At 42.9% G+C, this 60,948-nt stretch overlaps 1 protein-coding gene across 1 annotated transcript; it reads left to right on the top strand.

Moving 5' to 3' along the window:
- The first annotated feature begins 383 nt into the window (after positions 1-383).
- On the top strand, positions 384-25,336 carry LOC118401177 (hepatocyte growth factor). The gene is made up of 18 exons (XM_035798474.2): positions 384-608; positions 2,016-2,172; positions 3,137-3,249; positions 3,434-3,548; positions 4,421-4,563; positions 5,202-5,322; positions 9,416-9,534; positions 10,681-10,846; positions 10,936-11,069; positions 14,494-14,587; positions 19,803-19,939; positions 20,079-20,111; positions 20,208-20,313; positions 20,471-20,545; positions 20,665-20,814; positions 20,918-21,024; positions 21,129-21,271; positions 21,394-25,336. Exons 1-18 carry the CDS (start codon positions 560-562, stop codon positions 21,571-21,573), a joined length of 2,142 nt encoding a protein of 713 aa, XP_035654367.2. The 5' UTR covers positions 384-559; the 3' UTR covers positions 21,574-25,336.
- Positions 25,337-60,948: the final 35,612 nt, after the last annotated feature.

Here is a 60,948-nt window from a genome sequence, read left to right as displayed (position 1 = left end):
GTGTGTGTGTGTGTGTGTGTGTGTGTGTGTGTGTGTGTGTGTGTGTGTGTGTGTGTGTGTGTGTGTGTGAGAGATCGATTATAAAGGAGACAAGGTGATTCCCAGGAGATGTGAAGGAGAGGATGTAGTTCATCCTGGTTGAGGATGATGTGTGTCACTCATCAAGACAGAACTGTTTATAGAAGCTGAGATAAACATTTGCTCATGTGTATCATGCTGTCATCACTGGGACTTTTCCACTGATATTCCACTGATATACCTACCCAACATATTGTTCAACAGTGAGTGAGTGGGGTAGAGGAATAAAGTGGGAGGAGAACTGACAGTGTGTAATATGGCTGGCGCTGAGAGAGAGAGAGAGAGAGAGAGAGAGAGAGAGAGAGAGAGAGGTCCACACGATGTGTTTCAACTCAGAGGCATCTCTGCTGTAGCTGAGTGAAAATCCCCAGTCTCTTCGTACCGTCGTCTGGACTTTATCAACGGACGGCAATACCTTTACTATTATTGGGATATCATATTGGTAATAGTTTGGATATCGTGAACAGCCTTTGAAACAACCATGTGGATTTACAACATTATTTTTATGCTCTTAATTGTCCACTATTCCGGTAAGTTGAGGAGACAGTCGTAATAGGAATTCAGCCTTGCAGCTTGTTATTGAGATTCAGCATAGTTGTTGAACTTTTCTCCAGCCTGGTCCCACCAAACTTATCTCAGCCTACATTGCATTTGTGATTTAATAAAATCGTATTTTACGAAGGTAGGCTCTGAGCCTAATGTCGAATGGTGGAGTTTATTTTTTTACATTTTTTTTGCAGCACAGCACAATAACCTGTGTAAAATCTCTTACCTTGCAGTCAGCTGAGCAAGTTTTCCATTCTAACTGACTACCATCTCTTCAATCTTGCTAGTGTAACATGTCAGGGCAGAAGAGCTTTGATTAGTTAAAAAATAACTGCCATCCTACAAAATTAAACTGTAAAAATAAACAACAAAAACATTTTGCGACGCTCTCTGTGGGGAATGGAGAAACTGTGAACCCCATCTCTATAGACTTTCAGTGATGATTCTACAGCAAACTTGCATAACATTATTTTATTTTTGAAAAGCCCAGAGAACCCTGTGTGCTTGGCGGCCCACCTATTTTTATATATATTAAACTGCGTCTAACGATCTGTAGCACGAGATGCAGCCTCTCAGGTAGAAGCACGTGCACCATCTCCAGCTCTCATCTCTCCATTCACTATAAACAATGTAAATTTGCGGTTTTCTCTCATGATAATCACTCATTCTAAAGCTTCTAGAAGAGTCTGACATGGACTCTGATCCCCGTGCTTTCACTATTTAGAAGGAAAGTATATCATGTTTGTTACAGGATATTGATAATACTTGTGTAGACAAGGTATTTGTCCATAATATGATTCATATTAACTTAGACTTTTTTCTCTATTACTTTTATTGAGGAAGAAAATACCGGAGTTTTAAGAAACATACACATAGCCTGACTGTCTGTTACTGGGCTGTTTATGTATTCACGTATGAGTCAACACAGCATGGTGTGGAGATGAGAAACAACATAATTAGTCTATCAATTCATGCTGGAGAGAGGAAGGGGGACTGAGAGAAGCTGTGTGTGTGTGTGTGTGTGTGTGTGTGTGTGTGTGTGTGTGTGTGTGTGTGTGTGTGTGTGTGTGTGTGTGTGTGTGTGTGTGTGTGTGTGTGTGTGTGTGTGTGTGTGTGTGTGTGTGTGTGTGTGTGTGTGAACGTGAGAGAGAGAGAGAGAGAGAGAGAGAGAGAGAGAGAATGCATCCCGTTAAGTCATGTGGCAGTGGAACCAGGCTAATTGACACATCATGATGCTGCTGGATTTGTCTCAGTCCTGATGGGAACATCAACACAGCCTCACTGGCCAGGGGATGGACACTGCATTCAACACCTTTATTTCATGCTGTGTGTGTGTGTGTGTGTGTGTGTGTGTGTGTGTGTGTGTGTGTGTGTGTGTGTGTGTACACTAGAGTGCAGGAGGAATGCATTGCAGGACTACCAGAGAAGCGATAGTGTGCGATTGGTCCAGCTGCCAGACTCTGCCCTCCAGACTATAAGCAGGAAGTTGAGCGTAGTGAAGTGTGCCCGGGGCTGCAGCCGCAACAAGCGACTACTCTTCACCTGCAGGTACGTGTGGTGCATCGGTGAAAAAACTCCTGGGGTTCTGTGCCTGTAGCTTCACCTGCTGTGTTTCTATAACTTTTCCATCTCCGTATGATGTTTTGGCTACACTGGGGATTGTTTTTCACCTGTAGGTAAATATATGTATTGTCCATGTCAGTATGACATCATCCCCTGGCTTTCCTTGGCAGCAGTCCAAACTCTCCATTGTAAATATGGCAGCTCTAACTCTTACTATAGTCTAATACCCTCCCATTCTCTAATGAGAAGTCTGGTTTCTCTTAGTGTCGTTGAGCAGCAGCATGCTTGAGTCTGGTGTGCAGAACTAGGTTTCCCCTGGCAGACTGAGTCCTCTCTGATATCTCCTCTCAGCAGTAGCAGGCTAAGGGTCAATCCTATTTCAATTCAGGACACATACTGTATAGTCTCAGCCAGATTGCTCAAGATCCACTTCGAAATCCGACGTCCGTCCAGGTAAGCAGGACGTTGAGAGATGACTTCAAAACTGGCCACTAGGGCCAATGGTGAGCACTATTATTATCAAGTAGCTTGGGGTTTGCTAGGGTGTTCTGGACGGGGATGGTGGATAGACACAAGCCATGAGTTCCGGCTCTGAGGTTCGCATGTTCAATCTCAGTGCTAGGCACTCATTTTTTAATTTGTTTGTTTAAAACCTATCCCAAAACTTAACCCTTACCTTTACCATTCCAAATGAATGCCTAAACTTAACCATTATGTCATTTTTTTCCCTAATCCCAAACCTTAACCCTTAATTTAACCATTCAGAATGAATGCTTAAACGTAGCCTTCGAAATGTGACGTTTCTTCAGTGAGACTGAGACCATGTTAATTAATAGTCTACTATCTGCATGTTAATTGTAAGTTGCTTTGGATAAACATGCCTGTTAAACTATTACATTACGTAAATCGATCAATATCTCTCTCTTTCTCTCTCTGTTTCTCTCTCTAGAGCATTTCTGTACGATCAGAAAAACAGGAAATGCCAGTGGCTTTCATTCGACAGGAACTCACCAGGAGTCCATAGCCAACACGACTTCAACTACCAACTCTACCAGAAGAAATGTATTGTACTCTCTCTCAACATATTGGAACAGTTAAATGGAGCATTATGGTAGATGTGAGACCTGTCTTAATATGCTCTGTCAGATGAGTAAAACAGAAAAAACATATTTTTCAGATTCTGTTCTTTCAAACACTCACAGTCTGTTTTTCCATTCCTTTGTTGACTCTTTCTCTCTCTCCGTAGCCTATGTGCAGGAGTGCATAATAGGGACAGGAGTGAACTACAGAGGGAGGAGGTCAGTAACAGCCAGTGGAATAAAGTGCCAGGCATGGGCCTCTCCTATCCCTCACGAACACAAGTAAGCTAGAGCCTGTGTTTGTGTGTGCATGTGTGTGTGTGTATGTATATATAAGTTGGTAATTAGTCCTAAGGGACCGGTTATTCATCAGTACTAGTCCTCTCTGACCTCACTCTTAACACTACACAGTCAGGGATCATTTCCTGTTGTAGTCACACTGTTTATATATGTGTGTGAGAGAGCGAGAGTTTACACTGTAGTAAAACCTAATTAATTTAGTGATAAAGTATACAACCTGTGACAAACAGCAGCACTGATACATAGATAGTAGCAGAGGATGATGACATGCAGCCTTGTTACGGGAACAGAGAGAGAAAGTGAGTGAGATAGAGAGGGACAGGCAGGAGAGGACAGCGAGAGAGAGATAACAGAGACATCTCGTGCCAGAAGATCATTAAAGCAGCACAACCAGAGGACAACCAACCATAACAACCCCCGCCTTCCTCATCCTTACTCTTCCTCCCCATTCTCATCTTTTCTCCTCTTCTCCTTCCTACTCTCTCCTCTCCAGTGAGCTCACACTGGGACAAGCACACACACCTCCATCACACCGTTACCATATGTTGCATTATTTTTCCCTAACTCTGTGCCTTCCAAACTGTTTCAGCTGTGACCCATCTAAACCAAATGATCATGTGACTCAGCAAACAAAACCACAATCTAGTGAGGACCTCAGTCAGTATGTAGATGTGTATGACTCAGTGTTGTTTAAATACCACATGTTTCACAACACATGGAGCAGGCCTGGTCTACACTACGCAATGGAGATTTCCCTTCTGCTTCTCAACTTTCTGCACCAGATAGAAAGGGAATATTGTCCTGATGTTGGGAGGTATTGATTAACACTAACTGAAGTCCTTCTCTCGCTCCAGTTTCCTACCAAGGAGGAACAGGAAGAAGGACCTGAGAGAGAACTACTGTCGTAACCCTGACAATGCTACCTCAGGACCATGGTGTTTCACTACAGACCCCAATGTTAGACACCAGGACTGTGGAGTACCTCAATGCTCACAAGGTAGGACACATACACGCATGTCCATTTCCTTTTTCAGAATACCATTTAAGTGTACTGTCAGATATGAGCTCTCCCTTCTCCCTGTGGCACTGGACCATAGCCTGCTGTGGTATCTACAACTGAAGGACGCAAACTGTCACATGATAAATTATCCTCTGTGGATATGTTTTTATGTATGTATAGTTAATAAACAGCTGACAGTGATGTGATTAGGTGTGTATGAGAATATACATGACTATCAGGGATGTGTGTGTGTGAGTGAGGAATCTACTGGGTTGTTTTCAGTCTGAGGAAATGTAGTAGGTCTGTCCAGAGAGAGTGTGTGTTCTGGTCACAGGAAAAATGACTGGTTAAGTTGATTTCAAAATAGGTTTCCAGTAATGACGAACACTGGAACATGAGATAACCAAACCCACAAACGGACGGAGAGACGGACGGAGAGACAGACGGACACACACACACACACACACTGATTGTTGACTCATTTTACATTACATTCTAAATAGATAGACAGGACAATTATCCGGAAACATTTGTGGTACAGCACCTCATGTTGATTATGTATATTACAGTATATGCAAAAAATAATGTCCATGGCATGTGAGAAGATAAAAAAGATCACCATTGTGTGTGTCCAGTGGAGTGTGTGAGCTGTAACGGGGAGAGCTACAGAGGTCCCATGGATCACACAGAGACAGGATGGGAGTGTCAGCGCTGGGACCTGGAGGAACCACACAAACACCTCTTCCACCCCAAGAGGTAACACACACATATGCACGCACACACACACATAAACACACACACTCACTTTCTCTCAGTATGAGGCTCTGGGGTCTCTTCATTACAGAAACAAGGGGGTGATTAAAGACGTGTTAACAAGTCTAACACTAATCCACACCACCTGCTGCTGGGGCAGGACACACAATCACACACACACGCACACACCCTTCACCTCTGTGATGAAGATGCCCTCAGCACCTCTGAATCTCTGTTAGTATTACATAAAAAATATATATATTATTATATATAGATATGTTTTTATCCGGGGAGCCCAATTGAGACCATGGACTCATTTCCAATGGTGCCCTGAGACCATAAAGTAAAAGAACAAGCACACTACACCAGAACATCACCAACATCACAGCCATCATAAACAAGTTATTACATCAATGTTTCAAAACAAATGCACACCTCGGTGAACTCATTTATCATCAGGGTTTTATTAAAATGCCCTAGTTGCACCAGGGAATCCAAATGTAATTAATTGTATAAGTGATTCCAAAAATGTGGCGCATGAAAACTAAAAGCTGATTTCCCAAATTCCATGGAGACTCAAGGAATCTGAATAGTTACCAAACCCGTTCAAAGGGTTGGTTATCTCATTATTTTATACGTTAGCAATGAAGTTAGGGAAGTTGGAAGCTTGTGTGATAGGGCTTTGTAAACACAAATGGAGTAATGCATTTATCCAAGGGACTTTAATGAGGGCCAGCCAACCTTTTGATACGGGATGCAGTGGTGAATATTAAATCTATCACCAGGAGGAATGAGATGGAGAACACCTGCACTATAAAAAGTAATCACTTCTGCTAATAACATTTTTGGCTGGAAACCAGTTGCCTAGAACCATTCAAGTAACCCAACTCAATGTATTTCAATGTTCAATGCGCACAAAAAGCTTATTTCTCTCAAACGTTGTGCACAAATTTGTTTACATCCCTTTTAGTGAGCATTGATCCTTTGCCATCTACCTGATATGTGTGGCATATCAAGAGTATAATCATTACACAGGTATACCTTGTGCTGGGGAGGATAAAAGGCCATGCTAAAATGTACAGTTTTGTGGGAGCATGCAATTGGCATGATTACTGCATTTTAGAGAATTTGGTAGTACGTCCAACCGGCCTCACAACCGCAGACCATGTGTATGGAGTCGTGTGGGCGAACAGTTTGCTGATGTCCACATTGTGACCACAGTGCCCCATGGTGGCGGTGTGGTTATGGTATGGGCAGGCAGGCATAAGCTACGGACAACGAACACAATTGCATTTTCATCTATAGCAATTTAAATGCACAGAGATACCATGATGAAATCCTGAGGCCCATTATCGTGTCATTCATCCGCCGCCATCACCTCATGTTTTAGCATGATAATGCACGTCCCCATGTCGCAAGTATCTGGAAACAATTCCTGGAAGCTTAAAATGTACCAGTTCTTCCATGGCCTGCATACTCACCAGACATGTCACCCATTGAGCATGTTAGGGATGCTCTGAATCGATGTGTATGAGAACGTGTTCCAGTTCCCGCCAATAATCAGTAACTTTGCAAAGCCGTTGAAGAGGAGTGGGACAACATTCCACAGGCCTCAATCAACAGCCTGATTAACTCGATGCAAAGGAGATGTGTCGCGCTGCATTAGGTAAATGGTGGTCACACCAGATACTGACTAGTTTTCTGATACACGACCCTAGCTCTTGGTATCTGTGACCAATAGATGCATATCTGTATTCCTACTCATGTGAAATCCATAAATTAGGGCCTTATCATTTTTTTCAATTGGCTGATTTCCTTATATGAACTGTAAATAAGTAATAAAAACTGTTGCATGTTACATCTGTTTTTGTTCATTAATACTTTTGATGATCTAAAATATTCTGCTTTTAAAAAGGTTTATGCTGTTTTCAAATGAAACACAATACCTTGCTTGTTTTTTTTATTTATTTTTTCTATGGCAAGACCTGAAAAGAGTTGTCCAGCAATAATCAACAACAAATTTGATAGAGCTTGAAGATTTTTTAAAAAGAATAATGGGCAAATGTTGCACCAGGTTTCGAAAGCTCTTACATGCTGACTAGACTGGGCACACACGTGCGTCTGCGTGCGCAAACACGCACATATTGATTTTGTTCATTCATGCTAGACACGATCAGGACACACAGGTTAAAATATAAAAACGAACTCTGAACGAACTATATTAATTTGGGGACAGGTCGAAACACATAAAACCATCATGGACATTTAGCTAGCTAGCTTGCTGATTCTAGCTAATTTGCCCTGGGATATAAACATTGGGTTGTTATTTGTGACCGACAGCTTTGATCGCAAAAACATGAATAGTGTTTTTTACATTTGATAAAAGCAGAGACACAGAGCTACAAACTGGTATATCATACACTGCATTTGAGGACCAATGTGAAAGTAATTCTGCTTTGAAAGTTGATAACCTCTACGGGATTTGTGTCCCTATACCAGGACTGTTGAGCTAACGTGCGCTAATGTGATTAGCATGATTTTGTAAGTAACAGCAAACTCTCCAGGACATAGACATGTCTTATATGGGCAGAACGCTTACATTCTTGTTAATCTAACTGCAGTGTCCAATTTGCAGTAGCTATTACAGTGAAAAAATACCATGCTATTTTTTGAGGAGAGCGCACAACAACAAATAACTTTTATCACGGCAACTGGTTTGATACATTCACCTCTGAAGGTATATAATGTACTTACATTCAGTAATCTTGCTCTGATTTGTCATCCTGAGGCTCCCAGCGATAAAATGTAGCATAGTTTTGTTTGATAAAATACATTTTTATATTCAAATGTAGGAACTGGGTTCTACAGTTTGAATACCTGCTGCCTTTGGCTCCACATCCACCCCGCCATCTAGATTTGTGAAAGTTAGTGTAAGCTAATGATCCATAATGTAAGACATTCCTGGGAGTGTGTAAACTTACCTTATAATTGTTGTATGTTCTCTGTAGTTATTAACTTGAAAATGTATAAATTGACCAATTCGGGCACATTTGGGCAGACTTGATACAAAATACTGTGCAGTATTGCAATGCTCCACTGGATCAATTTGAAACTTTGCACACACACTGCTGCCATCTAGTGACCAACATCTACATTGGGCCTAAACTGCAATATTATATTATGTCCTTCAGGTCCTGAGCAACAGGCAGTTAGATTTGGGTATGTAATTTTAGGCTTTTTTTTTTTAATGGTCAGATCCTTGTAACCTCAGTTTTGAGAAAATGGTCTATGAATGTTTTGGTATGCACTGACCTCATAGTTGTCTACACCCATTCAGCATTTTTTTTACACCCTCTTAAGCTTTAGCCCCACCCATCTCTTTAAGGGTTGATCCAAGTGTTCTGTCCTAACAACAGCAGTCAAGCACCTAAGCTAGCTTTTTCCAGACACAAATGAGCTAACATTAGCTAGCTAGCTAACAGTATACTTTAACAATTACAAATAAAAACATTTTCTGCCAAAATTAGAAATGTGTAATATCTAAAAATGTAGCTTGCTAGACTATCGTATACATCATCCCTGTCACAGATGCCAATGTTGCCCTTTGTTTGAAGATGTAATCCATAGACAGGTGTTTACATTCTAATGTCTCTGCTGTGAAGTAGTGACCAGAGACATATGCCTAGTTTCCTGAAATGAGTCACATTTTACCTTGCATGCACAAGCACAAGGTCCTTTTTTTCTGGGTCTTTGTAGAATTTGGATCCATTTTGAGTCATACAAAATTGCGTGTTCTCTACTCAGACAATTAATCCACAAATTAAAGGGAAACCTAGTTAGTTTCTTGTAATCTTTCCTCCTTCAGTCTTTTTCTTCTTCTTCTGTGGACTCGAGGCGGCAGGTAGCCTAGTAGTTAGAGCATTGGGCCAGTAACTGAAAGGTTGCTGGATCGAATCCCAGACCTGACAAGGTAAAAATCTGTCTTTCTGCCTGTGAACAAATCAGTTAACCAGTTAACCTCATTGCTCATGTGTATCTCTATCTGTCCCAATAACTTGTTGAAATCCTACTCTTCCCTCTGTATGTTCTGTTGCAGGTATCCTGATAAAGGCCTGGTTGATAACTACTGTAGGAACCCAGATGGACGTCAACGACCGTGGTGTTTCACCACGGACCCACACACACTCTGGGAGTACTGCAACATCACAGCCTGCTGTGAGTGTCTGTGTGTGCATGCATGTGTGTCTGTGTGTGGTGTGAGTAACTACTCCAAATGTACAGCTTCCTTTACCTGTCATTCCACCCCCTCCTCACTCTCTGATTGAGTGAGGAATGCTGTTTGAAGGAACACACACCCTTTCATTTTACTCTGGTGTCCTGCTTCATTCACTGTTTATTGTTCTAAACAGGCCCTTGCAACTGTCCTGTAATTCTAGTACTTTTCACACACACAAACACACACACATGCATGCACACACTCACACACGCACACAAAGACACACACATACAGTACATGCGTACACAAACACAAACGTATGTGCACACACACTTTAGAAAGCTCAGGTACTCTGCCATATAAACCTCATATCAGACACACTAAGTCACACATATTATGGTCCAGTTACATACAAGATGAGGGGTGTGTGTGTACCTGTTTATACAAGAGAGTAAGAGAGAGAAATACATCTCTATAGTCATCATATTTCTGCTTGTTGAGGGCTGAAGTGAAGAGAGTCTATCTATAGAAGGTTGACAGAGAACAGCACTTAAACGCTGCAAGTGTGTTTTGTTTTTCTCTGTCTGGCTCTTCACTGCTCTGTTTGAGTAATCAGGAGCTCTGGAACTCAGTCTTTACAAGATGGCGTCTTTTCAGTTGGACTCTTTCTTTGTCTCATTGTAGTATCTGATACAGGCCTTGGAAGTCAACCCAGTCTAGTTTTATGGTCTAACCCTTAAACGTGGTGTTATTGAAACCAAGGCAGAAAGAAAGACATAGAAACAAAGAGTTATATTGTTTTGGCCTGTTCTACTACCTGTACCTGTCTTTATTATCCTTACTAGTAGCAGTCTATTTTCAGACAGATCCACAGAAAACTGTCAGCTTAGATTCTGGACAGCTAATATGCTACCGTATATTTCTGGGAAAATTGAGTCCGAATTATGTCCTTCTTATTGCAACTTAATTCATCAGCTAATTGAGTACAATGTATTGTATAGAGCAGTTAAGTCCAAGTCAGCCTTGTCCTTGTTACAGTGTCCGTGTGGCACGTTGGCCTCAAGGAGAAACTATTTCAGTATAACAGAGGGTATAGGTGATATGGCTATGTTTAATCTGTCTCTTTCTCTCTCTCCCTTTCTCAGCCACAGACAGTGTGGCAGAGTTGGAAGTGACTACTATGTGTTTCTGGGGTCAAGGGGAGGGCTACAGAGGGTCAGTAGCAGTAACACCCAGTGGGGTGATCTGTCAACGCTGGGACTCACAGTACCCCCACAACCACTCATACGTTCCCCAGAACTACCGCTGCAAGTGAGTGAACCGCACTTGTATCGACAGCCCTACACACAATATGTTTGTCTTTGTGTGAATCTATCTTTGTGTGTGTGTGTGTGTTTCAGAGACCTGAGGGAGAACAACTGCAGGAACCCAGATGGACGTGACCTCCCATGGTGCTTCACTTCAGACCCTAATGTTCGCACAGCGTTCTGCACTAACATCCCCCGCTGTGGCAAACAGAACACTGAACCTCAAGGTGAGAGCCTATTGTAACATAGCTCCAGGAGATGATACAAGTCTTCAGGTCTCAGACAATCATAGTTCAATGAGTGCTGTAGAGTGTGCAAAGCTGTCAAGGCAAAGGGTGGCTAATTTGAAGAATCTATTTTGATTTGTTTAACACATGATTCCATATGTGTTATGTCATAGTTTTGATGTCTTCACTATTATTCTACAATGTAGAAAATAGTACAAATAAAGAAAAACCCTGGAATGAGTAGATGTTTCCACAATTTTGAATGGTATTGTATATTTAAGACCAAAAACTTTTAGACTTTTACAGAAGTAGTATTTTACTGGGTAACTTCTACTTGAGTCATTTTCTATTAAGTTATCTTTACTTTTACTCAAGTATGACAATTGGCTACTTTTTCCACCACTGTGAATTATTTTGCTGTAACAATATTGGTAAAATGAAGATCCCACATCTGTAGGACTCCGGTAATGATAACCCACTACACATAAACAAACTAGCTCTGACACATTGGACAGTGAGGTGAGGCTCTGTCCCATTGGATATAAGCTATAAACCATGGGATAGAGAGGAGAAAGAAGCTACTGTATGTCCCATTGGATAGTATCAAAAAGGAGGAGCTGTGAGGGACTCTGTGGGATTCATATTATGTAGGGTTGTGCTTTTCTCACACTCAGATGGGAACCTCAGGCCTGGGACAGTATTGTGACAGTTGTTTTATGGTCATTATACTCGACTCGCTAAAAGTACAGTAGCCCTTATTCAGCTATCCAGTTTGCTAAACACTCATTCAAATAACTCCGTGAGAAGCAGGGTGCCGTCTTGGAAGTTTCTTGAATCACAGTGTGAAACTGCAACAAACACAAAAGTACATGTTTTCAGTTACAGTAATATAGAGCATAGAATGTCTTCCACAATAACTGTACTAAATGTATGAAATAAGGAATAAGAGTATTCACTCGAGAGCCAAGTATAAAATAAAGTTACTAGAATGCAACTGTATGCTTGATATTGCTCAGCTACGTGTCCCTAGGGAGAAATAGCATTAAAGCTTATGCAAAGTACTTAAACTACCACAAGGGGGTGCTAAACAACTAACAGGTCCAGAACACTCCACGCCTGGGTTCTTTAACGATCCCCATTAACCTAACTCTGACCACTGGGGTCTTCTGAAGAAAGAAGGATAACCACTTCAGAGGGAGGCCGGGAGAAGACCTTCAGAGTTCCCTCCTTGACAATTCTCACATTGACTTTCCTCACCATCACGCTGTTAAGGGTGTTCACAACGATGGCCATAGGCCATTTATTTATTTCAGGATGACTGTCCTTCATTAAGACAACTTCCCCTTCTTTAAGATCTGTGCTCTTGTCCTGCCACCACAGTTTCCAAAAGGTGTCAGCAAGACTTTGTACCTGCTTCCACTCTTGCTTGTAGAGTTCTACTTCCCAGAACATGCCTGTTGGAGGAGGGGGGACACCAGTCTTCTGTGTCAAGAGCATAGCTGGGATGAGGATGAGGGGTGATTCCGGGTCTGAAGATACTTGGATGAAAGCCTGGCATTCGTCACAGCAGTGACCTCAGCCATCAGTGTTGTCAGGACTTTGTGTGTAAGGCGTGAAGTTCCACTTTAGAGGATCATGCAGTCGAGGATGCGACGTGCAATACCAATCATCTGCTCCCATGCACCACCCATATGGGATGAGTGAGAAGGGTTGAACACCCAGGTACATTTCTGTTCTTGGAGATACCTCTCCATGCTCTCTGAACTGGAGCTTGATCCATCATCCTCAGTAAGCACCAACAAAGTTTGTACCGCATCTGCTTTGCTATACCTCTGATTGAGAATAATCTTCTCAGGAAATTTATGAAGCTGGAAGCACTTAGTAATTCAATTACTTCTTTGTGTACAGCTCTTGTGCATAAGCACAAGAACATCGCCACCCACCATTTGCTATTGGCATGACCTCCTCTGGTGCGGCGTGAGACCACCTCCCATGGTCCAAAAACATCCACACCGACGTAGGTGAAAGGTGGTGCTACCTGTAGCCGCTCAGCTGGCAGTTCTGTCATCTGCTGGTGTTCCGTCTTCCCGTGGAGTTCTTGAACACGACACACTTGAAGAGTGCACTCCTGATACATCTCTTAGCTCCAGCCAACCAGAGTCCATCTGCTCGCATGGCATCCTCTGTGAAATGTCTCCCTTGATGTTTCATGGCGGTGACACACAAGTAAGGTTGCCAGGTGGTGACGAACTGGATTGATGATGGTGTTGACATGGTTTGTTCCTAATTTAGATTGCTTGATTTGGTCTCCAACTCTGAGCAGCCCGTCACTGTCAACGATAAGATGCAGACTTCGTAGACTGCTGTCAGTGGGAAAACTGTGTTCTGCTGTTATGCACCTAAATTCCTCTGCATAACACTCATCTTGGACACTTTGGCTCTTTCCAGCTCTTCTTCAGTGGGATTCTTCAGACAGATGTTCCATCCATGGCAGCTGCTCTCTTGTGCAGACTGAGAGAAGATCCGAGCTATGTGGATTAAGCGTGCTACTGTCCTTATGAGACTGTTCCATTTGGAAAAACGCTCAAAACGTTTGGAGCTCAGCAGGTTCTTGGAGACTTGAGTGACATTAGAAGTCACTTGTGGCCGTATCTCAGAGTTGGAAGCAGAGTTGATAAGGCCAAACAACTCTAGATATTTGGAGGAGTGCAGGGCAGGATTCTGAAGAAAAGCTGGTCCAGACAGCCATGTCGTGTTGCTGAGGAGTGCTACTGTTACAGATCTAAACCCATGGTCAGCTGGGTTGAGATCTGCGGGCACGTACCTCCATTGGTCTGGGGACGTGGATTGCCAAATACGCTGAACTAAATGTATGAAATAAGGAATAAGAGTACTCAATCTAGAGCCACATATAAAATAAAGTTACTAGAATACAACTGTATGCCTGATATTGCTAAGCTAGGTGTCCCTAGGGAGAAATAGCAGTGAAGCTAATGCAAAGTAGCTAACAGCTAACTCAATTATTCATATTTTACAGAAACATGAACATTATATGTGATAAACATTTATCTTGTGTTAATAAACACATGTACTTACAGACATTGCGTCATATGAAGCTTATAAAGAATGATGTTGAAGGATTGTAACTACTCTGTCACACTTACACATTGCTTCACATCTGAAACTACTTCCTGTCACATGACACAAACAGGTAAATTCTACACTGCTGCACATAAACTGCCACTAGGTGGTGCTAAACAACTAACAGGTCCAGAACAGTCATGTTGTGGACTACCAGTCAGGACAACAGAGATCAGTATAGTTTTCCTAATAAATTCCCCTGGGGCTGGTTTGTAATATTCTGTAACATTAACATAAATATGTTTTCATATTTCATTAGCTTGGTCTCATGTATGTGTTTCAGACTGCTACACGGGTAGTGGAGAGAACTACAGAGGCGAGGTTTCCAGGACCAGGTCAGGTCTTCCCTGTTCCCTCTGGAGTGACCACAGCAACAGGTAACAAAACCACACACTACACATCTTTGTGTGTGTGTGGGTGGATGCCAGAGGGAGTGCCCTACCTATATGGAAAAACCACATGCATTTCGCATGTAAATGGATGTAGTGTCCCAAAAACACTTTTTGTTTTTGCATGACCTGACATATCAAACAAAATGGATGACGTAATACACAATTTGATGACGTAGTAAACAAAAAATGTGAGCACTACTGTCTGACATCATACAAACGTTTGAGAGTGCGTCTTTAACCTGCAGTTGACCCCCTTGTTGGGACATTCCCCACGTCCCCATAAAGACAAAGGCTATTTTAAGCTTACAGTAGGTGTTAGGTTTAGATCTAGGGTTACAGTTAGAACTAGGGATAGGGGTTAGGGAAAACATATGCAGTGTGTGTTTGCATGTGTGTGTGTGTGTGTGTGTGTGTGTGTGTGTGTGTGTGTGTGTGTGAAAGCATCTGGGGGACATGCTTCAAGCCTCACCTCTGAACCTCACCTCTGAACCTGAGCCTCCACATTTTTCGGGAACACTTAAAATCCAAACAGCTCCTCTGCTTGGCTCCCACCCAGGGGTTAGACATCAGAGGTCAGAAATAGAGTTTAATATTTTCCCGGTAATTTACAAATGTTTCATCCCGAGAATTAATCACTTTTCCCCCGGGTGACCTGGTATTTCCAGTCAAAACCGGAAGTGTCATTCTAAACATATAAAGCATAGAAATATGTCTCAATTTGATTAGAGCATGAATGGGCATGAAAATTCAAGCATGATGCTACCTGAGCTTGATGAGCCATACATTAAAGACATTTTAAGAGTCCATTCCCAAAAGAGTGTAAAAGATTGTGTACGTTACAGCGTTATTCTAAAATGGATGAAATAGTTTTTTCTTCTCATCAATCTACACACCATAGCCCATAATGACAAAGCAAAAACAGGTTAAGACATTTTTGCAAATGTATTAAAAATAAAAAAGGGAATTTACATATTTACCTCAGTAGTCAGCCACTTTACTCAGTACTTTGTTGAAGCACCTATGCCAGTAATTACAGTCTCGAGATCCTCTCAAGCTCTGTTAGGTTGGATGGGGAGTGTTGCTACACAGCTATTTTCAGGTCTTTCCAGAGATGTTCATTCAGGTTAAAGTCCAGGTTCTGGCTGGGCCACTCAAGGACATTTAGAGACCTGTCCCAAATCCACTCCTGCGCTGTATTGGCTATGTGCTTAGGGTCAATGTCCTGTTGGAAGGTGAACTCTCTCCCCAGTCTGCGGACCTGAGCGCTCTGAAGCAGGTTTTCATCAAAGATCTCTCTGTACTTTGCTCCGTTCATCCTTCCCTCGATCCGGACTAGTTCCCTATTCTCTGCAGCTGAAAAACATCCCCACAGCGTGATGCTGCTACCACCAAGCTTCACCGCAGGAATGTTGACAGGTTTCCTCCAGACATTACGCTTGGCATTCAGGCCAAAGAGTTAAATCTTGGTTTCATCATACCAGATAATCTTTTTTTTCATGGTCTGAAAGTCCTTAAGGTACCAACTTGGCAAACTCCAAGTTGGCTGTCATGTGCATTTTACTGAGGAGTGTATTCTGTCTGGCCATTCTACCATAAACGCCTTATTGGTGGAGTGCTGCAGAGATTGTTGTCCTTCTGGAAGGTTCTCCCATCTCCAAAGAGGAACTCTAGAGCTCTGTCAGAGTGACAATTATTTCGACCTCATGGCTTGGTTTTTGCTCTGACATGCACTGTCTACCGTGGGATCTTACGTGTGTGCCTTTCCAAAACATGCCAATCAATTGAATTTACCACAGGTGAATACCAATATAGTTGTAAAAACATCTCAAGGATGATCAATGGAAACAGGATGCACCTGAGCTCAATTTTGAGTCTCATAGCAAAGGGTCTGAATACTTACGTAAATAAGGTATTTTTTTTTTTTTTTTACATTTACAAACATTTCTAAAAACCTGTTTTTGTTTTGTCATTATGGGGTATTGTCTGTAGATTGATGAAGATTGGATTTGATTTAATGCATTTTAGAATAAGGCTGTAACATAACAAAATTTGGAAAAGGTCAAGGGGTCTGAATACTTTCCGAATGCACTGTATAATATACTGTTTATGCTACCGCACATTACGCATGACAGAAAAAACACAAAAGGCCATAAATGTAGCTATGCTCTCTTTGGTTTATAAATGTGTTAAGCTCCAGTAGGCTAATATTTTTGAGTGTGGATTGTATTACTGTACTGTATTGTATTGTATTATACTGTATTATAGGACTGGAATTACTAACCTCTTTCAATGAAGCTCGGAGAGAACATGCGATGCTGGTGCAGGATATGTGTTCAACAAGTCGGTTTGTGATATTTCTGCCCTGCTAGAGCTGCCCTGGTCAACTGTAAGTGCTGTTATTGTGAAGAGGAAACATCTAGGAGCAACAACGGCTCTTCCTCAAAATGGTAGGCCACACAAGCTCACAGAACGGAACCGCTGAGTATGGAAGCGTGTAGCGAGTAAAAATAGTCTCACTCACTACCGAGTTCCAAACTGCTTCTGGAAGTAATGTCAGCACAATAACTGTTTGTCTGGAGCTTCATCGAATGGGGTTCCATTGCTAAGCAGCCGCACACAAACTTATGATCACCATGCGCAATACCAAGAGTCGGCTAGAGTGGTGTAAAGCTGGTTGCCTTTGGACTCTGGAGCAGTGAAAATGCCTTCTCTGGAGTGATGAATCACGCTTCACCATCTGGCAGCCCTACGGACAAATTTTGGTTTGGTTGATGCCAGGAGAACGCTACCCGCCCCAATGCAAGATGCCAACTGTAACATTTGGTCTGTGGCTGTTTTTCATGGTTCGGCCAAAGCCCCTTAGTTCCAGTGAAGGGAAATTTTTGCGTTATAGCATGCAATGACATTCTAGACGATTCAGTGCTTCCAACTTTGTGGCAACAGTTTGGGAAAGTCCCTTTCCTATTCCAGCATGACAATGCCCGTGCAAAAAGAGAGGTCCATACAGAAATGGTTTGTCGAGATCGGTGTGGAAGAACTTGACTAGCCTGCAAAAAGCCCTGACCTCAAACCCATCGAACACATTTGGGATGAATTGGAACACCAACTGCAAGCCAGCTTAATCACCAAAAATCAGTGCCCGACCTCCCTAACGCTCTTCTGGCTGAATTGAAGCAAGTCCCCGCAACAATGGTCCAACATCGATTGGAAATCCTTCTCTGAAGAGTGGATGCTGTTATAGCAGCAAAGAGGGGACCAACTCAATATTAATGCCCATGCTTTTGGAATGAGATGTTTGAAAAGCAGGTGTCTACATACTTTTGGTCATGTAGTGTGTACGGCACTATATACAGTTGAAGTTGGAAGTTTACATACATTATTCAACAATGTAGAAAATAGCAAAAATAAAGAAAAACCCTGGAATGAGTAGGTGTGTCCAAACTTTTGACTGGTACATAAAAAAATATATATATATTATATATATATATATATATAATATATATATATATGAATCTTGAACAGTATTATCTGTTTTGGAGGCAATTTTAAAGGAATAGATTGCGAGAAAGATTGCAATAGTGTGCATGCTTATTCATTGATTTAAAGCAATGATTTTCAAGTGATAGGCTGTTTTAACAACAACAACAACAACAACAAAATCTTTACAATTAAATAGTTAAGGTGACCCCCGAAAGCCAGATGGAGATGTGTAAATTAGATGCTCATTCGGTCATTACTACAGTAGCATAATCTATGCTGCCAACTAGTGTAACAGGGTTATATTGGTGATTCCCCTTGCCACTTTATTGTTAAGCCAATGTCTTGTCTTGCCTTCACCTACTCAACATGGTATCTTATTGGCTGGTTTGCGTGGCTTGCTTACGAGGGAGGATGTTTCAGTTAGAATCGTCCCAAACCAGCAGTAAGTTGTTGTTGTCAAAAGTGATTTTTATACTCCCACGTGATGATTTAAATGTACAATTTATATCAAATAGTTTGCAAATGTTATTAGAACACCACACATAAGATGTAGTGTTTTTTGGTGCATATTTGTTATGCATTTTGTTGTAGAGAATTCCAGCTAATACTAGCTAGCAACTTACTGTGTCTGGTGGGGGGTCGTATATATTTTGTACAGTGCGTGAGTGCAGAGTTGGATGGTGAGCCGTGCCTTGCATGACGTGTAATTTTGTGCTGTTTCTATCGGAATAAATCTCCATGACTGGTGCTACAAGTTGGAGTTTGTGTCGATGATTGATTGTACACAACGCAAGAAGAGTACTGTTACACTAGCTCTCAAAGTCACACTTCAGAATTAGACGGTCATCCATGTTTCTCAAATGTCAAATTTCGAGGATGTTGCAAACGTCAAATTTAAAAGTGTTTAAGGTTACGTTTAGGCATTAACTCAACAATTTTAAGGTTTGGTTTAAATGTATTAATTAACTCTGAAATCTAAAGGTTAGGCATGAACTCTGAATGGTTAACTCTGCCTACTTGTAAAGCCTCCCAAGCCAAACCTGGGCCAATTGTGCACCACCCTATGGGACTCCCAGCCGGTTGTTGTACAGCCTTGGATCGAACTTGGGTCTGTAGTGACGCCTCTAGCAGTGCCTTAGACTGCTGTGCCACTCAGGGACTGAGCATGCAGATAGAAGGCCATAGAGAAGACAGATTTAGACATTGCATACAATTGAACAGTTCCATTTCACATCATGCTGTTCATAGAAATAATTTATTATAATATACCGGTTTTCTCGCAGTTATTTATCCCGTGAATAGGAAGTGGGTTTGGCCAGGAAATCTTGGTAACCCGTTTCCCGGTATTCAACCCTAGTCAGGGATCAGCGGTTTCTTGTTTATGTTAAAGAGACTCAGAGGGATCATCCCTCTCTCACACTCACACACACACTCACACTCGCTATGCGTCAGTGATGGGTCTTCCTCTGAATTCCCCTCTTCTTATCATCCAGGAATGTCTGGGAAAGAATTCTGTTGGTCACGTTCCAAACATTACGATCATTTCTCTGTCAGTGGAGGTGTGAGGTTGTATGTGTGAGAGAGAGAGAGAGAGAGAGAGAGAGAGAGAGAAAGAGAGCGAGAAACCATACTCCCACACCTGTGGAAGGCTCAATATGCTAGGCTGACTATCTCTTACACTGTTATATAAACTCTACGCTTCTTCTTTGCGTGTGTTTAGTGGTGACAGAGATGCGGCGGTGCTGACTGTCAGACAGGAGGGGAGTTTCTGTAGGAACCCAGACAGAGATACATACGGCCCCTGGTGTTACACTAACAGCACTGCTATACCCTGGGACTACTGCAGCATCAAACTATGTGAGTCACACACACACACACACACAGACACACACACACACACACACACACACACACACACACACACACAACTGCTGTAGTGGCATCAGACCTGAGAGACCTAAAACCTCCATCTTGTGTTTCATCCTCTGTCATACAGGTGAACCATCAGAGAACACCATTCCACAGAGAGGTCAGTCCTTCAACTCACGCCTTCTGGTTTTCATCTTGTGCCTCTTCGGCTAAACCATGTTTTTTCAACATAGTTTCCTCTTTCTCAACTTGTCAGTGGAGTTGTCCAAGGTGTTGTGTTTCATCCATAAGAGGACCAGGATAGTAGGAGGAGCTCCAATTGCCATTACAGACGGAAGCTGGATGGTCAGCATACAGAAAGGGTAACCACACATAGACACACAATTGGCTTTGCATCTCTGTATTATATAGGTGTAAACTGCTCTTGTGGCAGAAGTATAGACCATCTGTCCCAGTGGTGGAGTTGGCAAAGGTCCATCCCCAGTGTGTGATATCATGTGTGTTATGTTTCTTCACCAGGTCCAGTCACTGGTGTGGAGGTTCTCTTATACGGGAGGAGTGGGTTCTCACTGACAGACAGTGTTTCTCCTCATGGTAACTGGACCTCTCTCTCTCTCTTTCTCTCTCCCTCTCAATATTCATTTTTAGCTCTATTAATTTCTTCCTCTGTACCTATTTCTTTATTATACTTACATCTACTTGTCTCCAACCAGTGTTCCAGACCTGAGTGAGTACCGTGTTTGGTTGGGTGTGTCAGACCTCCGTGGCTCGGCTCCTAACGGCTCCTTCAGACAGGAAGTCTCCATCTCCCATGTGGTCTGTGGTCCTGAGGGCTCCAACCTGGCCCTCATACGGCTGGCCAAGTGAGTGCATAAACAGAAATATACAAACACAGCTGGTCGTTTTACATAGTTCTACTCCTGAAATAACTTTTTGTTGATATGATTATGTCTTTGTCTCTGTAAGGCCTGCCCTCCCTGCAGACAGTGTTCACACCATTCAGCTGCCGGTGGCTGGGTGCTCTATTGCTGAGGGTACGATGTGTAGCATGTATGGATGGGGTGAAACGAAAGGTACACACACATACCGTCATACCCATCAGGATTTTATCATCTAGATAAGGAACTGGTTATTCATTAGCTCTACTGATCAAAATCTCCCCCCTTCTCTCGCTCAGGGACGGGTCATGAGGGTTTTCTGAAGGTGGTCCATCTGCCCATGGTCAGTAATGAGAGGTGTAGAGAACAACACAGAGGGAACCTCCACATTACAGACACCAAGATCTGCGCTGGGGGGAGGAGGGATGAGGGGGTCTGTGAGGTAAGGAGGCTGGTGAACTGCTAATGAAATGTTCTGCACTGAAACATTTGAAGAGAGTTTGCCCTCACCAGGAGAGTACTGTATGTCCTTACTAACGTATGTTTTATGTCTCTCTCCGTCAGAGGGACTATGGCGGCCCCTTGGTGTGCCAGGAAGGAGAGAGCAGGGTCATAGTGGGAGTCAGTGTCCATGGCAGAGGCTGTGCCCGTGCCAACCGCCCTGGCATCTTCATCAACATCCCCTTCTACACACAGTGGATCCACAAGGTGTTCAGACACTACCCTGAACCTCAGATCAACTAGAGACAAACCTTTATCCCATCATCAACTAGAGACCCAACCTTGAGACATCCTACAACCAGTGGATCCATAAGATCTTCAGACACTATCCTGACCCTTACCCTGATCTGACCAACTAGAACCACCTTGATATGTGTAAGTCCAGTTAGGAACAGCTGAGTTATTGTGCATTTGAAAGGGGGGGAAATCCAGCCGTATTGTAAATATCAGACGCAACTCCAGACTTGATGTTGGACTGCTAAAAGACTCATCATGGGCTGTGGAGTGGAACATAATTGCGTTGATAAGACTGCTGGATTGTTCTTTAGATAATATAAATATGTATTGTTACAAACATGCTACTAAGGACAACAGAGTTGTGGATATGTTGTCAGCCAACGACCATGTCCTGAAGCTGGTAAGGTTTGGAGTCAGAAAGACGCTGTAGATAAGATGGTAAAAGTGGGAATACACTTGATTCCGGACGTTACTTGAATGTACTGAAAACCAAAAGGCAGCAGCTCTCCACTTCTGTAGTGTGCTTCTGTAGGGCACTGTCAAGGGAACTAAAATACAGCTGGGTCGTTCCACCAATTCGGTGCCTTTTGAGAAGTGTAAAACATTTAATTTGACCAAATTTTAACATTCTGCCACAACGAGCACATGTTCAACTTAAAAAAATAAAACATTTCCCCATCTCAAGAGGTTAAATAAAAAAAGGGGTTGATGAATTCATCTTAAATCAGCCATAAAACCCTTGTGAAAGGGGGATGGAAGCGTCAATTGAATGCCAGCTTCACAAAATGTTAAAACATTTCTAGCCTGTCTATCTATGGGTAACACCGTTGACCTGTTATGCTTGACCGGCTCAGTTTTCCACCACAAAACACCAGAAAATTGCCAGAAAGAGTATAACCAGCTCACCTGCTTTTACATTATGATTTGACTATTAGATGTTCAATGTTTCTTTTGATTAAAATATTTATGTAGGAATAGTTTCACCATATTAAAATTAGAGTTCAATTCACATAACAGGTATGACCTTAAAATGAGGGACAGGGGTAAATCAATCACAAATGACATGAAATAAATAATAATCTTCAGAAATGACTTTACAAAGCAACAAAAATAACTAGGGTTTTACAATGACGGTGAAAACATGGAGAAATGTGGTCAAGGGGGTTAAAATCATCCTAGAAGTCACAGAGGGTTCATGAAAAAACATGTAAAAAGGCTGACTTTATCAAGTCTTTATTCATATAAAAATCTGATATATTGAATATATTGACATGGAATTCTCCATGTGGTCTATATTAAAGGGCACTTCATTTAATGTAACAGACTTTCAAAATGCAATATTGGTGCACAATTTCTACTTTAATATCAAAGGGAAGCAAAAGGCTCTATTTTCGTGGAACAACCCAGATCTGTACATCTGAGGGCATTTTACTGTACTGTGCCTATAAGTGTCTCAGTGTAAATAGTTTTCTGAGTGTAAATCTGACAGGCTGAATGTGATATGGGTCTTATAGACCTGTGAGAGGATGGGGACGTTGGCCTTTTTAGGAACACGGAAAGATCAACATGAAGCCGTTGAAGGTAAATACATGTGTAAATATGTTTTATTTCTGTGTATGTATTGTAAAGGTGAAAGGGTATGCAGCTACAAGGCTTTCCAGTTTCCACTGACCCTCTCCCTCTCCTTTCTATCAATTTGAACTCTCCTTGTCATCTATTCTCCCCTTCTCTCTTCCTGCAGTGATGTATTCTGTTTGATACACACACAATCAGTATGACTGATTATGTGTGTGTGTGTTTGTATGTGCGTGTGTGTGTGTGCGAGTGGGTTCTGTGAATTCTATCAGAGTGAGTTATATTCCCTCACCTCCCTCAGCCTCTGGCAGACATCCAGTAACTATCTACTCTGGAAATGAATTTTCACAGAATCTGTCACTGCAAACTGTTATCAAAATGGAGCTGTTGGCTACTGTATGTTCAGTGTTATTGTGAGAGTATTAGCCTCTATCTCTATCACACATTGATCTGACTATTTCACCTGTGAATGTGAGTGGTCCCTCAAACAAGTATAGCTTTAATTGTTTTCCTGTGTGTATTTGTAAATGTAGTGAAGTTGCATTCTGTGTCTGTGTGTATATGCGTGATGTGAATTTTTTATGCTGCTATACAAGGTTGTAAAATATTACATTATATGTACATGTATACTATAGGCTACTGTTCATATATTGTTTTTAATTTGAATACTCCATGTCAATATTACAGTACTATGATATACCTGTAGTACACCGTGTTCCTACCTTAATGTATCTGTAAGTTAATCATTGAATACTGTTTTGATGTGTTTATATTTTAGTGTTACAGTATATTACGTCATGGTACCATACCCACATACAATGAGTTTGTTCATTTAATTTGCATTAGGTGGTTGTGAGAGCAATCATTAGGCCTAATTTCAATTTCAATTTGATGCGTTCATCACCAGGCGTTATAACAGTAGACCTCGGCTTCTAACAGGTGTCTATTCAATTCCATTCAGAAAGCATCCATCGAGGGATGGAAGATGTATTTGACGCGTATCTCACATAGGTCTGTAATGCATATTGAGAACTCCAACACTGACATACATGGGACAAGAAAATAAAAAGGTAGGCGCTAATGTCTATAAAAAAGTATGGAAATGTATGCACTCACTACTGTAAGTAAATAAAATAACAATAACAATGGCGCCGGAGGGGAGGGCTGCCATTTTACAGACTCCTACCCGAAAAGGGCTTCTGGACATCAAAATAGCAATAACTCACCTCGAACTGGACAAAGATTTTTCTTTAATATGTCCGATGCAAAGGATATACTGCTTTGTCAAGAAAAAGCCCAAATCCTTGTCAGTGTGAAGAAAAGAGTAGAAAAGGGGTAGGAGGAGGGCGGTATGCCTTGTATAAATTTGCAGATGAGTAGGTAAACCACCACTACCCTCGGAATTATTGGCCAATGTGCTATCATTGGAAAACAAACTAAACAATCTGCGATTAAGACTATCCTACCAACGATATATTACAAACTGTAATATCTTATATTTCACCGAGACTTTACTGAACACCGATAATAGATAAATGAATACATTTAAAAATATATATATATATGGAATTAAGGATTTTTTGTGGATGTTTGCTTTTGCGTTGAATTTGTAGCCTACTGTAGAAGAAGCCTGGTGGGAGGCCGGGAGCAAATTGTTGGCCAGCCTCAAGGTCTGTCAGAGGGCGCTATTATTCCTTACAACATTCACCCTCTGATGTCCCAATGCAACAAAATAAAAACGTAGAAAATATGTCTTAATATAACACAATGCTAGTGGCTATTTCTACTTCTTGAGGTTGCGTATGGAGCTCAGTCAGGTTGCAGCAGTCTGTTGTTTACCCGTAGCTTTAGATGGAGAATTCTAATGCACAAAAAGCATATTTTAGCATGGGCTGCACCAATGAGGACTTTCACCATTTTGAAGTATTGGGTGGGACTTCCTATCGACGGGTTGGTTGATAACGTCACAAAAATTATACAAGCTGCCATGTGAGGAATCTATGGTGGCTCGTTTCAACTCATTGTCATTGCTACCATGTCTGGTTTGTGGTGTTTTGACTCATGTGAAGTCTATGCTAATATGGCAAAAATATTGTTAGCTAGCTAACAAAGAACTGTAGCAATGTATTTGAGAGACAACAAGTGCTCATTGTGAAAATGTGTTTCCGTTTTCAATAAATATGTGGAGACAAAATATAGTTTACATGTTGTCAACAATCTAAAGCAACACCATCTGTTTTGCCACATAGTTGTGCACGCATTGGTTTTCTTGCACTGGTCGGTTTTGTTGCTAAACAACCCACCCGTCTAGTTGTTAAGGAAGGATCATATAATTCCATCCAGGTCACCAGGAGGGATAAGCTAATTAATTATACTCGTGAGAAAACATTCCAGAACTGCAGCTGGCTGTAAACAGCCAACCTTGGCTTTATACCCATTCAAACAGCACACTCCAGGTGGCACTATGCATCTGTTCAGTTTGTTTTCCAACACATAGAAGTAGTAAACGAAGAAACTTCAGTTTGCAGTATTCACCCATTCAGTTTGTTTTCCAACTCATAGTCAAAGAAGAAACTCCAGGTGGCAGTATGCACCCATTCAGTTTGTTTTCCAAGTCAGAGTAAAATAAGAAACTCCAGGTGGCAGTATGCACCTGTTCAGTTTGTTTTCCAACCCATAGTTCAATAAGAAACTTCAGGTGGCAGTATGCACCCGTTCAGTTTGTTTTCCAACTCAGTAAAATAAGAAACTTCAGGTGGCAGTATGCACCCGTTCAGTTTGTTTTCCAACTAATAGTAAAACGAGAAACTTCAGGTGGCAGTATGCACCCGTTCAGTTTGTTTTCCAACTCAGTAAAATAATAAACTCCAGGTGGCAGTATGCACCCGTTCAGTTTGTTTTCCAACTCAGTAAAATAATAAACTCCAGGTGGCAGTATGCACCTGTTCAGTTTGTTTTCCAACTCATAGTCAAATGAGAAACTCCAGGTGGCAGTATGCACCCTTTCAGTTTGTTTTCCAGCTCATAGTAAAATAAGAAACTCCAGGTGGCAGTATGCACCCGTTCAGTTTGTTTTCCAACTCAGTAAAATAAGAAACTTCAGGTGGCAGTATGCACCCGTTCAGTTTGTTTTCCAGCTCAAAGTAAAATAAGAAACTTCAGGTGGCAGTATGCACCCGTTCAGTTTGTGTATGTGTTTAGAAAACCAGTCAGTATCTGGTGTGACCACCACTTGCCTCATGCAGAGTGACACATCTCCTTTGCATAGAATTGGTCAGGCTGTTGATTGTGGCCTGTGGAATGTTCTCTCACTCCTCTTCAATGGCTGTGTGAAGCTGGTGGATATTGTTGGGAACTGGAACACGCTTTCGTACACATCGATCCAGAGCATCCCACACATGCTCAATAGATGATATGTCTGGTGAGTATGCAGCCCATGGACAAACTGGGACATTTCAGCTTCCTGGAATTGTGTACAGATCCTAGCGACATGGGTCCATGCATTATCATGCTGAAACATGAGGTGACGGCGGCGGATGAATGGCACGACAATGGGCCTCAGTACCTATTCACGGTATCTCTGTGAATTCAAATTGCCATCGTGTTCATTATCCGTAGCTTATGTCTGTCCATACCATAACCCCACCACAATCATAGAGCACTCTGTTCACAACGTTGACATCATCAAACCGCTCGCCCACACGACATCATCTGCCCGGTACAGTTGAAACCGGGATTTATCCGTGTAGAGCACACTTCTCCAGCATGCCAGTCACCATTGAAGGTGAGCATTTGCCCACTGAAGTCGGTTACGACACGGAACAGCAGTCAGGTCAAGACCCTGGTGAGGACAACGAGCGTGCAGTCGAGCTTCCCATACACGGTTTCTGTCAGTTTCTGCAGAAATTATTTGGTTGTGAAAACCAACAGTTTCAGCAGCTGTCTGGGTGCCTGGTCTCAGACGATCCCGCAGGTGAAAAAGCCAGATGTGGAGTTCCCAGGGTTTCTTGGTTACACGTAGTCTGCGATTGTAATGCCGGTTGGACGTACTGCCAAATTCTCTGAAACAATGTTTGAGGTGACTTATGGTAGAGAAATGCACATTAATTTCCCTGGCAACAGCTTTGGTGTACATTCCTGCAGGCACCATGCCAATTAAACACCCTCAAAACTTGAGACATCGAGTGGCGAAGTGGTCTAAATTACTGCATCGCAGTGCTTGAGGTGTCACTACAGACCTGGGTTCAATCCCAGGCTGTGTCACAACCAGCTGTGACCGGGAGTCCCATGGGCCATGCACAATTGGGTTGGGTTAAGGGAGGGTTTGGCCAGGGGGGCTTTACTTGGCTCATCACGCTCTAGCGACTCCTTGTGGTGGCCCGGACTCCTGCAGGCTGACTTCAGTCATCAGTTGAACGGTGTTTCCTCCAGCACATTGGTGGAGCTGTCTTCCGGGTTAAGTTAGCGGATGTAAAGAAGCATGGTTTGGGGGATAATGTTTCGGACGATGCATGACTCCGCCTCTCCTGAGCCCGTAGGGATAGTTGCAGCAATGACACAATATTGTAATTGGGGAGAAAAAGGAGGTTAAAAAAATATAAACTTGTGGCATTGTGTTGTGTGACAAAACTGCACATTGGTTTTTTATTATCCCCAGCACAAGGTGCAACTGTGTAATGATCATGCTGTTTAATCAGATTCTTGATATGACACACCTGTCTAGTGGATGGATTATCTTGGCAAAGGTGTAAAAGGGGTTTAAACAAATTTGTGCACGGAATGTTAGACAAATAAGCTTTTTGTGCGTGTGGATTATTTTTGGAATCATTTATTTCAGCTCATGAAACATGGGATCGACACTTTACATATTGCGTTTATATTTTTGTTCAGTATAGTTAAGGAGAAAATCGACATCTTTGCACTGTGAATGGAGGATGTTTTATGTACGAGCTGGTCGCGGGGGACGCGATGTATGACCCACTGGGCAGGCTGAGTTGGGACGTCAGAGGTCAAACAACGTCAGGAATAATAGCGCCCTTTGGTCGTATCTTGGGGCTGGTTGTTGGCTGAGTAAGCTAGTCTACAGTTGGTCATGAATCAGCTGCCTGAAGTGTACCTCATCATTCGCCTAAGCTAAGCTAGTTAGACTGAAATGCTGTGAGAAGGATCACCCGTCGAGCCTATTTATAGGCCAACAACTACTGTATGTGTGGAGTCATTATGGAACTCTGCTGTAGAGACACTGGTTGGCCACTGGGCTGTGCTAGCGTACAGGCAATATGTGGAGGATGAATTAGACCAAAATATCTATGAGCCGCACACACACAGGAACACACATTCAGGGCTCTCTTTGGCTCAGGACTGTGTGTTTGTCACAGCAGTGATGTTGAGCTAGAGCAGGGTTCTCTCCCTAACGGTGTCTTTAATGTTGGCTGCTCTTATAGCCCTGCACCCACATCATGGCCCACATAACTCACTCTGTATCCAAAAAACGCTTAACAGGGACATGACTGAGAGACACTGAAACCCAAGGGAGAAAGAGGGGAGGAGGGGTGGAAAGGGAAGGGAGAGATAGGGAGAGGGAGAGGGGATTAAATACTGAATCCATTGATGTAGCATTAAAGGTCCAACGCAGCCATTTTTATCTCAATATCAAATCATTTCTGGGTAACAATTAAGTACCTCACTGTGATTGATTTAAAATTAAATTGTCAAAATAGCTTCTTAGCAAAGGGCAATTTCTCAAGCAAGAATTTTGCTAGCACTGTCTGGGAATGGTCTGATTGGGTAGGGGAAAACAAAAAAATAGTTGTTATTGGCAGAGAAGTTTGGAACTCTCTTTATATTGGTCGATTAAACCTCCATCCCAACCAGGTCATACACTAAAAGGGCATTATTGTAATTTTCACAATTTCACAGTATTATTCCAACCTCATATTGTGACCTGGCCAGTTTACTAGGAACACTCAACTAGTATGGATTGGACCCTCCTTTGCATCCAGAACAGACTGAATTATTCAGGGAACGGATTCTACAGGGTGTCGGAAACTTTCGTTGCTCAATTGGTATCAAGGGACATAACGTGTGCCAGGAAAACATTCCCCACGCCACGGCCCCCCCTTGGGTTGTGCTGTGAGGGAGATCTTTGTGGGCTATACTCAGCCTTGTCTCAGGATGGTAAGTTGGTGGTTGAAGATATCCCTCTAGTCGTGTGGCGGCTGTACATTGGCAAAGTGGGTGGGGTTATATCCTGCCTGTTTTGCCTTGTCCGGGGACATCGTCGGACGGGGCCACAGTGTCTCCTTACCCCTCCTGTTTCAGCCTCCAGTATTTATGCTGCAGTAGCTTATGTGTCGGGGGCTAGGGTCAGTCTGTTATATCTGGAATATTTCTCCAGTGTCCTGTGTGAATTTAAGTATGCTCTCATTCTTTCTCTCTTTCTATTTCTTTCTCTCTCTCGGAGGACCTGAGCCCTAGGACCATGCCTCAGGACTACCTGGCATGATGACTCCTTGCTGTCCCCAGTCCACCTGGCTGTGCTGTTGCTCCAGTTTCGACTGTTCTGCCTGCGGCTATGGAACCCTGACCTGTTCACCGGACGTGCTACCTTGTCCCAGACCTACTGTTTTCAACTCTCTAGAAACAGCAGGAGCGGTAGAGATACTCTGAATGATCGGCTATGAAAAGCCAACTGACATTTACACCTGAGGTGCTGACCTGTTGCACCCTCGACAACCACTGTGATTATTATTATTTGACCCTGCTGGTCATCTATGAACATTTGAACATCTTGGCCATGTTCTGTTATAATCTCCACCCGGTACAGCCAAAAGAGGACTGGCCACCCCTCATAGCCTGGTTCCTCTCTAGGTTTCTTCCTAGGTTATGGCCTTTCTAGGGAGTTTTTCCTAGCCAACGTGCTTCAACACCTGCATTGCTTGCTGTTTGGGGTTTTAGGCTGGGTTTCTGTACAGCACTTTGTGACATCAGTTGATGTAAGAAGGGCTTTATAAATAAATTTGATTGATTGATTGATTGATTGATACACCACCGCCACCAGCTTGTACCAGGCAGGATGGGTCCATTCGACAAATACTGTTTACTTCAAATCCTGACACTGCCATCAGCATGGCAGAACAGAAAGTGGGATTCGTTGGACCAGGCAATGTTTTTTCACTCCTCAATTCAACTCAATTCTCAATCCAGAATTATTGATTACATGCCCACTGGAGCCTCTACTTGTTTTTTTCCGGATGTGTGGTCATCTGCTGCAATAGCCATTCCATAACATGGATCGACGAGTTGTGCGTTCCAAAATGCCGTTCTGCACACCACTGTTGTACTGTTCCGCTACTTATCTGTTTGTGGCCCGCCTGTTAGCTTGCACAATACTTGCCATTCTTCTTTGACCTCTCTCATCAACATGCTATTTTCGTCCCCACAGGACTACATCTGACTGGACATGTTTTGTTTGTCGCACCATTATTGCTAAACCCTAGACACTGTCATGCATGAAAAGTCCAGAAGGGCAGCCATATCTAAGATACTGGATCCTGCTCACCAGGCACCGAAGATCATACCACACTCAGTGGCTTAGGTAACTTGTTCTGCCCATTACTGTTATATACAGTTGATGTTGGAAGTTTACATACACTAGGTTGTAGTCATTCAAACTAGTTTTTCAACCACTCCACAAATTTCTTGTTAACAAAGTATAGTTTTGGCAAGTCGGTTAGGACATCTAATTTGTGAATGACACACGTAATTTTTCCAACAATTGTTTACAGACAGATGATTTCACTTATAATTCAATATTTCACATTTCCAGTGGGTCAGAAGTTTACATACCCTAGTTGACTGTGCCTTTAAACAGCTTGGAAAATTCCAGAAAATGATGTCATGGCTTTAGAAGATTCTGACAGGCTAATTGACATAATTTGAGTCCATTGGAGGTGTACCAGTGGATGTATTTCAAGGCCTACCTTCAAACTCAGTGCCTCTTTGCTTGACGACATTGGAAAATCAAAAGAAATCAGCCAAGACCTCAGAAAAGAAATTCTAGACCTCCACAAGTCTGAATAATTCTTAGGAGCAATTTCCAAACGACTGAAAGTACCGCGTTCATCTGTACAAACAATAGTACGGAAGTATAAACACCATGGGACCATGCAACCGTCATACCGCTCAGGAAGGCGACGCGTTCCTAGAGATGAACGTACTTTGGTACGTTCACAGAACAACAGCAAAGGACCTTGTGAAGATTCTGGAGGAAACAGGTACAAAAGTATCTATATCCACACTAAAACGAGTCCTATATCGACATAACCTGAAAGACCACTCAGCAAGGAAGAAGCCACTGCTCCGAACCCGCCATAAAGAAGCCAGACTACGGTTTGCAACTGCACATGGGGACAAAGATCATACTTTTTTGGAGAAATGTCCTCTGGTCTGATGAAACAAAAATAGAACTCTTTGGCCGTAATGACCATCGTTATGTTTTGAGGAAAAAGGAGGAGGCTTGCATGCTGAAGAACACCATCCCAACCATGAAGCACGGAGGTGGCAGCATCATGTTGTGGACAATGGACAATAACCGCAAGCATACTTCCAAAGTTCTGGCATAATGGCTTAAGGACAACAAAGTTAAGGTATTGGAGTGTCCATCACAAAGCCCTGCCCTAAATCCTATCGAACATTTCGTTGGGCAGAAATGAAAAAGCATGTGAAAGCAAGGCCTACAAAATGACTCAGTTACACCAGCTATGTAAGGAGGAATGGGCCAAAATTCACCCAACTTATTGTGGGAAGCTTGTGGAAGGCTACCTGAAACGTTTGACCCAAGTTAAACAACTTAAAGGCAATGCTACCAAATACTAATTGAGTAAACTTCTGACCCACTGGGAATTTAAAATAAATTGGTGATCGTAACTGACTTAACACAGAGAATTTTTACTAGGATTAAATGTCAGGAATTGTGAAAAACTGAGTTTAAATGTATTTGGCTAAGGTGTATGTAAACTTCTGACTTCAACTGTATATATATTTTGTGTATTTTACCCCCTTTTTTCTCCCAATTTCATTTACGATCTTGTCTCATCGCTGCAACTCCAAAACAGGCTTGGGAGAGGCGAAGGTGAAGTCAGTCCGAAACATGACCTGCCTAATCGTGCTCCATAACACCCGCCAGCCTAACCTGGAAGCCTACCGCACCAATGTTTCAGAGGAAACACCATTCAACTGGCGACCGGGGTCAACCCAGGTCTGTAGTAATGCCTCTAGTACTGGAATGCAATGCCTTAGATGGCTGCGCACCTCGGCAGGCCCGTTCTACTCATTCTATTGTTCAATCAAACAGTAACTGAATGTCTCGATACCTGTCTGTCTGCTTTATATAGCCACGGCCACAATCCATTTTTGTGAACAGTGTGATGTACCTAATAAACTAGCCAGTGAGTGAATATATAAAACAGGACAATCATGTGTTTTACTGCACTGGGTCTTTAAAGAATTTAAAGCCAGCAGAAAATAGACAGAATAGACATTTTATCTGTTATGTGTGAGTTCTTCATGCTAGTGCTGACATGCACAACACAGACAGACAGACAGACAGACAGACAGACAGACAGACAGACAGACAGACAGACAGACAGACAGACAGACATCCTAGGGGAGAACAACTGCCGCCTCTCATTGAAGTCACAGAGGTTCAAGGCCAACCTTGGTACTGCAGGCAGGCAGAAAACAGGATCCCCCATGACACTTTGCTTTTTTCTCATGTGCTGAGAGTCCTTTAGGTGCCTCTTGACAAACTCCAAGCCGGAAGTCCATCTGGAAGGTTCTCCCATCTCCACAGAAGAACTCTGCAACTCTGTCAGAGTGACCATCAGGTTCTTGGTCACCTTCCTGACCTAGGCCCTTCTCCCCCGATTGCTCATTTTGGCCAGGTGGCCAGCTCTAGGAAGAGTCTTGATGATTCCAAACTTCTTCCATTTCACTGTGTTCTTGGGGACCTTCAATGCTGGGTGGGTGATATACAATTTTCTAGCTCTGAGTCTGTACTTTTATCCAATGTATTAAACAACATTTCAAGTTTTGCTACGTAAGACCACCAAGTACTTCTGGACATCAGATTGACAGTCACTAACCTCGATTTCAACTTCAAATCCGACTTCAATTCTGACTCAGCTGTTCCTTTGTTACCATACCAGACCCCATTCCTTTGCTTCACGGGCTACCAAAACGCTATAGGCGTAGACACGGTAGATGAGCCAGCATCCTGGTGAGACTGAGGCGAAGAGAAAATTGACCGGCACTCCCCTCTGTTCTGTTGGCAAATGTCCAGTCACTCGAGAATAAGATGGATGAGCTTAGTTTGAAAGTCTCCTATCAGAGAGACTTGAAAATCTACAATATTATGTGCCCAGCAGAGACGTGACTGGATGACTCCATATACGTAGAACTCAGTTGTTTCTCAATGCAGCGACACGATCGGACAAAACCGTCCTCTGGGCAAGTCCAAAGGAGGATGGGTGTGACTTTCATAAACAATAACTTCCAGTGTGAAGGAAATCTCAAGCTTTTGCTCACCTTATATAGAATAGCTCGTGGTAAGCTGCAGACCATTTTATCTAACAGAGTTCTCACCTGTAATTATCATGGCTGTCTACATCACTCGCACAGTCGTTAAGATGGCCTGATAGCGCCTCTTCCCCCACAGGAGGCTGAAAATATTTGGCCAGAGGCTTTTATCTATCAAGAGTTATCATCTGTTATTATCACAGCTGTCTACATCAGGGGTTCCCAACCTTGGGGGTGCACCCCTCAACGGGGGCTCCAATGTTTTATGACGGGGGCGTGGGACCTTCCTTGAACAAACATATTTACATTTTTATACTGATCTAAAACTATCCATATAGTCGTGATGACTTAGGCTAGAAACAAAAGCAGTAAAATGCCAGAGGAAGATGCAACTCTAAAGCACATGGGAATGTGGTATGGCTCTGACATTCTGAAAGCTGAGCTATAACTTTCTAAAGTCAAAGAGTCAAATTAATGGAACTTTGCATGGGAAGTCATCTTATACAACGTGTGACTCTGTCGCTATCAATTGATCTATCCACTTTATGTAAAACAATATGTAAATTTAAATAGAGTTCATATAATTTATGATAATAGATCACATGTAGTAGCGAAATAACTTTTGGGGAAATCAGGTCAAGACTATATTTTCCTAATAAATTATTATTATTATTATTAAATAGCCTACGTAAAATATGTCGAGTGTAGTTACACTATGTAGAATTACAAAAACTAGCTTCAAAACAACATTTTCCTAGGTCTCTTAATTACGTCACATTACGTCACGGGAACCCCTTGTCTACATCCCTCCACAAGCCAACATCACTTTGGTACTCAATGAACTGTATGGGTCCATAAACAAAGAAACTTCTCACCCAGAGGCAGTGCTTCTGGATGATGGAGACTTTAACGCATAGAGACCTAAAACTGTTCTACCACACTTTGACCAACACTTCCTGCATCACTCTGGGCACTAACACTCTATACCACTTGTATTCTACCCACAGAAATGCATACAAGATCCTCCCTTGTCCTCCTTTTGTCAAATGTCGTGCTCAATACGGAAGTGGTCTGATGAAGCAGACGCAAGGCTACAAGACTATTTTGCTAGTACAGACTGGGATATGTACCTGGATTCCATCCAACAGCATTGAAGAGTTTAACACATCTGTCACGGGATTCGTCAATAAGTACCTACTTGCTCAGCATTTAACAACATAGTCCCCTCTAAGCTCATCACCAAGCTGGGGACCCTGGAATTGAATATCTCCTTCTGCAACTGAATCCTGGACTTCCTGATGGGCAGGCGACAGGCGGTGAGGGTAGGCAACAACACCTCCCCCACGCTGACCCTCAACATGTGGGCCCCTCAGGGTTGTTTTCTTAGTCCCTCCTGTACTCCCTGTTCAACCACAACTGTACACGACTCCAACACCATCATCAAGTTTGCTGATAACACGATGGTGGTAGGCCTGATCACCGACGGCAATGAAACAGCCTACAGGGAGGAGGTCAAAGACTTTTCAGTGTGGTACCAGGATAATAACTTCTCCCTCAATGTCCGTGAGACCAAGGAGGGCATGTCAGCGCCTCTTTCCACTTAAGAAGCTGAAAAGATTTGGCATGGGCCCTCAGATCCTCAAAAAGTTCTACAATTGATCCATCAAGAGCATCTTGACGGGCTGTATTACCGCTTGATATGGCAAATGCACCACCCTTGAAGACAAAGCGCTGCAGAAGGTGGTGTGGACAGCCCAGTACATCACTGTGGGTCGAACTCCCTGCCATCCAGGACCTCTATATCAGGCGGTGTCAGAGAAAGGCCCAAAAAATTGCAACCCAAGCCATACTGTTCACTCTGCCACCATCCGGCAAATGGTACCGGAGCATCGCCTCTCGGAACAACAGGCTCCTAGACAGTTTCTACACTCAACCCATAAGACTGATAGATAGTTAATTAAATGGTTACTCTGAGTATCTGCACTAACCCTATCTTGAACTGACTCTATGCACACTCACAAAACTATATATGCACACTATATACACACTCACACAAAACCCACACACATTCACATACACTACATACACACGCACGCACACACACACACACATAACGACACAACACAAACACATGCACACGTACGCACGCATGCATACACACAGAAACACACACACACACACACACTTTTACACTCATCATATGCTGCTGCTACCCTGTCCTTTATTTTACTCTTATTATTATCTATCCTAAAGCCCAGTTGCTTCAAGTACCTACAGTTGAAGTCGGAAGTTTACATACACCTTTGCCAAATACATTTAAACTCCGTTTTTCACAATTCCTGACATTTAATCCCAGTATAAAGTCACTGTCTTTGGTCAGTTAGGATTACCACTTTATTTTAAGAATGTGAAATGTCAGAATAATAGTAGAGAATTATTTATTTCAGTTTTATTTCTTTCATCACATTCCCAGTGGGTCAGCAGTTTACATACACTCAAATAGTATTTGGTAGCATTGCCTTTAAATTGCTTGACTTGGGTTAAACGTTTTGGGTAACCTTCCACAAGCTTCCCACAATAAGTTGGGTGAATATAGGCCCACTCCTCCTGACAGAGCTAGTGTAACTGAGTCAGGTTTGCAGGCCTCCTTGCTTGCACGCGCTTTTTAGTTCTGCCCACAAATTTTCTATGGGATTTAGGTCGGGGCTTTGTGATGGCCAATCAATACCTCAACTTTGTTGTCCATAAGCCATTTTGCCAGAACTTTAGAAGTATGCTTGGAGTCATTGTCCATTGGGAAGACCCATTTGAGACCAAGCTTTAACTTCCTGACTAATGTCTTGAGATGATGCTTCAATATATCCACATAATTTTCCTCCCTCATGAAGCCATCTATTTTGAGAAGTGCACCAGTCCCTTCTGCAGCCAAGCACCCCAACAACATGATGCTGCCACCCCCATGCTTCACGGTTGGAATGGTGTTCTTCGGCTTGCAAGCCACCCCTTTTTCCTCCAAACATAACGATGGTCATTATGACCAAACAGTTCTATTTTTATTTCATCAGACCAGAGGACATTTCTCCAAGACATACAATCTTTGTCCCCATGTGCAGTTACAACTGCATCTATCTCAAACACCTCCTACTCCTGCATATTAATCTGGTACTGGTACTGGTACTCCCTATATATAGCCTCATTCATGTGTATTCTTTTCCTCGTTTTACTATTTGAGTTTCTTACTCTGCATCGTTAGGAAGGGCTCGTAAGCATTTTTTTACTCTGCATCATTGGGAAAGCCTCGCAAGCAAGCATTTCACAATAACGTCTACACCCGTTCTGACAAATACAATTTTATTTGATTTGAAGCATGAAGCTAAAGTTATGGCAGGCAGCAGGCTGTTAATCTGTTTTCAAAGATGTACAATAAATTAGTAGTGATCATTTTAAAAGAACAAAAACTACTTACCCATACATTTGAACACCACCGCAGAATCTTTGCTAATCACCATCTTCCAAGTTCTTTTGTTGTTTACTTATTATAGTGAATGGACAAATGTCAATCTTTGTGTAAAAAATCTAAAGATTAGTAGTCAATCATGGTACCAGTAATTGCTTCTAATACACCAGATGTCTGTTTTTATTTTTATTTGGCACCCAGAAGAAGTTAAATGGATACTTTTGTTGCTAATGGCAGCCTACAGTACCCTGGTCGGCCTTCATCTTGAGTTACTACTCAATGAAAGGGGGAAGCACTGAGCCCCCGTCTCTTCATGGAGTAGCTCAAACTGCCCATGTTATATCTTCATGAGACGCAATAATAACCCACTTCATTTGGCTTCAAAGCGTTATTGAGTCTTCACATTCATTCATATATATATTGTTATAGAGACACACACTCACTCACACACACATACACACACGGCCACCAGTCTCCCAGCAGACGTGTTGTGTCTTCTCTAAAGGCTCAGACAGCGTGACAACCCTGGCTCCCATCTGGTTAATGACCCGTAGCACACAGCTACTGTCACGGACCATCACGCCTGGTTGACTGCTGACTGCTCATACATGTAGGAGGGAGGGAAGGAGGGAGGGAGAGGGAAGTGAGAGAGGGATAACGAGGGCCATAAGGCAGATGAAAATGCTCTCTGTCATTACGATATTCACTATTGGTTTTAATCTTACTGCTGTGTTTCTTAAAGAACAACTAAATGTGCTTTTAAAGGTTGGCTGTATAACATTTGAAATAGAATAGGAGTAAAAGTCCTTATAAGTGATGTGTATGAGTTCTCAGGCAGATCAGTCAGTGCAGTTCTCATGCAGATCAGTCAGCTTTATATTTACTCTACAGAGGCCATGACTGCATGTAGAGCATGAAGTACATTTAGAGATATTTACAGCCACGTACCACAGTCCTCCCCTATTTGTCTGTGTGTTAAAACATGTTATTGTCATGTGCATTGGTACAGTGAAATGCCTTTCTTTCTTGCTCTTTCCCAACAATGCAGTAGTACAATAAAAAAAAATCTAAAAAAGTAAAGTACAAACAAAAACACACAACAGAAATGTTGCATAATAAAAATATCCCCATAAAACTCGCTCAGTTTAAGCTCAATCGACCATATGCGCCTATGTCACACTTCCACATCTGCGGTGAAAGGTGACAGAGCTAGAGCGGTCTTTATCAGACAATAAGACATCCGGAAAATCAGTCTACTCACAAAACGTCTGTAGCGTCTGAACGTTTTGGCCTACAAACTATTAGGACCCCTCTATGGAAAAATGAGATGAACAAAAACACGTAGGTCCCTCTGACCAGTTGAAAAGATGAATGGTAGTATATATAAAAACTGCTTAGATCCAAAAATAAGGGATTAAATACATGTAGAGAAAACAAACAAATGTTTCCTTTCTTATATCTCCCAGATATAGGACAGACACTTTAGATGTTCAATGTAGTGAATCTGTTAATCATTGCTTTTGTATGGGCTTATAGCAGTAAGGCCAAAAATCTATTTAATGTTTTTTTTATTCTTCAAGGGGTCTTGAAATTCTAAATCAAGCCTCTCTTCCTCACTCATCTCTGCGGCCACTCTCTCCATCTCTGTGGTCCCTCTCAGTTGTAGCCATCTAGGAAGGATGGGTGGAGGGACCCACATGAAACAAGCCTCTCTTCCTCACTCATCTCTGCGGCCACTCTCTCCATCTCTGTGGTCCCTCTCAGTTGTAGCCATCTAGGAAGGATGGGTGGAGGGACCCACATGAAACAAATACTACAGTACTTGCTATATAATTCTGTTATAAACTGTACAATACTGTAGAATACTACAGTATACTACACACTCTGGTATCCCTTCATCATGTTTACTGCCTACTATAGAATGTTGTAGTATACTGTAGAATACTATAGTAAATATTACAGTATCATGCACACAAAAAAACATACCTACAATTTATGGGAAATTTGCTATTTTAGTTGTTCTCCTCAAGGAGAAAGCCTTGTCACCTCTGTGTCAAAGATAATAAAACAATACACTAAAGTAAATACTACAGTGATGTCCTCAAAATCACTACAATAAAATACTACAGTATACTACAGTCTGCAAAAACACTACATTATATAATACGGTATACTACAGTCCAAAAACACTACAGTAATTACTATAGTAGATAATACAGTTGTTTTTACTACAGTATTATCTACTTTAGTAATTACTGTAGTGTTTTTGGACTATAGTATACCGTATTATATAATAATAATATACTGCAGTAAACTGTAAATACCACAATACTACAGTAAAGTCCACAAAAACACTCCAGTAAATATTGTAGTATTCACACAATTGTATATACTATAGTATTTTTTCATGTGGGGATGGTGGGGTTGGAGGTGTGTTTCTGTGTGTGACACCTCTTAGTCTCCTGTTATAGTTGCGTGTGTGTGTGTGTGTGTGTGTGTGTGTGTGTGTGTGTGTGTGTGTGTGTGTGTGTGTGTGTGTGTGTGTGTGTGTGTGTGTGTGTGTGTGTGTGTGTGTGTGTGTGTGTGTGTGTGTGTGTGTGTGTGTGTGTGTGTGTGTGTGTGTGTGTGTGTGTGTGTGTGTGTGTGTGTGTGAGTGTGTCTGTGAGTTTCCTCACCTGTATGTGTATACTGTATGTATGTGTGTTTGCCAGCTCTCCTGCAGTCTGTGAGTATGTGTAGTGCGTCACCCTGCTCTCTTTGTCCCAGGTCCCCGGTAGGAATGGGCATATGGTAACCCTGGGATGCGGGCTGGACTTAATGACGTTACTGTCACCACAAACACACTTCTGACATCACTGGCCTCCTCCTGAAACTAAGGCAGAGAAACCAGAGCCCTGTAGGCATCCTAACGCTGCCAAAGAGGAGAGAGAATCCACACTCATGTACATGACTAAAGGTATGTGCCCATCAAACATCTCATCCTAAAATCATGGGCATTAATATGGAATTGGCACCCCCTTTGCTGTTATAACAGCCAATACTCTTCTGGGAAGGCTTTCCACTACATGTTGGAACATTATTGTTGGGAATTGCTTCCATTCAGCCACAAGATAATTAGTGATGTCGGAAACTGATGTTGGGGAATTAGGCTCGCAGACGACGTTCCAATTCATCGCAAAGGTATTTGATGGGGGTGAGGTCAGGCCTCTGTGCAGGCCAGTCTAGTTCTTCTACACCAATCTCAACAAACTATTTCTGTATGGACCTTGCTTTTTGCAGGGGGGCATTGTCATGCTGAAACAGGAATGAGCCTTCCCCAAACTGCTGCCACAAAGTTGGAAGCACAGAATCATCTAGAATGTCATTGTATGCTGTAGTGTTAAGATTTCCCATCACTGGAACTAGGGGGCCAAGCCTGAACCATAAAAAACAGCCCCAGACCATTATTCCTCCTCCACCAAACTTTACAGTTGGCACTATGCATTAGGGCAGGTAGCTTTCTCCTTGCATCCGCCAAACCCAGATTTGTCTTTCGGAATGCCAGATGGTTAAGCATGATTCATCACTCCAGAGAACGCGTTTCCACCACTCCAGAGTCCAATGGCTGCAGGCTTTAGACCACTCCAGCCGATGCTTGGCATTGGCAATGCTGATCTTAGGCTTCTGTGCAGCTGCTTTGCCATGGAAACCCATTTCATGAAACTCCTGACGAAAAGTTATTGTGTTCACGTTCCTTCCAGAGGCAGTTTTGAACTGGGTAGTGAGTGTTGCAACTGAGGATAGATTATTTTTACGCGCTTCAGGACTCGGTCCCGTTCTGTGAGCTCGTGTGGCCTACAACTTCGCGGGTAAGCCATTGTTGCTCCTAGACGTTTCCACTTCCCAATAACAGCACTTACAGTTCACCGGGGCAGCTCTAGCAGGGCAGAAATTTAACAAACTGACTTTTTGGACGGTGGCATCCTATGATGGTCCAATGTTGAAAGTCTCTGAGCTCTTCAGTAAGGCCATTCTACTGCCAATGTTTGTCCATGGAGATTGCATGGATGTGTGCTCGATTTTATACCCCTGTCAGCAACGGTGTGGCTGAAATAGCAGAATGCCCTAATTTGAAGGAGTGTCCACATACTTTTGTATATATTGTGTATCACAACACTGAGATTTTAACACTTGCAAATTTGCTGTGTGACTATGTCTGTCTGTGTATCTGTGTGTCTGTTTATATGTACAGTATCAGTCAAAAGTTATAGACACACCTACTCATTCAAGAGTTTAAAAAAATATTTGTATTTATTTTCAACACTGTTGAATAGTAGTGAAGACTTCAAAACTATGAAATAGCACTTATGGAATTCTGTAGTAACCAAATAATTGTTAATTGTTAAACAAATCAAAATATATTTTATATTTGAGATTCTTCAAAATAGCCAACCTTTGCTTTGATGACAGCATTGCACACTCTTGGCATTCTCTCAAACAGCTTCATGAGGAAGGCTTTTTCAACAGTCTTGAAGGAGTTCCCACATACGCTGAGCACTTGTTGGCTGCTTTTCCTTCACTCTGCGGTCCAACTCATCCCAAACCATCTCAACTGGGTTGAGGTCAGGTGATTGTAGAGGCCAGGTTATCTGATGCAACACTCCCCCACTCTCCTTCTTTGTCAAATTATCCTGACACAGCCTGGAGGTGTGTATTGGGTCATTGTCTTGCTGAAAAACAAATGATAGTCTCACTAAGCACAATCCAGACGGGATGGTCTATCACTGCAGAATGCTGTGGTAGTCACGCTGGTTACGTGTGCCTTGAATTCTAAATAAATCACTGAGAGTGTCACCAGCAAAGCACCCCCGCATCATCACACCTCCTCCTCCATGCTTTACGGGCGGGAACCATACATGCAGAGATCATCCATTCACCTACTCTGCGTCACACAAAGACACGGCTGTTGGAACCATAAATCTCAAATTTGGACTCATCAGACAAAAGGACAGATTTCCACCGGTCTAATGTCCATTGCTCGTGTTTCTTGGCCCAAGCAATTCCAACATGAAGGCCTGATTCACGCAGTCTCCTCTGCATAGTTCATGTTGAGATGTGTCTGTTACTTGAACTCTGTGAAGAATATATTTGGGCTGCAATCTGAGGTACAGTTAACTCTAATGTACTTACCTTCTGCAGCATTGTTAACTATGGTTCTTCCTTTCCTGGGGCAGTCCTCATGACAGCTAGTTTCATCATAGCGCTTGATGGTTTTTGCGACTGCACATTTTTCAGATTGACTGACCATATCTTAAAGTAATGATGGACTGTCGTTTCTCTTTGCTTATTTGAGCTGTTCTTGCGATAGTATGGACTTGGTGTTTTACCAAATAGGGCTATCTTCTGTATACCACCCCGACCTTGTCACAACACAAGTTATTGCCTCAAACGCATCAAGAAGGAAAAAAAATTCCACAAATAAAATGTGAACAACACACCTGTTAATTGAAATGATTTCCAGATGACTACCTCATGAAGCTGGTTGGGAGAATGCCAAGAGTGTGTAATACTGTCATCAAAGCAAAGGTAGGCTATTTTGAAGAATCTCAAATATGAAATATATTTTAACACTTTTTTTCATTACAAAACCCAGCAAAAAAAGAAAAACCCTCTGTTACTTTCAGCAAATGTAACATGTGTAAATATTTGTATGAAAATAGCTAGATTCAACAACTGAGCCATAAACTGAACAGGTTCCACATACATGTGACTAACATAAATGGAATAATGTATCCCTGAACAAAGGGTGGGTCAAAATCCAAAGTAACAGTCAGTATCTGGTGTGGCCACCAGCTGCATTAAGTACTGCAGTGCATCTCCTCCTCATGGACTGCACCAGATTGACCAGTTCTTGCTGTGAGATGTTACCCCACTCTTACACCAAGGCACCTGCAAGTTCCCAGACATTTCTGAGGGGAATGGCCCTAGCTCTCACCCTCCGATCCAACAGGTCCCAGATGTGCTCAATGGGATTGAGATCCGGGCTCTTCGCTGGCCATGACAGAACACGGACATTCCTGTCTTGCAGGAAATCATGCACAGAACGAGCACTATGGCTGGTGGCGTTGTCATGCTGGAGGATTATGTCAGGATGAGCCTGCAGGAAGGGTACCACATGAGGTACCACATGAGGGAGGAGGATGTCTTTTCTGTAAAGCACAGCGTTGAGATTGCCTGCAATGACATCAAGCTCAGTCCGATGATGCTGTGACACACTGCCCCAGACCATGATGGACTTTCCACCTCCAAATTGATCCCTCTCCAGAGTACAGGTCCCGGTGTAATGCTCATTCCTTTGACAATAAACGTGAATCCGACCATCACCCATGGTGAGACAAAACGTGACTCGTCAGTGAAGAGCACTTTTTGCCAGTTCTGTCTGGTCCAGCGACGGTAGGTTTGTGCCCATAGGCGACGTTGTTGTCGGTGATATATTTTGAGGACCCGCCTTACAACAGGCCTACAAGCCCTCAGTCCAGCCTTTCTCCGCCTATTGCGGACAGTCTGTGTACTGATGGAGGGATTGTACGTTCCTGGTGTAACTCAGACAGTTGTTGTAGCTATCCTGTACCTGCCCGCAGGTGTGATGTTCGGATGTACCGATCCTGTGCAGGTGTTGTTACACGTGGTCTGCCACTGCGAGGACAATCAGCTGTCCGTCTTGTCTCCTTGTAATGCTGTCTTAGGCGTCTCACAATACGGACATTGTGCAATTTATTGCCCTGGCCACATCTGCAGTCCTCATGCCTCCTTGCAGTATGCCTAAGGCACGTTCACACAGATGAGCAGGGACCCTGGGCATCTTTCTTTTGGTGTTTTTCAAAGTCAGCAGAAAGGCCTCTTTAGTGTCCTAAGTTTTCATAACTGTGACCTTAATTGCCTACCATCTGTAAGCTGTTAGTGTCTCAACGACCCTTCCACAGGTGCATGTTCATTAATTGTTTATGGTTCATTGAACAAGCATGGGAAACAGTGATTAAACCCTATGCAATGAAGATCTGTAAAGTTATTTGGATTTTAACAAATTATCTTTGAAAGACAGTGTCCTGAAAAAGGGACGTTTCCTTTATTTCATAGTTTTGATGTCATCTTTATAAATAAATAAAAACCCTGGAATGAGTAGGTTTGTCTAAACTTTTGACTGGTTCTGTATCTCTTCACGCGTGCGTGTGTGTGTGTGTGTGTGTGTGTGTGTGTGTGTGTGTGTGTGTGTGTGTGTGTGTGTGTGTGTCCTAGGGTATATGCTCTGTAATCTCTCTCCCACTGATCTGATTCAGGCTGACTGCTTGTGACCTTGTAGACTCAGTCAGAGGACTAGTGTTCACTGCCAACTGTGCTACAGGGTTTACCAAATCTCTCTCTCCTCTCTCTCTGTATGTGTGTGTGTTTACACAGCATTTACAGTGTTTCCCATTAAAGGGGGGTGAACTGACTGGTTTAGCCTCGGTTTCACTCCTCCTCATTAGGAAATGTGACTGAAATCAATTGTGTCTCTTGTGTGAGTTCGACACGTGGGAAGTGTTTATACATTCACTCTGCCAAACCCTTCTACATAGCAAACCAGGTAATGTGTCTGGAAGTAGCTTGGGCTAGCTAGGAAGCTAGCCAACTTCTTTCACCAATTTGCTTCAGCCAGCCGGTACAACCTTGGCAAAGTTGATTTAACTTTGGATTGCACAATGTAAATGGGACAAGATTTTCATGTTGCATACCGTTTTTTTTGTTTTCTCATTTGATGCTTTTTTTGGGGGGGGGCTTATGTTTTTAGTCATTAAAATTTGGAGCTAAAATATTTTCTCATGTACCTTGTATAATTTACTGATGGACCCCAACTAGCAAATATGGTTATCTAAAATGAAAAATATTTTTTTACCAAGGTCATATTGCGTTCCACACTCAGGTGTTTAAGTTGGGCATTACAAACGGTCACGTGCACCTGTGCACAAAATTCTTTATTACTTGAGTGCTGCAAGCTGTGAGCAGGATTAAAATAAACCCAACCCAAGGAAAAGTGTTACATACTAGATTCCGTACATGTCGCAAATCTCTGTTTGGGACGATACTGACTTTATGACCAAATCTTACACTTTGTAGTCAATTTTGACACTATAATAAATGTTTCTGATTAATATTAATGCCACAGAGGCCAGTTTTAACCAGAGAAGCTGTTTTTTTGGTTCAGTTGCACATTAACTGTATCACATCTGGCCGTGATTGGGAGTCCCATAGGGCCGTGCACAATTGGCCCACCATCAGCTTGGCCGGGGTAGGCCATCATTGTAAATAAACATTTGTTCTTAACTGACTTGCCGAGTTAAAGTAAACAAATAAATAAATAATAACAATAACTCCACACTAATCAATTAACTAGTCTAACTCCACAAAAGTACCAACTGTGAAGACCACTCAGGTCTAATAACTGTGATTGATTCCTGAATGACACCCCCCATACTGCCGTCAGCTAGACTAGGGGAACACTTTGTCTCAGACACACGCACACATGCACACGCACACACACATGCACACACACTCACACACGCACAGGCACACACACATCCACACGCACTCATACACACGCACACACAGCTACTTGTCCCTTGTCCTCTGGCTGCTACCTTGTGGGTTCAGCTGAAGATCGAAGCTCTCTCTGAGGCAATGTCTGTTGTCTCTCTGTGTGTGTTTTTGTGCATTCGTGCGCTTGAGTTAGTGTTTCTGTGTGAGTGCGTGCGTGCATGTTCTTGCGTAAGTGTTTGTCTGTATGTTTGTGTGTGTGTGTGTGTGTGTGTGTGTGTGTGTGTGTGTGTGTGTGTACGTGTGTGGGTGTCAGGCTGCCATTGTCAGCCTACTGAATGATTGATCCATCCAGAACTCGACTGCTGTCCAAATACACTCATGCTATTTTTCTTCCTGTCTTTTACATTCCATAATATTCTCTTCTGTGTTCTATTCTTTAAGTGATTATGTTGGTTCTGGTTCAATAGTTTGTTCATGAGGGAGTGGTAATTTCCCTTGGACTGATAGGTCTAATCATCCTCTATCTCACAGATAGTCTTCTCCTAAAGGAAATATTAAAATGCAAAGTCACAAACAATAATCTTACATTATGATTTGTTAATTAATGCAGTGAAAATACAAACTAGATGACAGCAATATTGATCATGTCCCCTTCTTGTCGAAAGGGGATGAGAAGAAGCACAAGCACCTGAATGCTCATGACTCCTTTCTACTCATATCAAAATTACGATGTTTCTCTGAATTGCCTTTTGAAAGCCTAGCACTGTAAAATCAGATTTTATAATTTAACTAGTCATGTTGGCAATGGAACAAGCTTTCAAATCATGCCCACCTGACCCGGATTGCCAGTTACTGATGTCGGATCTTAACTTGATCACTCTTTTGATGCAAATAATTTTCCTGCTGCATTAGGAAATTCAAATGAACCTTGTGATTCCTTGAAAATGAGCAGTTATCTTTCTCTCCATGCGTTGGCAGCCAAGTAATTGAGATCAGGCCTGCTATCAAAATAATATTCTCTCTCGCTCACTCGCTCAAACGCTATGCCTAGGTCCTATTACTGCAACATGAAATGTATTTATTTTCATCTGAAATGCAGCCATACTCATCAACAACTTGTTTTATATATCTTAATAACAGAAGATAGATATTTGTTTCCACTAGGCTATGACGTTACGAAGGAACAGTCAAAATTGAGTTCAACTGTGGCCTGGTGTGGTCTAGTGGTTATGGCTGCTGCCTTCTTTGCGCCCATACAGTATAGGCCTACCATATTTAATATAATAATAATATATGCCATTTAGCAGACGCTTTTATCCAAAGCGACTTACAGTCATGTGTGCATACATTCTATGTATGGGTGGTCCCGGGGATCGAACCCACTACCCTGGCATTACAAGCGCCATGCTCTACCAACTGAGCTACAGAAGGACCATATGGTTTCGATTCTGTGCCCTTCTGGCACAAATAACTCAATCCCCCGATTGACTTGATTTAGTTACACATCTCAAATATGGACGGTCCAGGGATATTTCTTGATAAGAAATGATTATACCAGACACTTTTCTTTTAAAGACAGTTGTATTTAATGGATAACATAAATAGGAAACACATACAATAATAACAGTAGGCTGCACCAACATTACTTTTCATTCATACAGAGTGTCAGGTAAATTGCCACACTAGATTTTCTGTGTTAAACAAGGAAATACTTGATTTCTATTGTGTGGAATGCTTGTCAAATAGATAAATCTCCCTTAGTCTGTTCCAAAAGGACGAAGTTGTTCTGATAATAATACCAACTAGAGAGCAAACTTATCTTGAAAGACTTTGGTTGCAAGCAAGACTAAGGTAACACCGAAGTCATCTTTTAGGGAGCGGTATTGAGATCAGCTGTGTTGGGGAATTTAGCACATATTGATGTTTTAACGAAACATCAGCTGGTGATAATCTAGTGCCATCGATGGATGCAAATGGCCTCTTGCTATTTAATTCATGATTAATGTTCCAATACATTCTGTAGGCTACCCATTAGCCTATTCATTGCCACATAATGAAAGGTGTGAAAACCGATAATAGGCTACTGTTTGTGTTTCTCTGGCTGAGTTGATGAGCTGATTTGGGCCATCAGTTGATTGACAGATGTAGACCTACTGTAGAATGGTAAACTTTCCTCCAGTGTGGATGCTGGGGTATATAGTGACCAATTATGCTGTTTTCTGTGTTCTTTTGTGCTGATCTGAACTTTTTTGCACTTAATATTTCGGCCATCCTTGAACATGCACTTGTGGAACGGTCGTTAAGACACTAACAGCTTACAGACGGTAGGCAATTAAGGTCACAGTTATGAAAACTTTAAGATACTAAAGAGGCCTTTCTACTGACTCCAAAAGAAAGATGCCCAGGGTCCCTGCTCATCTGCCTGAACATGCCTTAGGCATGGGCAAGGACGCATGAGGACTGCAGATGAGTCCAGGGCAAAAAATTGCAACGTCCGTACTGTGAGACACCAGAATGGCAACAACAACTGCCCGAGTTACACCAGGAACGCACACTCCCTCCATCAGTGCTCAGACTGTCCGCAATAGGCTGAGAGAGGCTGGACTGAGGGCTTGTAGGCCTGTCCTCACCAGACATCACCGGCAACAACGTCGCCGATGAGCGCAAACCCACTGTCGCTGGACCAGATAGAACTGGCAAGAACTGCTCTTCACTGCTCTTCACTGACTAGTCGCGGTTTTCTCTCACCAGGGATGATGGTCGGATTCACGGTTATCATTGAAGGAATGAGTGTTACACCGAGGCCTGTACTCTGGAGAGGGATCGATTTGGAGGTGGAGGGTCCATCATGGTCTGGGGCAGTGTGACACAGCATCATCGGAATTAGCTTGTTGTCATTGCAGGCAATCTCAACGTTGTGCATTACAGGGACGAAATTCTCATGCCTCATGTGGTACCCTTCCTGCAGGCTCATCCTGACATGACCCTCCAGTATGACAATGCCACCAGCCATACTGCTCGTTTTGTGCGTCATTTCTTGCAAGACAGGAATGTCAGTGTTCTGCCATGGCCATCGAAGAGCCCAGATCTCAATCCCATTGAGCACATCTGGGATCTGTTGCATTGGAGAGTGAGGGCTAGGGCCATTCCCCCCAGAAATGTCCGGGAACTTTCAGGTGCCTTAGTGTAAGAGTGGGGTAACATCTCACAGCAAGAATTCGCACATCTGGTGCAGTCTATGAGGAGGAGATGCACTGCAGTACTTAATGCAGCTGGTGGCCACACCAGATCCTGGCTGTTACTGTTGATTTTGACTCCCCCTTTGTTCAGGGACACATTATTCCATTTATGTTAGTCACATGTCTGTGGAACTTGTTCGGTTTATGTCTCAGTTGTTGAGTCTTCTTATATTCATACAAATATTTACACATGTTAAGTTTGCTCAAAATAAACGCAGTTGACAGTGATAGGTTTATTTTTTTGAGTTTAAATACAAGCAACAACATCACACAAACATCAACTGCATCATACCTGCCCAGACCCACATGCTCACTCCGTTGCCCACACACTTTCAGCATTTAAATAAAAAACTATTTGACCTTTTCATTGTGATAACGACAGTGGACAGTGGTGTGAACTTTGACCGAATGGGGGGGGGGGAATAGTCATGGTCTTGGCAGAATGCAATTTCCCTATGGCGCATTTCTCTGTGGGTGCCACCATCATTCCATTTGGCTGCAGATGAAAACGTATGATCCGGTTGGAACGTTATTGGATATATGTGAAAATAACATCCTGAAGATTGATTCTCTACTTAGTTTGACCAGTTTATTCGACCTGGAATATATATTTTTGAAGTTTTCGTGCGAGTTGTCCTGGACCAGCGTCAGCTTTTGGGCACGTGAGCTGAAACTGCTAGCAAACGCAGCTAATTGGACACTAGTATTGGACATTTATGGAACAAAACAACGATTTATTGTGGAACTAGGACTCCTTGCACTGCATTCTGATGAAAGATCATCAAAGGTAAGGGAATATTTATGATGTAATTTCGTATTTCTGTTGACTCCAACATGGCGGAGAAATACATTTACATCTGAGCGCTGTCTCAGATTATTGCATGGTAGGCATTTTTCGTAACGTTTAAAAAAAAATCTGACACAGCGGTTGCATTAAGAACCAGTGTATGTTTAATTATATGTAGAACATGTATCTTTAGTCAAAGTTTATAATGAGTATTTCTGTTACCTGGCGTAGCTTTCTATAATTCCTCCGGATATTTTGGAGGCATTTCTGAACATGGCGTCAATGTAAACCGAGATTTGTGGATATAAATATGCATATTATCGAACAAAACATAAATGTATTGTGTAACATGTCATATGAGTGTCATCTGCTGAAGATTTTCAAAAGGTTAGTGATTCATTTTATCTCTAATCCTGCTTTTGTGACTATCTTTGGCTGGAAAAAATGGCTGTGTTTTTCCTTTGATTTGGTGGTGGTATAACATAAATATATGTTGTGTTTTCGCTGTAAAACATTTTAAAAATCAGACATGATGGGTAGACGAGCAAGATGTTTATCTTTCATTTGCTGTATTGGACTTGTGAACGTGTGAAAGTTAAATATTTCTAAATGATATTTTTGAATTCCCTGTGCCACCTTTTCAGCTGAATGGGGGGGTGGAGTTCCCCTCTGGGATCGCCTTGCCATAACAGGTAGACAGGACCCTACTCTTGTGCTGTAGAATTAGTGAATTCTGACTCTTGTATAATAAATGCTATACATTAGTTTAGGACGTATTGTTCACCCGGGACCAGGCCCTAATCCCTGACACTTTTAAAAAAATGTTAAAATTTATTTTATTTTTTATTTTACCCCCTTTTCTCCCCAATTTCGTGGTATCCAATTGTTTTTAGTAGCTACCATCTTGACTCATCGCTACAACTCCTGTACGGGCTCGGGAGAGACGAAGGTTGAAAGTCATGCGTCCTCCGATACACAACCCAACCAACCCGCACTGCTTTTTAACACAGTGCGCATCCAACCTGGAAGCCAGCCGCACCAATGTGTCGGAGGAAACACCGTGCACCTGGCCCGGCCCACCACAGGAGTCGCTGGTGCGAGATGAGAAAAGGATATCCCTACAGGCCAAACCCTCCCTAACCCGGATGACGCTAGGCCACTTGTGCGTCGCCCCACGAACCTCCCGGTCGTGGCCGGTTACGACAGGGCCTGGGCGCGAACCCAGAGTCTCTGGTGGCACAGATGACACTGCAGTTCAGCGCCCTTAACCACTGCGCGACCCGGGAAGCCCTATCCCTGACACTTTGAAGAGGAAAATACGACGATATAGAGGCAGACGTGTGGGCACTGATGAAACTTCGGCAGTTTGAATAAACCGCCTCTATTCTCTGTTCTACTGGTGAATGTACAATAACAGGAGAACAAACTAGACAAGGTCTGTTCCAGACTATCCTATCAACTGGACTTGAAAAACTGTAATATCCTATGTTTCATGGAGTCGTGGTTGAACGAGGACATAGTTAATCATCTGTAAGCTGTTAGTGTCTTAATGACCGCTCCACAGGTGCATGTTCATTCCTTGTTTATGGTTAATTTAACCAGCATTGGAAACAGTGTTTAAACCCTTTACAATGAAGATCTGTGAATGTTTTGGGATTTTTACAAATTATCTTTGAAAGACAGGGTCCTGAAAAAGGGACACAAACAAAAATCGCCATAAAAATCTGTCCGTTTAAGAAATCTGTTCCCAAGAATAAAAGAGAGACACGTGATCATATACAGTGCAAAGATAAGCAAGATTTGAAATGATTATGTTTTAGTCAAACATTATATATGTTGGGATTCTTGCATTCAATTTGCAGTCTACAAATGATTTGTAATTATGTTCCAGCCCTCCCCCCGACCATCGGCTCCAGGAAAAAAATCAGACTGAGGCTGAATCTAGTTGGTAATCCCTGGCCTAAACACTGATCAAGCAAAATGAATGACTAAACATTCAAATCCTGTTTCTGCAGGATTATTTTTGCTGTGACAATATAGGTCAAATTAAGATCCTACATTTGTACCTGTACTTTCAATAAGAACCTTCCATTTTGGTTTTCCATCTCCAAACGTTTTGGTGATGGCATGAATGACCCTAACCTGCTGTGAAGAAGTAGAGCCTGATGGGGTGAGTTAGGACCAACACAGAACAGAGGCTAACAGTAGCAATGAACCTTAGGGCAAGGTGAGTCAGACATACAGACACTCATGGACACAAACACAGAGTCTATTTGACTGTATTGTACTGTGACTCAAATAAAATCACAGGACTTTTCTAATGCACCTTTGAAATGACAGTGATTCTGACACTTATGACACATTCACCTGCAGTCACACCCATTCTCTCTCTCTCTCGCTATCTCTCTCCTTCTCCCTCTCTCTCCTTCTCAGATCGTGACTGCAATGACAAAGGCTCTCATTCTGGGGAAGTTGCTCTCCATGTTCAGACACCCTCGTTGCCTGGGAAACCGGTAGAAAGTTGTGAGGCGATGCACTGCAGCAAAAAAAACACCAGTTACACACTCAGACAAGCACAAATGCACACACACACACACACACACGTAATAATGTTATATTATCTTTCTTTTACTTTTTTTGTGTACATTTCCATCACATTTTTAACTGAGTCACGTTCCATTCTAGAAGTGATAAAATTATACAGACTTGATACAGAACTTGCCAACTACCAACTTCCCTATTCTGGTCATGATGAGATTATAGATAGGTGAAATGTAAAATATTTGTTATTTATCAAATGGCATGCACCAATCCATAATTAACACAGTTTGCATTTGATCATTTCAAAATCTGTCATCTGGACATGCATGTGTTCTGAGTTTAGCCATCCCATATTTAACTACAACACATCCCCGGTGGTTCTCCCTTTACGGTCACTAGTCTCGTAGATCCCAGGGGAGGATGTCGGCTTCTCTCTGACATTTCAAAGGGGGACATACAACTCTCCCAACAAATCACAAGTTTGGATAGGCAGGGTTTATATGTGGGTGAAAATTGTGCTCATGTTTAGCTAGTGCAAGAAGCGAATATGAAAGTAACGTCACCGGTGACGCAATTCCCAATTCAGATTTGTCCTCTCTGTCCCAACTGATGCCGGAACTTCTATAGACATGTTAAGCTGCAGCATTGGTATATTACCAGAAGCAACCTGTCTGTCTAGAGCAGTGGAGGCTCCTCAGAGGAGGAAGGGGAGGACCATCTTCCTAGGTGAATTCATAAAAATAAAAACAGCGAAACATTTACAAAATTATCATTTTTAGATAAAGCTATACCAAACATATTCACATCACCAAATAATTGATTAAAACACACGGTTTTACAAGGTAACCTGAACAGCACTCTGTATGGTTGCACCATGGTTTAGCCTGAGGACAGCTAGTTTCTGTTCTCCTCTAGGTACAGTACATTGACATAACAATACATAACATAAGAGGCTCATGGTTCTCATTCCCCTGACATAGACTTACACAGTAATTATGACAACTTCCGGAAAACATCCTACAACCTATCAGAGCTCTTGCAGCATGAACTGACATGTTGTCCATCCAATTAAAGGATCAGAGAATTAATCTAGTACTGAAAGCATATGTTATAGCTAGCCAGTACTGTAGTGCATACAATGTGGTGAGTACTTGACTCAGAGAAAAACAATAGTTGATCAATTTTTAACAAATTAGTTGTTGTTTTTTTTACTTAAGGAGAAGCGAGAGAGAGAGCTAACTTGAGTATATATATTATTTTCTTCTCACTTTCACTTTCACTGGCGAATGCAGCTTGCTAGTTTAGCCTTCTCAAACACCTGGCTCAAACAGAAATGGATGCTATGTTCGCTAGCTGGCTATGGCTATCCAACACTGGAACTCTTCCAAGTCAAGGTAAGCTTTTGGTTTTATTAATTTATTGCCACGGGGTCCACCAGTGTAACTGCTCAACTGCTTGCTGACTGACACTGTACTGCATAATTGTAGCGGTTTTGGTAACGCATTAGTTCTAGTACCTTTGTTGACTATGACGTTAGCTAATGTGGTGACAACTACGTTGGCTGTGTGTAGCGGTTAGCGCTTATGATATGAATGTTTGGCTTGGAAATGTTTTTTTTCCGCCTGGTCACAGACAGCTGATTTGTTGTGTACTGAAGTCCGCAAGCAAAGGGAAAATGTGAGAGGAGGAGCGCTCATAGATGTGAGAAGGAATTATGTTATCATGATGTTTATATGTGGCTGCTATGAAAGTGAACTGTGTTTGCGTGTGTTCGGCGGTGTATTCATTCAACTGATTCTGTTGAAAAACATTTCTTAAACGGAAGCAAATGGAACCAAACCTGAATTTGTCCAATGGAAGCTCTTGTTTGTAGCTGTTGGACTAATGATTACACCCTAGATCAGCTAGATGCAGGCAAGAGTGTGCAAGGCGGTTTTGAATGTGTCACTGTCTGTCACCTTGATTACTCTCATTTTTCTCTCGACCTCTGCATCAACAATGTAAACTTTCCTACCTGCTGTAGGCTAGGTTGTAGCTACCTCATGATGGGTATAGGGAAAGTTAGAGTATCATGTATTGCATAAACCTATTGATGTTACATTGAGCTGGGTGAATGGAATATGAATGATAGTCATTCAATATTCTGTATTAGATATAAGACCATGCTCATGAAATTTAAATAAATGTCCCTCATCTTAAATGGTACTGACTGCCACTGGTCTATAGAGACTAGATGGTCATCTCTACATCATGTGTGTGTGGCTTGTTATCTCTGACCAGAGGGCTTTACTACAGGTACCAGACCAGAGTCATGATTGTGACATGAACAGAATAACATAACACACCACAGGAGGTCACATACACACACTTTTTGAAGTCTTGCTAATGAAGATAAGATCTTCCTCTCTCTATCCCCACTCTTAGAGAAAGACAATGAGAGTGAGATACCACTATCTCTGTTATTTAAGAGATATCAGACCCAATCCCCCACTCTTAATCTCTCTCTCTCTCTCTCTCTCTCTCTCTCTTTAGATTGAGCAATCTAGAGACAGACAGATAGAAATACAGAGAGATTAGGATCGTCATGTCCTGATGTGACCTCCCTCAAGAACATACACACTCTCTCTCTCACAGTCTCTCACACACACACTCTCTCTCTCACAGTCTCTCACACACACACACACACACACACACACACACACACACACACAGCTATAATGGAGGACATATGGATATTTTTCAGTAACACTTTAGTTGATACCCAGCATCATAACAAATTATGACACAGCTGACATAACTTTTCAGAACCTTTTATAATATGGTAATAACACTGAAATGACATATACAGTATTTAAACCTGTTACATATAGTGCATTATTTTATGGTCAGTTATGACACCTAAGTAAGAATGTAAAAACCCACAAAACTTACCACACAAGGCAAAACGTCCCATTACACCATACCCTACGTGTCAACAGTATGCTTATATTATTTTTTTATTGACCATATCAAATTATCATTGTAATTTTGCACACATTGATGTCAGACATGCACCTACCTCAATGCTCTGTTGCTGATAACTGGAATGAATGCAGGAGCAGATTTCAGGAGCAGGACAAGACACCCTCTTTTTGACTGATGACTGATATATGGGCATGTACTGTACGTGATAGGCCAATCTGGCTTATATGATTATGATGGTCATAATGCATCTTGACAGTGTCATAAAGTGTATTTTCTTAGTCCAAGTAAAGTGACACAGAATGGTCATAATGCTTCATGACAGTGTCATAAAGTGCATTTTCTTAGTCAAAGTAAAGTGACACAGGATGGTCAAACTGTCTACACTTCATGAGCACAGGTCAAATTTACCGCTACACACAACTTTTCTTGCTGGACAGACTAACTAGCTTGCTAGCTAGCTATAGCAAGCAGCTTGGGCTGTTTCCATATGAATTACACTAGTTAGCTAACTAACGAGAGCCTACGCACTTTTATATATCACACTGTTCTGTACATTTGACCTTAATTTAGCGCCCCCAAAAATGTAATACTTCCTGGTCAACTGTCATATGAATACCATTGTAAAGCACAATTTCTCCTCTTTCCAGCAAAATCAACAACGAGACCATCATGCTGCTCTTCTCTGCATGATTGAAGAAGGCAATGGAGCTTTTTAAAAATGGTGGGTGGGGAAGTGAAAGCTGCTGCGTGATAGTGAAAAGGGGAGATATGTTGTGTGGGGAAACTGTTTTTTTTCACCCGATTTGTCCAACTTATCACCTCTAAAAATTTAAATAAAACACTATAAAGAGTTTATATAAAATTCAGAAAACAAAGCTGTGTGTGTGTGTGTGTGTGTGTGTGTGTGTGTGTGTGTGTGTGTGTGTGTGTGTGTGTGTGTGTGTGTGTGTGTGTGTGTGTGTGTGTGTGTGTGTGTTCTTGGCCTCAGATACTAAGTGCTAGATCCAGTGTCAGGCAGCACACCGCTTAATAGGTGCTACCTTGTGAAAGAAGTCACATAACTTTCCTGAGCCACACACACACACTGCCCCTGGCCCCAGTTGTCCTCCAGGCCAGGTTTAAATTAGATTGGGCCTATTGTCAGGTCTTACCTGCTTATGACAGTGGGACAAACACACAATCTCTGCTATCTCTCAATCTACCTTCACGTATACATCAAAACCATTTACCCTCCTAAGGGTCTACATGAGTTTGCACACACACGCGCTTGTGCATGCACATACACACAACTCTGTAATACCTCAATTCCTACAAAAGCCTTTGGAGGCTGTAGGTAAAACATTAGCATTTGGTTTAGGATCATGTTAGTGTTTGCTGCAAATCTGTTCTCACCCCTGAGCAGTGGAGCAGTGTTTTGTGGTATTTCACAGTGATCAACCTGCCAGACAGTGATGGGTTGAGAGGGGCTGGGCAGGGGGTTGGGCGACTGAACTGGGCGACTTCAACCTCCCGCCATCGATTAATTTCTTTCTACCTCTTTCTTTCCAATCCTTTCCTCTTTGGACCTCTCCCTTTCCCAGTCACCTCCCACTCACAATGCAGGTAATGCACTTGACCTCATCTCTACTAGATGCTGTTCGCCTACTAATCTCACTGCAAACCCCCTCCAGGTCTCTTATCACTACTTTGTTTTCTTTTCTGTATCCCTCTCATCCACCCTACCCACTCAGCCCCTATCCAAATGGTGCACCGTTGCAATTTTCTCTCTCTCCCACTACTCTGTTCTCTTCTATCCTTTCATCTCTCCCTTCTGCTAAATCCTTCTTTCTCCTGTCCCCTGATTCTGCATCTTAGACACTGTACCCTTTCCCCCCGGCCTGCTCTAGCCTCCCCTCTTGCTCAGTGGCCGAGTGACACTTGAGAGATCACAGAAAAGGGCTGAGTGAAAATGGAGCAAAACTAAACTTCATCCTTTCACTACCTCCTCAATACCTCCTCAATACCTTCACTTCCTCTGTATCTGCTGCTAAAGCCACTTTCAATCACTTTACATTTCAAGTGTCTGCCTCTAACCCGAGGAAACACTTGCCCACCTTCTCTTCCCTCCTTAATCCTCCACCCTCTCTGCGGACAACTTTGTCAACCACTTTCAAAAAACAGTTGGTGACATCCGCTCCTCATTCACTTAGATTATTGAGTCCACTGGTCCCACCCACACAGAACTACCCTACGCCATGACCTCTTTCTCCATTCTCTCTCCAGATGAATTCCTGCTAGTAGCTTTTTGTCCAGACCATCTCTAGAGACCTTCCCCCATTCCTCACTTCCCTCATCAACTCATCCCTAACCACTGCCTGCATCCCCTCGGACCTCAAAATGGCCAGAGTTGCTCCCCTGCTCAAGAAACCAACACTTGACTCCTCTTTCCAAAACACATGAGCATGCTATCATTGACCAACTCTCTCGTTATCTCTCTCAGAACGATCTGCTTGAACCTAACCAATCAGCTTTCAAGACAGGTCACTCAACTGAGACTGCTTTCCTCTGCGTCACGGAGACTCTCAATACTTTCAAAGCTGACTTTTTCTCCTCTGTTCTCATCCTCCTAGATCTATGTACTGCCTTTGACACCTTTAGCCATCAGGCCCTCTTCACCCTCTCAGGCTGGGCGTTTCAGGCTTTGCACACTCTTGGATTGCATCCGAGATTGTAGGCCGCTTCTACCAGTTGACGTGGACAGGATCTGTGTCTGCACCATGTACTCTAACTACTGGTGTCCCCCAGTGCTTGGTTCTTGGCCCTCTCCTCTTCTCTCTATACACCAAGTCACTCTGGTCTGTTATATCCTCAAATAGTCTCTCCTATCATTGCTATGTGAATGACACTCAACTACTTTTCTCCTTCCCCCTTCTTACATCCAAGTGGCGACACACATCTTTGTGTGCCTGGCTGAGATCTCAGCTTGGACGTTGGCCTATCACCTCAAGCTAAACCTCGAAAAGATGCTTCTGCTTTTTCTCCCAGGGAAGGCCTGTCTGCTCCAAAACCTCTCCATCACGGTTGACAGGATTGGTTGATTTCCAGTTAAGAAAACCTTTTTTTTTAGATGATTGACGAGAAAAGTATCGTCCAACCCATCGGGTATCTCATTGCAACCTCATATTTATTTAATTTCATTTAATTTCATTTAAGTCATTTAGCAGACACTCTTATCCAGAGCGACTTACAAATTGGTGCATTCACCTTATGACATCCAGTGGAACAGCCACTTTACAATAGTGCATCTAAATCTTTTAAGGGGGGGGGGGGTGAGAAGGATTACTTTATCCTATCCTAGGTATTCCTTAAAGAGGTGGGGTTTCAGGTGTCTCCGGAAGGTGGTGATTGACTCCGCTGTCCTGGCGTCGTGAAGGAGTTTGTTCCACCATTGGGGGGCCAGAGCAGCGAACAGTTTTGACTGGGCTGAGCGGGAACTGTACTTCCTCAGTGGTAGGGAGGCGAGCAGGCCAGAGGTGGATGAACACAGTGCCCTTGTTTGGGTGTAGGGCCTGATCAGAGCCTGGAGGTACTGAGGTGCCGTTCCCCTCACAGCTCCGTAGGCAAGCACCATGGTCTTGTAGCGGATGCGAGCTTCAACTGGAAGCCAGTGGAGAGAGCGGAGGAGCGGGGTGACGTGAGAGAACTTGGGAAGGTTGAACACCAGACGGGCTGCGGCGTTCTGGATGAGTTGTAGGGGTTTAATGGCACAGGCAGGGAGCCCAGCCAACAGCGAGTTGCAGTAATCCAGACGGGAGATGACAAGTGCCTGGATTAGGACCTGCGCCGCTTCCTGTGTGAGGCAGGGTCGTACTCTGCGGATGTTGTAGAGCATGAACCTACAGGAACGGGCCACCGCCTTGATGTTAGTTAAGAACGACAGGGTGTTGTCCAGGATCACGCCAAGGTTCTTAGCGCTCTGGGAGGAGGACACAATGGAGTTGTCAACCGTGATGGCGAGATCATGGAACGGGCAGTCCTTCCCCGGGAGGAAGAGCAGCTCCGTCTTGCCGAGGTTCAGCTTGAGGTGGTGATCCGTCATCCACACTGATATGTCTGCCAGACATGCAGAGATGCGATTCGCCACCTGGTCATCAGAAGGGGGAAAGGAGAAGATTAATTGTGTGTCGTCTGCATAGCAATGATAGGAGAGACCATGTGAGGTTATGACAGAGCCAAGTGACTTGGTGTATAACGAGAATAGGAGAGGGCCTAGAACAGAGCCCTAGGGGACACCAGTGGTGAGAGCGCGTGGTGAGGAGACAGATTCTCGCCACGCCACCTGGTAGGAGCGACCTGTCAGGTAGGATACAATCCAAGCGTGGGCCGCGCCGGAGATGCCCAACTCGGAGAGGGTGGAGAGGAGGATCTGATGGTTCACAGTATCGAAGGCAGCCGATAGGTCTAGAAGGATGAGAGCAGAGGAGAGAGAGTTAGCTTCAGCAGTGCGGAGCGCCTCCGTGATACAGAGAAGAGCAGTCTCAGTTGAATGACTAGTCTTGAAACCTGACTGATTTGGATCAAGAAGGTCATTCTGAGAGAGATAGCGGGAGAGCTGGCCAAGGACGGCACGTTCAAGAGTTTTGGAGAGAAAAGAAAGAAGGGATACTGGTCTGTAGTTGTTGACATCGGAGGGATCGAGTGTAGGTTTTTTCAGAAGGGGTGCAACTCTCGCTCTCTTGAAGACGGAAGGGACGTAGCCAGCGGTCAGGGATGAGTTGATGAGCGAGGTGAGGTAAGGGAGAAGGTCTCCGGAAATGGTCTGGAGAAGAGAGGAGGGGATAGGGTCGAGCGGGCAGGTTGTTGGGCGGCCGGCCGTCACAAGACGCGAGATTTTATCTGGAGAGAGAGGGGAGACAGAGGTCAGAGCACAGGGTAGGGCAGTGTGAGCAGAACCAGCGGTGTCGTTTGACTTAGCAAATGAGGATCGGATGTCGTAGACCTTCTTTTCAAAATGGTTGACGAAGTCATCTGCAGAGAGGGGGGGAGGGGGAGGAGGATTCAGGAGGGAGGAGAAGGTGGCAAAGAGCTTCCTAGGGTTAGAGGCAGATGCTTGGAATTTAGAGTGGTAGAAAGTGGCTTTAGCAGCAGAGACAGAGGAGGAAAATGTAGAGAGGAGGGAGCGAAAGGATGCCAGGTCCGCAGGGAGGCGAGTTTTCCTCCATTTCCGCTCGGCTGCCCGGAGCCCTGTTCTGTGAGCTCGCAATGAGTCATCGAGCCACGGAGCGGGAGGGGAGGACCGAGCCGGCCTGGAGGATAGGGGACATAGAGAGTCAAAGGATGCAGAAATGGAGGAGAGGAGGGTTGAGGAGGCAGAATCAGGAGATAGGTTGGAGAAGGTTTGAGCAGAGGGAAGAGATGATAGGATGGAAGAGGAGAGAGTAGCGGGGGAGAGAGAGCGAAGGTTGGGACGGCGCGATACCATCCAAGTAGGGGCAGTGTGGGAAGTGTTGGATGCCGATTTTCTAGGTTAGCTAGCCAGCTATTGTCGTTCTTTTAACGCAACGTAACGTAATCAACACTGCTAGCTAGCCAGCTAGCCCCCGAATAGCAGCACTGTAGAAACTATTACACTTAACGGAACTACTTGATTAGTGTAGTGTCAACAACGCAGCCACTGCCAGCTAGCCTACAAAGTCAACAACGCAGCC

Source organism: Oncorhynchus keta, chromosome 22 (genome assembly GCF_023373465.1).
Source record: "Oncorhynchus keta strain PuntledgeMale-10-30-2019 chromosome 22, Oket_V2, whole genome shotgun sequence".
NCBI lineage: Eukaryota > Metazoa > Chordata > Actinopteri > Salmoniformes > Salmonidae > Oncorhynchus > Oncorhynchus keta.
This window is presented reverse-complemented; position numbering and strand designations above follow the sequence as displayed.

Excerpts from the sequence above, each read along its gene's own strand:
- LOC118401177 (XM_035798474.2), top strand. The coding sequence starts at position 560 with ATGTGGATTTACAACATTATTTTTATGCTCTTAATTGTCCACTATTCC. Across the intron at positions 3,250-3,433 it reads CCAACTCTACCAGAAGAAAT|CCTATGTGCAGGAGTGCATA; the intron begins GTATTGTACTCT and ends CTCTCTCCGTAG. Across the intron at positions 20,546-20,664 it reads AGACAGTGTTTCTCCTCATG|TGTTCCAGACCTGAGTGAGT; the intron begins GTAACTGGACCT and ends GTCTCCAACCAG.